The 64,318-nt window shown below is 41.9% G+C and overlaps 2 protein-coding genes across 3 annotated transcripts; both read right to left on the reverse strand.

Annotated features, from left to right (window-relative positions):
- Nucleotides 1-7,448: 7,448 nt before the first annotated feature.
- Nucleotides 7,449-36,243, reverse strand: LOC124271619 (proto-oncogene tyrosine-protein kinase Src-like). 2 transcript variants are annotated; one of them, XM_046706773.1, is made up of 7 exons: nucleotides 36,153-36,243; nucleotides 35,910-35,996; nucleotides 17,675-18,673; nucleotides 12,723-12,821; nucleotides 11,666-11,771; nucleotides 8,065-8,156; nucleotides 7,449-7,501 (listed from the first exon to the last, which is right to left on the reverse strand). In XM_046706773.1, exons 3-7 carry the CDS (start codon nucleotides 18,297-18,299, stop codon nucleotides 7,464-7,466), a joined length of 960 nt encoding a protein of 319 aa, XP_046562729.1. In that variant the 5' UTR covers nucleotides 18,300-18,673; nucleotides 35,910-35,996; nucleotides 36,153-36,243; the 3' UTR covers nucleotides 7,449-7,463. The 2 variants fall into 2 exon arrangements, with proteins under 2 accessions (XP_046562729.1, XP_046562728.1); XM_046706772.1 differs by lacking the exon at nucleotides 36,153-36,243 and having other exon boundaries at nucleotides 35,910-36,128.
- A 10,989-nt stretch (nucleotides 36,244-47,232) lies between these two features.
- Nucleotides 47,233-60,729, reverse strand: LOC124271620 (tyrosine-protein kinase SRK2-like). Its single transcript, XM_046706774.1, is given in 12 exon segments — nucleotides 47,233-48,014; nucleotides 48,297-48,428; nucleotides 48,615-48,744; nucleotides 48,747-48,770; nucleotides 49,267-49,526; nucleotides 49,743-49,889; nucleotides 50,164-50,313; nucleotides 51,128-51,219; nucleotides 55,678-55,782; nucleotides 58,571-58,664; nucleotides 59,264-59,462; nucleotides 60,408-60,729. Coding segments are annotated over 11 exon segments (1,530 nt in total). The 5' UTR covers nucleotides 59,439-59,462; nucleotides 60,408-60,729; the 3' UTR covers nucleotides 47,233-47,793.
- Nucleotides 60,730-64,318: the final 3,589 nt, after the last annotated feature.

A 64,318-nucleotide genomic window follows, 5' to 3' on the forward strand; every position in this document is an offset into this window, starting at 1 on the left:
CAGAATTTTCAGAATGATCAGCAACTCCGCTTCATATCTACGACGGGTGTTGAGTTGTCGATTTACGTCATTGTGAATGACGACCATATCGACGTCATGATGCTGACCACCGACTTTCTGGTTCAGACCGTTAAAGATCGTCGTTATGTTGCTTTAGCGATGCCATACCAAACAAATGATATAGCCCAAATGACAGCAGCGGCACGAACCACGTTATTCATTTCTATCTCAAAATTTACCGAAAACAACTAATAGCTTGTTGATATTAGTTATCAACAATTATTTGCCGTTCTTTTACCTCGTTGACATTGCATCCGTATCAGAAGAATGAATAGTAACGCAGCCATGTATTTTCGGCGCAAAACACATTGCAAGATACAAAATGCGCCTAAAGCCGAGATTCGACCACCATCCGCTGTGAGACATCTGCTTCGAGAAACCAGATTCGGTTCAATTTGTTCATCAACCGATATCACGCAGCTTATTCGCTACCGGTAATGCGGTTCGATTTCGAGTTAATCCAGATTTACTGTTTTGCGAAAAGCGAAGATCAAAGATGGTACCCTTTCAACGACAACATTAACCATACGTTCGATCATTGACCCCACCAACATTTGCCGAAGTTAGAAGGAATTCATGCCGTAGTTTCACGCGTTTCATAAACGGTAATATTGTCACAGCCACACGACAAAACATGCATCATCAATGGGTGTTATATATCCGTTTCTGAGCAAATAGTTTCGTCATACTCGAAATCGATATCTTCGCCGCGGTCTCCAGATAGCCAGCATTATAACCAGCCGTGCGACCATGAAATAACCGTGATCATTGCAGGGTTGGAAGTACAAACACGACCGCGACATCCGTAGCCATTCTTCAACACGGTGTCATTACGTTAACACTGATTGTTCGAAAGACTATTGCGAACGCCGTCATAATAACCGAATTTGCCGAGCGCGGTGTTAACAACACCAAAGTCCAAAACACGCTTGTCGTCAATCAATATCATGCCCAGACAGCATTTAACCTGGCGTATACAAATTAGCCAGCCACGAAGTGACCACCGTTGCCGACCGTTTATTTACGCCAGTATTTATCATTCTCGTTAGCCTCATTGTCATTTAATTGTTTTAGAATTGCCGACTCCAATCTTTGACGAATATCGCGTTTCAGATGTTCGATAAAGTTCATGAAAGAGTTCGCCACCATCAGTTGGCAAGAAAGTACGTTGTTTTATCAACACCGTCACAATAAAGCGGTTTCAATAATGTATCATAAATGTTTCGTAGCTATCACCGTTTATTTTCGCACCAGCCCGACCAATGGGGAAGAAAGAATACACGTGAAAGTGGATCCTCCTCAGGCCCAGAGTGTTCATCTCCTCGGTGACTTCGAACCGATGAGTTCGTCTGCAGATTTCCGCTGGATAAGGTTCGAAGGTCGTTGTCGCCATCAACTCTACGGATGAGCTCATATTCCAGCATGTTGTTCTATTCAAAGCGACAGACGACTGACGATCGAGTTTTGCTTTACGCTTAGCAATGATTCGTTAGTAGGGCTTCACTGTACCATTGAACCGAATTAGCCGCTAACCGAACACCGAAGCGATTGTGATGACCGCACCCGCAGCGACCTCGATCATAGAACATTTTATCTCCATGCAATACTGCGAACGCATTATTGAAAGCAATGAATAACGCATTCGCCGTCTCCTTCGGTAACCCAGCTGGCTCGGCTAGCAGCTACGTGATGTTCCCGACACTGCTGTACGACTTCTGCTCAAGATGTTTTCGGTTAAAATGGCAATTTTCACTTCAAGATAAAACTGTTACAGATTAACACGTGAATTTATGCCTTTATGTCTGGTTAGACAATGGTCGATGTTGTGAACCATTTGTCACGCCAAAACAGGAAAGAAACCTGACGAAAGTGATATATCGGTCGAACGGTTAAAATTCAGATCAATACTGATGCCAAACAAGTCATATCGCCAGACTGTTTCCGATTATTCAACCAATGCCAATTTCGCCGTGCGTAGTGAAGCGACGTGTTCACTCGTTGCTCACCGGTCAAAACCTCTGATTGTCGACAGAAGTCAATCTCAATATTCAGTTGCATCAGTTGCGACCATCAGCCGACGTCAATACAATATCACGACAAATGGTAATGCCATAATCCGTTTCAGTCAGCCGCTCAGCGCTTTAAAGCCGGATGTCGAATAACGCATACGTGAGTCACCACCGGGGAGTTAATGTTAACCCCGGCATTCACGTTGAAGTCAGGTATACCCTCATCCCGTTTAGTAAAGAGATGCCCTGTCGGAAGTCAGGTAACGCCGCCTTCAAAGCAATATCCGCTGGCATGGCTGCGGTTCAACATACCGTAACCAGTGATCAAGACATTTCCATTCAATAGCCTGGGGATTACGTGTCAACGACACGAAAGCTCGACCAATTCACCAAATAGTTCACTAATAGCGTTACCGAAGACCGATCTTTACGACATGTTCTCGCGCATGGTATTGAGCCGTGTTGCCGACCGAAGATTATCGCGCAGTTTTCACGATGTGATTCAACAGGTTGTCGTCTGTCTTTTGCGCATCATACCGGTTCTCATGTAGATTGCTTTACATACATAAAGGACCATGAATCGCAGCGCAAAATCAGCAGCCGATTATATCACTAATAGAATGTCGGTCCTATTATCGACCGCTGCAATGACGAGCTGACATGATATGGATGCAAACTCTCGTTACTTCGTTGAATACCACGCTTTCTGCCGCCACTTCGCCCTCAGGCAGAACGACAGAGAATAGTTACAGAGGCTATCAACTTTCTGGTCGCTCATCAATTCAAAGATTATAAGCCAAATTGTTGCCATTCGTTACTATTTATTGCTCCCAATTTCGTCATGATGATAACGCAGATATATGTATGATGACCAATAAAGCCGTTTTGATATGCTGTTTGTCGTTCATTAAAACGCCCAGGGTCGATACCGTTTGGTCATTCATCAAATACCGACCGTTCAATAATGTTAGTGATGCCTGTCGTTGTTTTCCGCCGCCGTTGTCACATAGAGTCGTTCATTCCAGCGTTTGATTGTATTCCAAAGTTATAACATTATCACGATTGATCGAAAGTTATCGCGAAGCAATATTCCAGCAATTATCAGCGGGGATCAACAGAAATAAGGAATGGTGACGAGCCGTCTTTCATCAATTGTGCCGCCTCAACGCTTTCGATGAACATTGCAGCGAATAAAATAGCAGCCGGTAAACGTATTAACTCAGTTATTTAGATCATGAGCAGTGAGGATTATGGATTATTCGAACACCAATCATGACTATCAGCGTGATCATTGGTTACAATTGTTTGTAGAGTGAACACGAAGAGAAATCGTATAAAATGTCACCCTGGCATCGTCAACATTTACCGTATTCGTTGTTCAGCATTTAAACATTAACATGGATGTCAACCAAACGCTGAAAGAAATCAAGCATTGCAATATTCATCAACAAAGAGAATTCACAGCTCATGCGTAAAATATCAGAAGTATTATTAACATATTGCCTTTCAAACAGCGTTATCGGATTGAATGTCAAGCGTCTTTAAAACAAAACATTAACACCGATATCATATCATTGTTCGTCATATCAATGTAAACATGGTTCATTTACCCGGTTAGTCTTCATTGTTCGACCGTTCATATGTCCGCATTAAGTGGGTCATATAGACATTTTCAACAATATCGAATCCAGAAGTAAATCGTTACGCATTGCGGGACCGTACTGTACCGCATGATTTTCAGTTTCGTTCGCGGATCAAAATGCGCCAGAGGTTTGTTTATGAGGGTTTATCAGCAGCTTCAGCCGGCAGTGTTATGACCACCGTCAAAGTGAAAGGAGTGAAGTATATGCTTTCAGCACACCATGAGACGAAGTATCACAACTTCGTGCAGCGAATATGACACCAACAATAATAGCCAAGAACCGCCCGCGTTTTAACACATTATAGAATATTGTAGTCGTTCATTCTTCTAGCGTCGCCATACCGTACAGAAAGCGGAAACCTTAGGCGTCAGAATATTCAAAAATATCATCGATCTTCGACTCAATAATAGTTTACTGCTTTTACGAACGATAGTCAATTAAAATGAAGACCGAGGTTAGCGAGTTCAGATGTCATCAGCAAGCGATTTTGACTACGCACTTTGGAGATGAGTTTATGGCAGCGAAATATATAATACCTGTGGTACAAGACAAAATTTCCCTACGCATACTCAGCAAGTGTTCAGCAGACGGTAAGAACACCGTATCAGAAGATACGAACGATCGACGGGCGCAATATTGAAAGCACCTTTCTCGACTGCTTCGTGGAACATTATCAGAAGTGAAAATATTGCATTGTTCCTTGATCTGATCGATGTCGAGACACCCAGTGGAAAACGTTTGAGTTGAATCCCGACTCGATTATATAGTATGGGAAAATTAGCATCATGGAGAAGTTATCTTTGGACTTAAATCAGTAATCATCTGAATTGCGCTTTGAATAGCAACAATATTCGGTTACAGCCTAGTGGGTGGCAAGAAATCATCGAACGCCCTCCGGCGCATAGTACGACCATGTACAAAATCACGTCTCCCAAAAAAAAAAACAGTCATCACCCCCAAATATAATATGAACGTTCATCACAGAATCAATATGTAGCGTCTTTGATCCGAGCAATCATCGTTAGCGAATTCGGTCGGGATTTGAAGCCGAACTCACTGTTCTCATCGAGAGTTCATTTTATCCCGAGTCGTATATAGCAACCTTCAACCGGTGACAGTCCGTGATTCATCAGCTGATTTCGCGGAAGCCGCCTGATTATTCAATCATTTATCGTTAGCGCTGAAAATGACCAAAATAGCCATACGCTTATCGACAGTGATTATCAGCGCAGTTTGCCGTACGCTTGAAATGTGAAAATCGGGATACGTGAAAGTGTTGAATTTCAAACAGTTATTTGGTGATCACCATACGTTTCAGATGATTTCCGCTATTGGTATTGAATGTTGCACGATGAAATGGTTCGTTATGTTGCACGTACTATGACGGTATGCCGCCATATTGATATGTTTAACATGCTGCTTAGTTTGGAGTTGAGACGCCCATCGGGATTAGTTGAAGCCGGTGATCACGAATTTCATTAGCTTTAGAATCGTTTGAACTGGTTCGTGTCATCAATAATAACTGTTCAGATAAAAATGAGACTAAACGATGAAGGTGTTCCACGCTGTGTTGAGCACAAGCGTGAATAAACAAAGACAAATTCATCTTCTTTTCGAAATTTTTTCGTCGATATCGTTCAACAGTCAATACCTTAGAATATACATGAAAGAGATCGTAGCGAAGAAATAGAAATTATAAGTCAGATAATATTCATGATTTGAGCATCATAAGAAATTGTCGTTTGGCGATTAGACGATCGCCAACACGCATCTGGTTGGCCCGTATTCGTATTAACCTTTTCACGCAGTGAAAACTAGGTGGTCGGTCATGAATATAGTCAGATCATTCTGAGTTTACGACGAGCAATAACGGTGGAATCAAGAAAATCTTCGTAATTTCAGTCGCTATTTAAGAATGGTCAGCCGTAAAGACGATGATCACCATCACGACCCATTTCACAAGACGGCCGCTTTGCCGGCGCGGCACACAGGATTTTGCGACCCACCGATTCAGGGATCGCTATACATAAATTCTGAGATGCAAGTAAATCGTGAATGATTCTGACCATTCGCGTATTGTTATATGCTTCATTTGCCACTACACGCATATATACATCAGAAATGGTATCACTACCGCTGTCGCTCTGATTTGGCGCCAGTCATGGCGTCATCGCCATAACGGAAACTTTGACAATTTCTCTATGAATTATCAAATCATTGGATTGTATCTATTTATAATTTCCTATTTCTTGCCACTTATACTCTTTTCCATGCATATTCTAAAGGTATTATGAGCCATTGGAGGCAAATGGAATAGACGGATGAATGCTGAAAAATTTCAGAAAATGCTACGCAGTGTAAGTCGAATTTGTCTTTGTTTATTTCTCACACAAACGCTAGCCTTTCAAGCTTAATAGCTGCTCGTTTCAACACCCAACATGTTCTCGGCCTCATTTTATCTAGACAGTTATTATTGGTTACACAGACCAGTTTCAAATTGATTCTAAAATGTATGGGGAATTCAGCGATGCATTTTTCTAAACCGAATATGAAATCTACATTGATGTAATAATATGCCTCCATACACCGCCTTCAGCGAAGCGTGATTTTGTAAACACTATCCAATATGGCGAAGCGGCTCTCACGGTGTTAGATGTAAGTGCATTTTCGAAAACATCCCAACCGATTCTAGATTCGCCGGCAACGCTTTCAGAATTATAATAAGCGAAACCATGTAAACCGATATCAGTGATCAAGTAAATATGTTATTTTGAAATTCAATACTCACAGTAATTATCCGATTTTCACATTTCAAAACATACAGCAAATACGCACATTGTGAATAAGCGATTTCATACTGTATCCAAAATGTAAGCCATTTCGATGAAGCCTATTTTGTGAAGGTCATTTTTCAGCACTTGAGCTTTGTCTAAAATAATAGTGGATGGTATCAAGAAACAGGAAATTTCCATAGAATTGAGAAACTGTGAAGTGTATTTATGCGTGGGATACTTTGAGCTTTTATTCCCACTTCAAATTCGAGGGTTGAAGGGGGAAGGACATATATGTCCCTGTGGCATCCAGGGGTTAAAAATTCAAACAAAACCAAATGTTTGAGAGAACAATTGGGTTCAGCTCAAGAGTCCCATTGTTCTTCGGAACTGTTCACTTGCATTCACTCTTGGTGAAATGTGTTCTCAGGATCAAGGAGGCCTTACATATTGGTCTATTATGGCGGTAGTTAGGGACGGTTCATAATTTATGTGGCTAGGGGTGATGATGATTTTTTTTTTGGGGGCATTGTTGATTTTGTACATGACATGCAGGGAGGGTCATTACTATGCACATAAATTGGGGGGGCATTTCCATTGAACATGCATGCTTCTCCATAAAAATCTCCCATCCACCACCCCCACTAGGGCATGTACATTATGAATGGTGACCTTACAATTAAAGCAAATTCAAGATGATTGCCTGATTTAGAAATCCAAGATGGCTGCCCGATGATGCTTACAAGTTTTCTATACTACATACTAATCAGGTCAAGGTTCAACTCCAAACACTGTTTTTTCCACTGGAACATGCTCCGAGCATCAGTCAAAGATCAAAGACAATGCAAATGACACTCACTCTGATAATGTTCCACAAGCTTGATGACGTCAGGGAAGAGTTTTCTAACTCCAATGTATACTTGCCCATCAGTCGCATTTACGATCTTGTATGTCGGATAGACGGTGTTCTGCCGTCTGCTTCATAGACACCGCACAGACAATGCATAGGAATTTTTGTCTGAAAATGACAAGCACTTTAGATTATATATTTCTATTACCATAAGCTCATCTCCAAAGTTAGCATGAAGTCCTGAAAATGTACTTACTAAAATGGCAGAAATATCCCCAATGACATGTCAAGTTTTAACTCACTTGCTCAGTCTCTCAGTCACAGCCTAGTGGCTATCCGAGTGTTCACCTACCACAACAAAAGCTCTATGATGATCTAGTAAATACACAATGTGGGTCAGATCGATGAATCTCAATACAGATGTCCCCATGGTATGATCGCTGGCCCACCTAAAGGACTCCACTCTGTACAGTACATAGCGGCACCTTAGAAGAATGGAACACAACTACAGAAATATTCCTATAATGTGTTCAAACACTTCCCAGGCAGTTGCGAAACATTGTGGTTGAAGTGTTAGCTTGTCACGCCAGTGTGTGGCTTCACTTGCACACACAACGGGAAGCCAAGTTTAGCTGTCCTCATCTCTCATATTACGGGAATATTGCTGAAAGAAGCATAAAATCTCACTCACTCACTCACTCACTCACTTTGTGTGTAGGGTAGTGTCTCACCTGCCGAAGCCCTAACGAGGAAGCTGCCTGTCATCACGCCCTCCCTTTTCAGCCACGCCTCCCCATCATGCCGGCTACAGTCAAACCACCAGCTGAAAACCATCACCAATACTTGAACCATGGCAGACAAGAAATCATGCAGGTACAGTACAGTCCCACAATGCACAGTAACACCTCATTTGTACAAACACCCTGCCTTCTGGATGATCTTGTTGGAAATGTATCTATATGACCCACCCAAAGGAACATTACGTTATACTTTGACAGTCAAGACAATAGAGACTAATAATTTCACCAGGAACAAATGATTAACCATGGCCCATTGTCGCCAGTAACATTTGAACAATGGCCATGATCCGGGGTGTTGTGACACAACAAAAAAGGGACACTTGACATTCAATCCATTGTACTGACAGAAAGATAATATGTGTAATAACTCTCTGATATTTGCACATGAATTTTAGTGATTCTCAATGCTGATTGGTCAAATGGAGACCAAATATGTACAATGCTTTGTTCTTTTTAACATTTGGGTTGACATCCATGATGTTCCAATGTCCCTAATTGTTACCATCTGAACAACAGGCCACATTAAGTCTGTGTGTAGGGTTGACATTTTATACAATTCTCTTCATGTTCACTCTACAAACATCAGTGACTTGTAACCAACAAGTCCTGCTGTCAGATGCTCGCCATGGATTGAGATTAACATCATTCCATCACTCTGGACAGATAATCCATAATCCTCACTGCTCATAGTCCCTAAATAGCTAGGATATTGCTGACTGCTGCATAAAACATATTTTATCTATTAATTCCTTTCACAATGTATTCATAAAGGGCGGTGGGTAGCCTAGTGGTTAAAGCGTTGTCAGTCATTCACATCGAAGACCCGGTTCAACTCCCATGACATGGATACAATGTGTGAAGCCTATTTCTGGTGTCCCCCACCGCGGATGTTGCTGGAATATTGCTAAAGCGGCGCCAAAACCAAACTCAGTCAGTCAGTATTCATAAAGATTTATAACTTTGAATACAAATAAACACACAGCAAGATATGGGGACAGCTCTATGTAACCTTGGCAACAGAAAATAGCAGCTAGCCAGAGCATCCTTCTTCTTTGTGTAGTGAGGCAGCCCAGTGGTTAAAGTCACAATCCCCACAAGGTCAGATATTTGATGAAATGACCAAATTGCTAAAAGTTAACCATATCCGCAGTTTCACAAGGTGACGGCGGTGGACAAATGGATGGGATTCAAACTTAAGCACATATCGTATCCACGGACAATGTTTGATGAATAAAAACAGGTTAATCATACATATATCACAGTCGACAAATTAGACCATATCATCATAACACAGGTGAATTAGGGCAATAAATGTAAATGAGAACAGATGGCACACAAAGATTTAGGGCTTATATGTCACGCTGGGTACAATATGCAAACAATCGGATGTTTGATAGGCATTTAGAAGTTGGTAGGGTAATACCTCTCTGTAACTATTCTCTGTCATTCACCTACTGAAGGGGAACTGAAGTAGTAGCCCAGAAGCGTCGGTGTGTAAATAACAAAGAAGTTGCACATCCATATCAGAGTGGTGTTGTATTATGTCCAATGTTTTAGTTGGATGTTATTCTTCGCTATAACCCTGCAGTTGTAACGAGTCAATGTCGGACCATTTGATTCTATTAAGTTGAATACTGTGTCCTGGCATCAACTACTGATTTTGCATCCTTTGCATTCATAGTGCGTGCTTTGCCTATGCTGTATAAAAATCTGTAATGCCCTTAAAGAGAGTGCAAGTCTATACATAAGAACCAATTCATGATGCACCATAGCCAGACGATAACCCTGTTGGAATTATATCATTAAAGAAGCTAATGTCGTCACTGAGTCAGCAACACAGTATCACCATGAGGCACTTGGGGAACATGTCCCGTAAAGATCCAGGTTAGAATATTGATCTTCAGTAACCCATGCTTGTCGTAAGGAGTGACTAACAGGATTGGGTGGTCAGACTCGGTGTCTCGGTTGACACATGTCATCGTATCCCAGATGTGTAGATCGATGTCTGTTGATCACTGGATTGAATATTTACAGACCACCGCCATATAGCTGGAATATTGCTGAGAGCGGCGTTACACAACAAACCAACCAACCACTTGGGGAACATGTCCCAACACCTCGTAAGGATGGGAATGCCACAATAACTCGGTGCGCCTAGTGGATGCAAGAGTTGTATGCTCCCCAGGGAGTTGAGATTGACAATACAATATGCCGTTGAGATTGACATCCAGTGAACGAGGGAAAAACAAAGCGCCTTTGAGCAGCTGAGCTGAGCTGGATATCGGCGCTATACAAATGTTAGTATGTATGATGTATGTAATTAGTGGCATCCAGTCATTTGTGGATATTCACAACTAGTATTCTAATAGATGTGAAAGTGCAACTTCTGTCAAACAATCTAAACAGGAAACATTTTCACCAGGGGTGTCATATTCACAGTGCAGGGGGTTTTATTCGAGTCAGTTTCAGACTAACAGGTAGATTCACATCCTTCCTTCCTTCACACAGCAGGAAGAACCCTAGCATTGGGATTGGGTCATCTATTTCTGGGGAGTTTGTGGTATGAATGAGGTAGAGCGATGCAGATAAGGTGCGGAAAAGTGATCTAAGCATTATGGTGATATTTAGGGATTGACAGCATCAATTATTGATCCCAAGATTTAACCATTCAACCAAATGACTCAACCAATGCCTCTTCCTTCCTTTTCATCTTAAAGGTTTCATATATTTTGGCATGATAGAATGGAGATTCAAATTTCAAATTCACAACATCATTATTGGTATCTAATTGAATAAAATAGAAATTCACATTGTTGAATCTATGAAAACAGTTTTATCTTGAAGTAGAAAATTGCCATTTTAGCCAAAAACATCTGAGACGAGTCAGCATCATTTTTAGTAGTGTCAAGTTTTATCACATGTACTGTAATTAGCTGCGGTTACTTATGCTGAAGGGGTTGTCGTTGGCATGGGTACGACAGATGTGTACTCCATGTACGTTTCTGTATACAGAAACGTACCCTAGCCAATATAGGAATACAAAAATGTTCCCTATGATGGGTCCTTTTTCGCAGGTGCAGTCAACAGCACTCACAATCAGCTGAAGGGGCGGTGGGGTAGTCTAGTGGTTAAAGCGTTGGCTCGTCACACCGAAGACCCGGGTTCGAATCCCCACATGGGTACAATGAGTGAAGCCATTTCTGGTTGGATATGTTGCTGGAATATTGCTAAAGCGGCGTAAAAAAACCAAACTCAGTCAGTCCAGTCAGTCTACAATCAGCATAGGAACAACTACATACGGTTTGGTACTGGGTTTTAGTGGAATATGCTCTCATCCGACTTTTTAGCATTTAGATGCACGCTTCATACTTTGGACTTTTGTTTACATACATTTCTGTACATATCTAAATACATATCTGTAGTTTGTGCTGACAACGACCCTTCAGCAAGCATTTCTTATCCAAACAGAATCTACTAGACTCAGGCTTGAGACTCATGGTTCAAGTCACAGACTCAAAGGGAGATGAACTACTCCTGGGCCTGAGGGGAGTTATCATCCACCTTCACATAGTTGACAGGGATGTATCCTCTCTTCCCATTGGTCAGGCTGGTGCAGATCAACCCAATCAGCAGTGTCACTGCAAAACAGAAATAATCCACTTGTACATATTTATGATACAGTGTAAAATTACTTCTATTGTAGACAGTGGTCAATAAAAAATATATACTTTCACCCTGTTTCTTAACTGAAATAGTTAACAGACTCTCTTCATGAAGAAGACTGTTTATCTTAGACTTTTATCTAAATTTTGATGTTATTCATTAAAGGGTTAGGTCAGCAAATTCCTAAAACAAATAATTAAACAAAACAATAGGCAATATTCATTTAACAGAGAATAATCATCACAAAACAATAAATAAAACATTTAGCATACACATTCTGTACAGGTGTCCCTGCAAGTGGCGGAACCAGAATTTATATAATATACATAGGTTAAATCATCTAAGACATAATGTGACTGGAGCAGTAAGCATGTTTTCTTTATTTAATTTTAGTTTGGTTGTTGTTTAACGCCACACTCAGCAATATTCCAGCTTATATGGCAGCGGTCTGTAAATAATAAAGTCTCCAGACAATCCAGTGATTAACATCATGAGCACCGATTCACACAATTGGGATACAATGACATGTTGCAGAAGAACAATTCCCTAACCCGATCTTCAATGGTCAGTTAACATGTACTTTCAGTCCATCACCCCAGCCCTGCATCCACCAATGGTCCACAGGATTATTTCATATAGTGCACAACTGAGTTATAATGCCTACAGCTATATAAGGGATACCGTATCCAAGGAAAATAATATTCAAGTATTATGACAGAAACCATTTATAGAAACAGGCTCTTCTTACTGATGATACATGTTTTGTCGAAAGTAACAATGACAATAATACCTTCATTTATAGAGCTTGATAAATTCAGAACATAAATGTAAGGAGGAGACTATGCCCAAAACGATAACAAATGGTGATCTCGAGTGTAATCAGACATATGGTTGAAATGTTGAAAGAAGTACCTGTCAGTACTGACCTGGTGTTAACCTTCCTGAGTCTGTCTCCTTCACAAAAGACAAGCCATCCTCGCTAATTGCCCCAAAGTCGCATACATTGCTGTGGAAGATAACAGGCTCTGAAAGAACAAATATGAAGCGCATATGTCAGTTGATGGTACATACAGGCTCATTAGACCAGATCTGAGGACACGCCTATAGAAACCCTAGATAATACCCAATCTCACACAAAGGATGGATGGGTCCTGAGGGTCAGATGTCAGCTTTTGAAACAATTCAGCATCATTTTGTATCACCTTGTATTTGGAAATGTTTTGGCATACTAAAAGAAACCTACATAGAACACGCTACTATTCATTCTCTAGTGATCTCTTTGGGTGAAGTTGTCAAAGCACTCCAGTGAAAACAACAATGTGCATAAAAATAACAACAAAATAATTGTTGTGCTTTCTTTGTCAACAAACTGAACTAGTTGTTTTCATTAAATTTTGAGATACAGAAATGAGATATATAGTGATCTGATTGCCTTGCTCACTCATATCAAGACTTTATCATTTGCTTCCATTCATGTCTGACCGAGTCTGTAACAACCGAATCTGACCAGACAATCCAAAGTGGTCAACATCATGAGCATCGATCTGAGATCATCATGACTGGGATACAAATGACATGCATCGACTCAAGTCAACGAGCCTCACACCCCAGATCATGCTAGTCGCCTCAAGCATGGGTTGTTGAAGACCAATTCTTCTTCGATCAATTCTGAAAGAATTCCGATCACTAGTTTATAAACATCAACATGATCACCTACACACTGAGGTACCATACTGGAGCAACTCCGATGACTGATATTTTATCAACTATTTGTTGGTGACCACAATCATCAATATTCAAGCTACAATCACTCACAGCACTCTGGAAATAGACTAATGCTTAGTCTCTGGAATATATATAATTTTGATAGTAACAAACAAGCCCATTTAAATTTGAAAAAGGAGCCCCCAGGGAGATCACAGAGATTCACAGAATCTGAACCTGAGGAAATCCCAAGACTTGCTTTATTTAGGGCTTGAGCACTGCAGAGAGGGCTTGGCAGTAGGAAATAATAATGGTTCAGGGACTGTGAGACAGACTACCTGAAAACAATTGTGTGCCATGCAAATCAGTGGTAGTTAGCATGACCATCATGCCATGGACAATCTCTCAGGAACTAAAACAAAATATTATTTTAATTATATACATTTGAAAGTTTCTGCCCTGATTCCCATGTATAAAATTGATCAGAGTGTGAGATGTTTTAAGATACTTCATAGTGGGGATGAACATGTCAGTTAAGATGTCATGCAGAGTATGCCCATGTTGATTTGCAGGTACAGTCCTTGACCTATTACTATTTTAACATCTCCCACTCCATACTCTAAAGATTAATCCTATACCTAAACAAAAGTTATAGATTCATCACAATCTTCTTTAATGTGTCTCCCTTCCACATTCAAAATGGAGATCTTTAATTTCTATTATAATAATATATTTACACAGAAGTGAGTAGTTTTATTTTATGCTGCACTTAGCAATATTCCAGCTATATGGTGGCAGACTGTAAATAATCCCGCCTGACCAGACAATCCAGTGATGAACATCATGAGCAACTATCTATGCAATTGATTAATGCAGGAAACCTTTACTGAGTAAACATACCATTTCATCTTAAACTATTGTGAGGTTTGTGAGCTATAAGATGTTAATGACTGACTGACTGACTGAGTTTGGTTTTACGCCACGTTTAGCAATATTCCAGCAACATCACGGCGGGGAACACCAGAAATGGGCTTCACACATTGTACCCATGTGGGGATTCGAACCCGGTCTTCGGCTTGACGAGCCAATGCTTTTAACCAATAGGGCTACCCCAATCACCCCAGATGTTAATGAATGAATATGGGTATATAAAATACCAACATGCATAGTAGAAGTCTAATTTGTATTGCAGCAGTGTTTAAAATGCTGCTTAACTGAAGTATTGTTGATCATGAACTAATTTAAGAATATTGCATAATTTATTGAATAATCTATAACCAAATAATGAGCTTCTCACTACCTGTAAAAAATATAAAAATAAATCAGAATTAATAAAACACTTGTAATTAACAGAGAATGCTGAAAGACATTTGTCAGTGATAATGGCTCCATGAATAAATAGATGCAATATGGCATATAAACAAGGCACTGAGTTTCAAAACGTTATGCTAAGTATAAAAATACATTAGCTTGCGCTGTAAATTAGTTTGGGGTTAAGAGACTACGAGTAAAACAAGTTAACCAGCTTACTAATTAACCTGTTAACAATGTCCAAACTATATCACACATCAGTACAACCAACTTATAGCATTCCTTGCTGATATGACAATCATTTGTGAAGTTTCTGTGTATGTGCTTAAATGTGCTTATGATACAAGCATTGTGCCCCATATATTTTTCCGGTTCATTGGCATTGAGGTATATGTAGCACTTATATCACAATCACACCAATACTGACATGAGTAATCACATAAACCATGGAGATTTCAAAGGAAATATTTGTATGCAGTAAATCCAACTACACTAGTAATGGAAGGTCAAAGACCAGAGTCGAGTCAAAATTCAAAATCTGAAAACAATATGTAGTGTATGTTACTTTGCAGATCAAATACTTGTTGCATAGCATGATGATGAGTAATGGGCAACAATGACAGTTGCAATATTTGTAGGCATGTGAAAATCCGATCCGATCATGATAGTAATGTGAGATATGGTACAGAATACATAAAAATTTGACACGGGCCTAGTCAACCGCTGTAAAAAACATTTTTCGATCAGAACAGGAACTGAAGAGAGGCCAAACCAATACCTGGTCAGAAGATTTGTGCAAATTAAACAAAATATTACTGTATTTTCTTGTGTATGATTCATATGTCTTCCCAATGAAGTATCATGGTGTACAGTCGGATGCATGTGTTACATGCCTCAGTGACAGTGGGTTTGTTTTGTTCTCTCTCCTATGCAAAGATATAGCAGTGAGTACGATTCTCTGAAAGACAAATCTGCACTGTAGTACACAAGACAATCCTGTCATTACACTAACATGTTATAAAATGTGTGCATTATATCATTTAGTATGCATACAATTTAACTAAGTATTATTTACATATATTTCAGTGAATTTAAGACTCTAATCAACAGAACACACCATTATTCACAGTTGTTCTACAATTAGGTTTCACAACATTGATCATGTCAGCCTTAATATACTTAACCTGTTTAACACTGTTCCAATTAATCATTATTCCCCATATTTTAACTAAAAGTTCCTAAAATTTAAAAATTACGACAAAGTGAAACAGCTGTCAGATGAAAGCATTGAATAGTTCTGTGTTTCTTTTCAGCAAATAGATTACAGATGTGACCAAAATGTAGGCCTTCAATATTTAACCTCCAGCAGTATTCTTTGGTCCTCATAATGTCACAAAATCATATGTACCTTGACAATTCAACCATGATACTCCTTGAGGCTGAGGTCACTGTTTCCTGTATACAGGCAATCACCAGCCTTGTGCCCCCTGATCACTTTTAATCATGCATTTTACAGAAGGTGAGACATGTAACTTTTTTATTTTAAGGATCAACCTGTCAGAGCCCAGTGCTATAAAGAAATTAATTTTAAAACAGTTTAAATTCTGATCTATTTGGGATAAGGGCTACAAAGAAAACCTGTTTACTTTTCAAGGAATAGTTATCAATCAGGTTCAGAGGACATGATTAGTTTTTGGCAACTGCCTCCTATACAGACCACAAGAGTGACTGACTGACTGAGTTTAGTTTTACGCTTTAGCAATATTCCAGCAACATCACGCATGGGGACACCAGAAATGGGCTTCACACATTGTGCCCATGTGGGATTCGAACCCGGTCTTCGTGTGACGAGCCAACGCTTTTAACCATTAGGCTACCCCACCGCCCCAGACCACAAGAGCTCTCTGTACCTGAAGTGCATACATGTACATGTTCCCCGAAAGTAAGCGGCTACATGTCAACCACCCTGTACAGAATGCGTACACTCTGACTCATTGACTGAGTGAAACAACTTTGTTCTTGTTTCAACCTAACAGAGCTAATAGTAAACAACAAACCTTAAACTTATATTTGGAATTACACGAAGTAAAGCATAAGTTCTACTACTCTTGAGGGTTCAGTCCCATCCAGGGTTTGAACCCAGACTCTTAGACTGAGGCTCCTAACTTCAGCATGCAAAGTCAGTGATGTAACCCACTCATCCACTGATGATTCTACTGTGGAAGCCTCGAAGGCTGCGTAGGTTGGATCATTTCCACTACAATGATCAACATAGGATTCTAGGACCTATATTCCATAAAGCCCACAATACAACCAAAAGAGTTTGTGGGGCCTATTTTTAACCAGAATCCCATCATACAACAAACAGGAGTTTGATAGGGGCCTATATATGCTACATCAAAATCCCCAGGAGTTTGCTGGGATCCTATGCTATAGCAGAATCCCAGGAGTTTGCTGGGAACCTATGCTATAGCAGAATCCCCAGGAGTTTGCTGGGAACCTATGCTATAGCAGAATCCCAGGAGTTTGCTGGGAACCTATGCTATAGCAGAATCCCCAGGAGTGTGCTGGGAACCTATGCTATAGCAGAATCCCCAGGAGTTTGCTGGGAACCTATGCTATAGCAGGATCCCAGGAGTTTGCTGGGAACCTATGCTATAGCAGAATCCCCAGGAGTTTGCTGGGAACCTATGCTATAGCAGAATCCCCAGGAGTTTGCTGGGAACCTATGCTATAGCAGAATCACTATGATCTGACTAACAGAGGTTGCTGAAGGCCTATTCTTGCCTGGAATCCCCAATGAGGAAACACGTCTGTAGTTCTGTTTTTGTTCGTGTCCACTAATAATCAACTGTATACTTACTGGTTTCATTTGGGAGAGTTGGGTTGTCCATTTCAGGTATTATCAACTGCAGATCTTCAAAGGACTTTGTCAGTTTCAACTGTTGTCCTGGAAGTCGTTTAGTGAAACGCCGCGAAAGTTTTGGAGATGAGAAATTTCTGGGCATTCCACCAGCCCCAATATGTCCAGTTACATTGATCCGAGTTATTTTCGGTGAAGATTTCGGAGAATGGTGCTTTGGAGGTAGTTTAGGAGATTCTCTGTTTTTCAAGTGAGCTACAGATTTTAACATAGGATTATGTCCAAGCTCATCTTGTGAAAGTCTTCTACTGAAACCAGGAATGCTTATAGGAGAAGTCTTATTCATGGCCTTGTTAAATGCATCTATAGCTTGTTGAGACATCATCGGCGGATCTAAAGTATGATCCACAGACTTGCTACGCCTTGCTACCAAATGATTTGCATGTGGATTATTATGTTCCGTGGGCGGAGCTTGGCTTGTCGGAGAAGCTTTGGTGGGTGAAGATGTTGGAACAACTCCTTGAGATGATGCACCAGAGCTACTCTGGGACACATACCCTGAACTGAGTTGTGAGGAGGCTTCTCCACTTTCTGCCATCTTAGAACCAGACAGCTGCTCCACCATCCTTGGAGGAAAGGCTGTTGTCCTAGAACTAGGGTCGTTATGCCAGGCAAATGTTCTGGACTTTTAGAAAGATGTTCTGGTCCCCTAAGAAACTGCTCTGTTGTTCCTCCAGGAATTTCTTCTGTTCGCCGGATAGCTTGATCTGCTCTTTGAAACTGTTCCATTCTTCCAGGGATTTGTTCTGTTCCTCTTGGAAACTGTTCCGTCCCTCTGGGTTCATACTGTTTTAGAATATCTATATCTTGTTTCCCCACTGGTTTAATAAAGTGACCTTTTCGTGAGCTCGATGACACTGTGCTTGCAGTGTCATCATCAATAGTATACTCTCGCTTCCCAGATTTGTTGCCCATGGTTGTGGAAGAAGTCCTAACAGTCTGAAACATGGAAAACAGAACACTGTAATACATTTATACATGAGCTCCCAATGTGATATTTATATTAAGACACAAAGCCCTGACATGACCTTCCAATCTAATTCTCATATTAAGACACAAAGCACTATAATACAGTGACACATGGCCTTCCAATCTAGTACTTATATTAAGACACAAATCACTATAATACAGTGACACATGGCCTTCCAATCTAATTCTCATATTAAGACACAAAGCACTATAATACAGTGGACACATGGCCTTCCAATCTAATTCTCATATTAAGACACAAAGCACTATAATACAGTGACACATGGCCTTCCAATCTAATTCTTATATTAAGACAAAAAGCACTATAATACAGTGACACATGGCCTTCCAATCTAATTCTCATATTAAGACACAAAGCACTATAATACAGTGACACATGGCCTTCCAATCTAGTACTTATATTAAGACACAAATCACTATAATACAGTAACACATGGCCTTCCAATCTAGTACCTCATATTAAGACCTACAAAAGCACTATAATACAGTGACACATGGCCTTCCAATCTAGTAACTTATATTAAGACACAAAGCACTATAATACAGTAACACATGGCCTTCCAATCTAGTAAGTACTTATATTAAGACACAAATCACTATAATACAGTAACACATGGCCTTCCAATCTAATTCTCATATTAAGACACAAAGCACTATAATACAGTAACACATGGCCTTCCAATCTAGTACTTATATTAAGACACAAATCACTGTTATACATTCAAGATACTTGGTACAGCCTGAACCTTGAACTCACATAAAACATGTTCAACAAACAGCAAATACTCTGACCAGTCACTCGAAACAAATGTACAGTTACTTGCAGCGTTGACAGGTAGCCCAGTCCATAATAACAGCACCAGCACTAACACATCGCATTTATATGTGGAAATAATTCACAGCTTACAGCTGTCACAGTTTATATAGTTTAAAGCCATAAATAATAATACTTTCTGAGAACTGCCTTTATTTCCGGAAAACACCTATGACATCACTCACTGTCATGAACAATAGAACATCAACTTAAATCTTAAGGGAGGTTTTCCACAAATAAATTAATAATACACTTTATGGAATTTTTCACATTCTGCCTCAAAAAGCATTTCTATTTTCTCTATTTAACCAATAACTAGTAATGATAAAAAGAAGTTAAGTATCAGTTTCCTGTATCATAAGAAACATAGTTGAGGAAACAATACTGGGATATCTGACTTCTATTTCAATTTCTGATTTTGTATAATCTGTTGACAACGACAAGGAACCACATCTCTCTCTTATTCTGATGACGCAATTCCTGTTTTTATTTTAAACTTTGTGGAAAGTGTTAGGGGTTTTGGGTACTTAAAATCAAACGGAAAATTGAGATTGATCTTAACAAATTAAAATAATTAACCAAAAACTATGCATAAAACAAAGTGGTGTAGTTTCATATAAACGACCAAAACCGCTGTGTTTAGAAAATATCAAATAGGTAGTTTCATGTATAAATCCATCAACTTCAACCATTCACACAGATTTTGACATGTACATCAACCATCCCTATCAACCATCCCCACCATACAGCTGTGTACACCCACCACCCCCATCAACCATCCCCACCCTACACCTGTGTACACCCACCACCCCCATCAACCATCCCCACTCTATAGCTGTGTACATCCACCACCCCTATCAACCATCCCCTACCTACCGCTGTGTACATCCACCACCACCCCCCATCAACCATCCCCACCCTACAGCTGTGTACACCCACCACCCCCATCAACCATCCCACTCTATAGCTGTGTAAGTCCACCACCCCCATCAACCACCATACAGCTGTGTACATCCATGACCCACATCAACCATCCCCAACCTACAGCTGTGTTCATCCACCACCACCCTAATCAATCATCCCCTACCCTCTACAGCTGTGTACATCCACCACCTCATCAACCATCCCACCCTACAGCTGTGTACATCCACCACCCCCATCAACCATCCCCACTCTACAGCTGTGTACATCCACCACCCCATCAACCATCCCCACCCTACAGCTGTGTACATCCACCACCCCCATCAACAATCCCCACCCTACAGCTGTGTACATCCACCAAACCATCAACCATCCCCACCCTACAGCTGTGTACATCCACCACCCCATCAACCATCCCTAATTCTACAGCTGTGTGTACATCCACCACCCCATCAACCATCTCCCACCCTACCGCTGTGTACATCCACCACCCCATCAACTATCCCCACCCTACAGCTGTGTACATCCACCACCCCATCAACCATCCCCACCCTACAGCTGTGTACATCCACCCACCCCATCAACCATCCCCACCCTACAGCTGTGTACATCCACCACCCCATCAACCATCCCCACCCTACAGCTGTGTACATCCACCACCCCATCAACCATCCCCACCCTACAGCTGTGTATACCACACCCCTATCAACCATCCTGGACTGCCTCCCAAGTGGTGTCGCGGTGGATTAGAGCTGCCCACGCTAGAGAGAGCGGAAGGTCGCTGGTCTGATCCCACCACCCATACCATACCAAAAGACGTTAAAATATGGTATTTTTGGTCCCTGCCTGTCGCCGGGCATTAATGGGTACAACAAGGACTAGTCGGCTCGGAGTCAGTATAATGTGTCTGAGAGGGGTATTCATGCTTCACTGTGGCATGGTATCTCAGTGGGCTAGCACTACCTAAAATCAGTTTCACTCTGGGCCAGTACAAACAGCCCGCCACATACACATACACATGCATGCACGCTCTGGCCATATGAGCTTAAATATTCTCATGCACGACGTTAAACCCACTTCATCCTCACTCACCATCAACCATCCCCACCACACACAGCTGTGTACACCCCCATTAACCATCTCCCACCACACAGCTGTGTGTACACCCCCTCATCAACCATCCCCACCATACAGCTGTGTACACACCCCATCAACCATCCCCACCATACAGCTGTGTACACCCCCATCAACCATCCCCACCATACAGCTGTGTACACCCCCCATCAACCATCCCCACCATACAGCTGTGTACACTCCCCAACAACCATACCCACCATACAGCTGTGTACACCCCCATCAACTATACCCACCATACAGCTGTGTACACCCTCATCAACCATCCCCACCATACAGCTGTGTACACACCCCCCATCAACCATCCCCACCATACAGCTGTGTACACTCCCCATCAACAATCCCCACCATACAACTGTGTACACCCCCATCAACCATACCCACCACCAGCAGCTGTGTACACCCCCCATCAACTATCCCCACCACACAGCTGTGTACACCCCCCATCAACCATCCCCACCACACAGCTGTGTACACTCCACATCAACCATCCCCACCACACAGCTGTGTACACCCCCCAACAACCATCCCCACCATACAGCTGTGTACACCCCCAACAACCATCCCCACCATACAGCTGTGTACATCCCCATCAACCATCCCCACCACACACAGCTGTGTACACCTCAGCTGTGTACACCCCCATCAACCATCCCCACCATACAGCTGTGTACACCCCCAACAATCATCCCCACCATACAGCTGTGTACACCCCCCTAATCAACCATCCCCACCATACAGCTGTGTACACCCCCATCAACCATCCCTACACCATACAGCTGTGTACACACCCATCAACCATCCCCACCATACAGCTGTGTACACCCCCATCAACCATCCCCACCACACAGCTGTGTACACACCCCATCAACCATCCCCACCATACAGCTGTGTACACCCACATCAACCATCCCCACCACACAGCTGTGTCCACCCCCCATCAACCATCCCCACCATACAGCTATGTACACCTCCAACAACCATCCCCACCATACAGCTGTGTACACCCCCATCAACTATCCCCATAAACACAGCTGTGTACACCTCAGCTTAGTACACCCCCCATCAACCAGCTCCCACCACACAGCTGTGTACACCCCAACAACCATACCCACCTATACAGCTGTGTACACCCCCATCAACCATCCCCACCATACAGCTGTGTACACACCCCCCATCAACCATCCCCACCATACAGCTGTATACACCCACATCAACCATCCCCACCACACAGCTGTGTACACCCCCATCAATCATCCCCACCATACAGCTGTGTACACCCTTAAACAACCATACCCACCATACAGCTGTGTACACCCCCATCAACCATCCCTCACTTCACACAGCTGTGTACACACACCTGTCAACCATCCCCCACCACACAGCTGTGTACACCCCCCAACAACCATACCCACCATACAGCTGTGTACACCCCCATCAACCATACCCACTATACAGCTGTGTACACCCCCAACAACCATCCCCATCATACAGCTGTGTACACCCCTTGAACCATCCCCACCATACAGCTGTGTACACCCCCATTAACCATCCCCACCACACAGCTGTGTACACCCCCATCAACCATCCCCACCACACAGCTGTATACATCCCCATCAACCATCCCCACCATACAGCTGTGTACACACCCCCATCAACCATCCCCACCATACAGCTGTGTACACACCCCCATCAACCATCCCCACCATACAGCTGTGTACACCTCAACAACCATCCCTCACCCACACAGCTGTGTACACCCAGCTGTGTAAACCCCCATCAACCATCCCCACCACACAGCTGTGTACACCCCCCATCAACCATCCCCACCATACAGCTGTGTACACCCCAACAACAACCATACCCACCATACAGCTGTGTACACACCCCCATCAACCATACCCACCCATACAGCTGTGTACACCCCATCAACCATCCCCACCATACAGCTGTGTACACCCCCATCAACCATCCCCACCATACAGCTGTGCACACCCCATCAACAATCCCCACCATACAACTGTGTACACCCCTATCAACCATACACCCACCATACAGCTGTGTACACCTCCCCATCAACTATCCTCCCCACACATACAGCTGTGTACACCCCCCATCAACCATCCCCACCACACAGCTGTGTACACCCACATCAACCATCCCCACTCACACAGCTGTGTACATCAACAACCATCCCCCCATACAGCTGTGTACACCCCCAACAACCATCCCCACCATACAGCTGTGTACATCCCCATCAACCATCTCCCACTGAACAGCTGTGTACACCCTAGCTGTGTACACCCCCATCAACCATCCCCCATACAGCTGTGTACACCCCCAACAATCATCCCCACCATACAGCTGTGTACACCCCTAATCAACCATCCCCACCATACAGCTGTGTACACCCCTATCAACTATCCCCACCATACAGCTGTGTACACACCCATCAACCATCCCCACCTATACAGCTGTGTACACCCCCCCATCAACCATCCCCACCACACAGCTGTGTACACCCCCATCAACCATCCCCACCATACAGCTGTGTACACCCACATCAACCATCCCCACCACACAGCTGTGTCCACCCCCATCAACCATCCCCACCATACAGCTATGTACATACACCTCCAACAACCATCCCCACTATACAGCTGTGTACACCCCTCATCAATCTATCCCCACAACACACAGCTGTGTACACCTCAGCTTAGTACACCCCCATCAACTATCCCCACCACACAGCTGCTGTGTACACCCCCAACAACCATACTACCACCATACAGCTGTGCACACCCCCATCAACCATCCCCACCATACAGCTGTGTACACCCCCCATCAACCATCCCCACCATACAGCTGTGTACACCCACATCAACCATCCCCACCACACAGCTGTGTACACCCCTCATCAATCATCCCCACCATACAGCTGTGTACACTCCTAAACAACCATACACACCATACAGCTGTGTACACACCCCCATCAACCATCCCCACCATACAGCTGTGTACACACCTGTCAACCATCCCCACCACACAGCTGCTGTGTACACCCCCAACAACCATACTCCACCATACAGCTGTGTACACCCCCCATCAACCATACCCACTATACAGCTGTGTACACCCCCAACAACCATCCCCATCATACAGCTGTGTACACCCCTTGAACCATCCCCACCACATACAGCTGTGTACACCCCCATTAACCATCCCCACCACACAGCTGTGTACACCCCTATCAACCATCCCCACCACACAGCTGTATACATCCCCATCAACCATCCCCACCATACAGCTGTGTACACCCCATCAACCATCCCCACCATACAGCTGTGTACACCCCCACCAACCATCCCCACCATACAGCTGTGTACACCCTCAACAACCATCCCCACCACACAGCTGTGTACACCTCAGCTGTGTAAACCCCCATCAACCATCCCCACCACACAGCTGTGTACACCCCCTTAACAACCATACACACCATACAGCTGTGTACACCCCCATCAACCATCCCCCACCATACAGCTGTGTACACCCCCAACAACCATCCCCATCATACAGCTGTGTACACCCCCATCAACCATCCCCACCATACAGCTGTGTACACCCCCCATCAACCATCCCCACCATACAGTTGTGTACACCATCAACCATTCCTCACCACACAGCTGTGTACACCCCTATCAACCATCCCCACCATACAGCTGTGTACACCCCCATCAACCATCCCCACCATACAGCTGTGTACACCCCCATCAACCATCCCCACCATACAGCTGTGTACACCCCCAACAACCATCCCCACCACACAGCTGTGTACACCTCTAGCTGTGTACACACCCCCAACAACCATCCCCACCATACACCTCTGTACATCCCCAACAACCATCCCCATCATACAGCTGTGTACACACCTCAGCTGTGTACACCCCCCCATCAACCATCCCCACCATACAGCTGTGTACACCCCCATCAACCATCCCCACCACACAGCTGTGTGTACACCCCAGCTGTGTACACCCCCAACAACCATCCCCACCATACAGCTGTGTACACCCCAAACAACCATCCCCACCATACAGCTGTGTACACCTCAACTGTGTACACCCCCATCAACCATCCCCACCATACAGCTGTGTGTACACCCCCATCAACCATCCCCACCATACAGCTGTGTACACCCCTAGCTGTGTACACCCCCATCAACCATCCCCACCATACAGCTGTGTACACCCCCATCAACCATCCCCACCATACAGCTGTGTACACCCCATCAACCATCCCCACCATACAGCTGTGTACACCCCCATCAACCATCCCCACCACACAGCTGTATACACCCCCATCAACCATCCCCACCATACAGCTGTGTACACCCCCATCAACCATCCCTACCATACAGCTGTGTACACCCCCATCAACCATCCCCACCATACAGCTGTGTACACCCTCAACAACCATCCCCACCACACAGCTGTGTACACCCTCAGCTGTGTAAACCCCTATCAACCATCCCCACCACAGAGCTGTGTACACCCCCAACAACCATACCCACCATACAGCTGTGTACACCCCCATCAACCATCCCCACCATACAGCTGTGTACACCCCCAACAACCATCCCCATCATACAGCTGTGTACACCCCCATCAACCATCCCCACCATACAGCTGTGTACACCCCCATCAACCATCCCCACCATACAGCTGTGTACACCATCAACCATTCCCACCACACAGCTGTGTGCACCCCCTATGAACCATCCCCACCATACAGCTGTGTACACCCCCATCAACCATCCCCACCATACAGCTGTGTACACCCCCATCAACCATCCCCACCACACAGCTGTGTACACCCCATCAACCATCCCCACCACACACAGCTGTGTACACCTCAGCTGTGTACACCCCCAACAACCATCCCCACCATACAGCTGTGTACACCCCAACAACCATCCCCACCATACAGCTGTGTACACCTCAGCTGTGTACACCCCCATCAACCATCCCCACCATACAGCTGTGTACACCCCCAACAACCATACCCACCATACAGCTGTGTACACCCTCAGCTGTGTACACCCCCATCAACCATCCCCACCATACAGCTGTGTACACCCCCATCAACCATCCCCACCATACAGCTGTGTACACCCCATCAACCATCCCCACCATACAGCTGTGTACACCCCCATCAACCATCCCCACCATACAGCTGTGTACACCCCCATCAACCATCCCCACCATACAGCTGTGTACACCCCCATCAACCATCCCCACCATACAGCTGTGTACACCCCCATCAACCATCCCCACCATACAGCTGTGTACACCCCCATCAACCATCCCCACCATACAGCTGTGTACACCCCCATCAACCATCCCCACCATACCACCGAATCCTGTGTAAGTCCACCATATCAACAACAGCCACCTTCACCTAAACCTTGACTGCCTTAACACCTAGAACCAACAACACAGGCTATTGTAAGGTTCCCACTTCCTGGTCCCAAGGCCTGGGTAAACATCATGTCAGTCACCTTGTCCACATACCATAACACCACAACACTCAAACTGGAACTATGAAAGCTTTTTGTATGGTAATATAATTGCTTTAAAGGGTTGTTTCTCAATTCATGACCAGCATAATATAATAAAGGCAAGTTGCTTTATGAATGACAACTTCTCTATTCTATTATGATGTGATGTTTCAGTATGGGTCTTTATACTGATTGAGGCATCTTGGCTTTAGTGCTATTCACCAACTTCAAACATTCCAGTCAAACAGATCCACAAAATATGTATGTAGATATCATATTTCCTTCTCGTGTTTTCATATAGTGTTCGGATAATGTTACCCTGGAGGTTTATAAATTATATTTATTTCACATTTTAGTTGTGTCAAGTTTGTATTTGATGAACTAAGAAAACAGAGAACTACAGATTTGTTTTTCTAACTTTACACAAGGTAGGGTAAGATGTAGCATTTAATTCAAAATACATATTTCATGGTTCATGATCATATGGAAGTGTTCTACACACCAACAATAGGGACATTTAGCCTTTAGCTGCAGGTGTACAACCAGTCAATTACATAGAGTTAAGACAGTTACAAAGTAACAAATCACCTGAAGGTGTACAACCAGTCAATTACATAAAGTTAAGACAGTTACAAAGTAACATATCACCTGAAGGTGTACAACCAGTCAATTACATAGAGTTAAGACAGTTACAAAGTAACATATCACCTGAAGGTGTACAACCAGTCAATTACATAAAGTTAAGACAGTTACAAAGTAACATATCACCTGAAGGTGTACAACCAGTCAATTACATAAAGTTAAGACAGTTACAAAGTAACATATCACCTGAAGGTGTACAACCAGTCAATTACATAAAGTTAAGACAGTTACAAAGTAACATATCACCTGAAGGTGTACAACCAGTCAATTACATAAAGTTAAGACAGTTACAAAGTAACATATCACCTGAAGGTGTACAACCAGTCAATTACATAAAGTTAAGACAGTTACAAAGTAACATATCACCTGAAGGTGTACAACCAGTCAATTACATAAAGTTAAGACAGTTACAAAGTAACATATCACCTGAGGGTGTCTGTGAACACTAATAAATGCCAACCAACTTCCCTTGCAGCACTCACTGACCCCAGTTAGTCACACAAAACATACCCTGGACCTAATGTTACCCTGATTCAACAGTTTGTATGGTACGACCCTATATTGTTACACAGTGGAGTCTACTTGCTTGCTATGGCTCAGTGACTACACACATCAACCTCGACTGACAGCGATCACTTTCACTTAGCTTTCTGTCACAGGCTGACCCAGTCAGTATCACAGGTCTGGAGTCTGTTAATCTATATATATAAATACTTCATTGTCCAATGTGTGGTCACTTTGTGTCTCCATTCATTCGTTCGTTCGTTCGTTCGTTGTTCGTTCGTTCGTTCGTTCGTTCGTTCGTTCGTTCGTTCGTTCGTTCGTTCGTTCGTTCGCTCGCTCGCTTCGTTCGATTCGTTTCGATTCATTCATTCATTTATTACTGCACAAACAAACGTTCGAAATTTGCATTCATTCATTCATTCATTACTGCACAAACAAACAACTGAAACTGAAAGGAAATTGTGCATTCATTCATTCATTCATTCATTACTGCACAAACAAACTGAAAGGAAATTGTGCATTCATTCATTCATTCATTCATTCATTCATTCATTACTGCACAAACAAACAACAAGGAAATTGTGCAGTCTACTACGAACATGGATAACAAGTTTTGCTGGGAATTCAATAGCTGGATTTCTGCTTCATGCTGCAGGGCGGTGGGGTAGTCCAGAGGTTAAACTGTTCGCTTGTCACGCCAAAGACCAGGGTTCGATTCCCAACATGGGTACAATGTGTGAAGTCCATTTCTGGTGTCCCCGCAGTGATAGTGCTGGAATATTGCTAAAAGCGGTGTAAAGGAAACATACACAAAAAGAAGATTCATAATTGGATTTTTGAATTTCAGAAATAGATATTTTCCCCCAGGGGCCAAAAATCTATAAGGAATAATTTTGTTGGTTGGTGGATTATGATGAAGAATATATTAACACTGCATGGACTGATCTCAGGCAATGTCCATTGTAAACCAGTGTAAAATTATGGGAGTTACAATCATGTGAGTGTTAAGATTACTTTGTACTTGGGCATTATTTATTTTTGTGGCCATGGAACTACGTGTACAGAGCCTGTACACAGGGTGGATGGAGTTTGTGATAGCGTAGGTGTTGCCCAAACAAAGACATATCTTCGCTGATGTGAGGCATGCAGGCTTTGTTCACCACAAGCTGCACAGCACGTTACCGACCATGATCCGTCTCTTAAAATACACTTGATATCAAGATGACTCATTCTGAAGATGATGTTTCACCTAACAATTGCAGCATGTACACTTCTTAACAACATGAAATGAAATTGAGGTACACCTTTCAAAGAATTTAAAACATTAATGTCACGCATCTATTACAGGTTTAAAATTGTTCCTTTATATGGGAGTTATAAAAATATTTTAAGTAAATTAATCCATAGTGAGCGTCAAGCAGACATTATGTATATTTATATGGACCAATGATCACTGAGGAGCTGGGTATGTTGCCAGCACGCCATGCTTGTCATGACAGAGGCTTCTGGTCTGGTGGATGGAGGTGGTTTGATCCCTGGAGGCATCATACCGAAAGATGGTACTTGTTGTTGCCCTGTCTGGCTCTTGGCATTAAGGGGGCAGTGGGGTAGCCTTGTGGTTAAAGCGTTCGCTCTTCTCGCCGAAGGCCCAGGTTCGATTCCCCACATAGGTACAATGTGTTAAGCCCATTTCTGGTGTCCCCCGCCGTGATATTGCTGGAATATTGCTAAAAGGCGCGTAAAACTAAACTCACTCACTCACTCAATCTTGGCACTAAGAGGAAACAACTTGGACTAGTTATCAATCAGAGTCAGAGTCTATACACTGTGGACACAGACAAAAACACACACACATGCACACACATACGCACACATGCATGCACGAATAGCTAACTATGGGATATAATCTCAAATGCAACATTAAACCCTATCTCACCTCACCTTACACAAAAAGATCTTAAGTAGGCTGCCCACAATGTTTGACTTGCTCTACACTGTGTCTTCCTACCATCACTAGTGTTCATGTCATCAAACACTATTCCTTGACGTATTGAAGTATATAATGTCCGTATAGCTTAAATACACCAGATTGTGGCTACACTTTCCTAATATATGTCCCATTATTTGCAATCCATTTGGGTCTGTAAACAGCAAATGGTCGTGATTGGGGCAGAGTGTGAAGTCACTGTAGCAGGCTTGTGAAAATTAGATGACGTAACTGAGAAACCAATTAAACACCTTTGGGATGGCTGTAACACAGGTGTGTCAGGTCACTGTCTCCATGGAACACAGCAGTAGAATCAACACATGCAAACAGGACTATGGTTTTAACCTTTGTAATGACAGTTTTCATAGACAAAAAGAGTTGAGTTTATATAGATTCAATGTAAGGAAAAGGTCGCTGTGACAAACTGAAGTGACTGAGGCTGTGAACGTTTGTCAGCCCCACCTCTTTGAATCCATCACTTAGAAACTAGTCTCAGGATGAAATTACCATCTTGTCAAACAAGGCATGTGTAAAGATGGGTTTTTGTAGCCTTATTCATGGAAGCTCTTTGTAGCATTATACACACTGCATGACTCGCAACATGCAGCACAATGCATGTTCTGTGGATACAGGATGTCATTGCTATATTCACAATGTCATCACTGTGAGAGCTAGGCTGTCATTTTCCACATGGAAATCTGTGAATAGGCCATTCCCTGCAATGTATATTCTGTATTAATCAAACATTAAGTATTTTCCCTACACTAATTATAATGATGACTAATCATGTCCCGAATCCTCACCTGTCATAACACCACCTCTCTCAACACCACCACTCTCAACACCACCTCTCTCAACTCCACCTCTCTCAACACCACCTCTCTCAACACCACCTCTCTCAACACCACCACTCTCAACACCACCTCTCAACACCACCTCTCTCAACACCACCTCTCTCAACACCACCACTCTCAACACCACCACTCTCAACTCCACCTCTCTCAACACCACCACTCTCAACACCACCTCTCTCAACACCACCTCTCTCAACACCACCTCTCTCAACACCACCTCTCTTAACTCCACCTCTCTCAACTCCACCACTCAACACCACCTCTCTCTCAACTCCACCACTCTCACCACCACCTCTCTCAACACCACCTCTCCACCACTCTCAACACCACCTCTCACTCCACCACCTCTCAACACCACCTCTCTCAACTCCAGCTCTCTCAACACCACCTCTCTCAACACCACACCATCTCTCTCAACACCACCTCGCTCAACACAACCTCTCTCAACACCACCTCTCTCAACACCACCTCTCAACACCACCTCTCTCTCCACACACCACTCTCAACACCACCTCTCTCAACACCACCTCTCTCAACATCACCTCTCTCTCCAACACCACCACTCTCAACACCACCTCTCTCAACTCCACCTCTCTCAACTCCACTCAACACCACCTCTCAACACCACCACTCTCTCACCACTCTCCACTCACCTCTCCTCACCACTCAACACCACCTCTCTCAACACCACCCTCTCAACACCACCTCTCCTCTTACCACCACTCTCTCACCTCTCTCAGCACCACCTCTCTCAACACCACCTCTCTCAACACCACCTCTCAACACCACCACTCTCAACACCACCTCTCTCAACACCACCTCTCTCAACACCACCTCTCTCAACACCACCTCTCTCAACACCACCTCTCTCACCACCACTCTCAACACCACCTCTCTCAACACCACCTCTCTCAACACCACCACTCTCACCACCTCTCTCAGCTCCACCTCTCTCAGCACCACCTCTCTCAACACCACCTCTCTCAGCACCACCTCTCTCAAGCCACCTCTCTCAACACCACCTACTCTCAGCACCACCACCAAGCTCTCTCCAGCTCCACCTCTCAACACCAACACCACCTCCCACCACCTCTCTCACCACCTCACCTCCTCTCACCACCACTCTCAGCACCACCTCTCTCTCAACACCACCTCTCTCAACACCACCTCTCTCAACACCACCCTCTCTCAACACCACCTCTCTCAACACCACCACTCTCAACACCACCTCTCTCTCAACACCACCACTCTCACCACCTCTCAACACCACCTCTCTCCACCACCTCTCTCAACACCACCTCTCTCTCATGCCACCACTCTCACCACCTCTCAACACCCACCTCTCTCAACACCACCTCTCTCAACACCACCTCTCTCAACACCACCTCTCTCAGCTCCACCTCTCTCAACACCACCTCTCTCCACCTCTCTCAACACCACCTCTCTCAGCACCACCTCTCTCAACTCACCACCACTCTCAACACCACCTCTCTCTCAACTCCACCTCTCAACACCACCTCTCTCAACACCACCACCACCTCTCCTCCACCACCACTCTCAACACCACCCTCTCTCAACCACCACCTCTCTCAACACCACCTCTCTCAACACCACCTCTCTCTCAACACCACCTCTCTCAACACCACCTCTCTCAACACCACTTCTCTCAACACCACCACTCTCAACACCACCACTCTCAACACCACCTCTCTCAACACCACCTCTCTCAACTCCACCTCTCTCAACACCACCTCTCTCAACACCACCACTCTCAACACCGCCTCTCTTAACACCACCTCTCTTAACACCACCTTTCTTTCACTCATTTACTTTGTTGGAGGTACAGCTACTTTGATGGTACATGTACTTTGTTGGAGGTAATTTTACTTTGTTGGGGGTACATTTATTTTATTGGAGGTTCAGCTACTTTGTTGCAGGTACATCTCCTTTGTTGGAGGTTCAGATACTTTGTTGGAGGTACATTTACTTCGATGGAGGTACAGTTGTTGGAACTTCTATTTTTTGTTGGTGGTGTGTTTATTCTGTTGTTGGTATATTTATTTTACAACATGATACTACACTTAGTTATACATGTAAAAGGAAATAGGAACTGCACAAACTGAAAACTGAAACAAAATTTCATTCAATACATATTACATTTCATGCAATGCATCATGCAGCCTGTATGCAGGAACTGGTTAAAATTTCAAATCTGATCATTTCTTTTGCACAAAATATGTAATAATTAGTAAGTCATTCTTGAGTTGAGTTTATACATTCAGAGCATTGTCCCTGATATTAGCAGTAACCACATCGATCAGCTGATTTAGTTGAATCACCAAACAATCAGAATTGATGCTAACAATAGCAATCACTGGATTGTCTAGTCCAGGTTCATTTAAATACAGGTAGTTGTCATACATTTGGAATATTGCTGAGAGCAGTGTTAAACAGATACATACACATGTTACTTATTCCACAAAACAAATACAAACTTTTGTTCTATATTTTTCACATCATGCTCAATTATCCATACAAATTCATTAAAAAATACTAAGGCAATTGTGAAACAATAAAATCACATTTTTTTATAATCAGTTTCTTAGTTGAGAAATCATTCATAATGAATGAGACTGATTAGCTTGAACAACATCAAACTTTAAGGTGCTGTAGTTGGGTTGTATGTCTGTGTTTATTGGTTGTTTTACAACCTGCCTTCTATCCCCACAATCATCAGCTTCGGCAAAAGATTCTATGTTGGCAACGATGTGAGCTCCAAAATAAATAACCTCATCAATAACACAGACTCAATCAATGTTCCATTGAAGGAATCAATCAATAGGTTCTCTTCAACATACCAGCTTGACAGGGAGGTTGTGAGTACCAGTACATTATCATACCTGATTGCTCAAATAGTCGTGAATGCTAGACATGTGAATATTTAAGCCCCAGTGGCAGTGTATGCTAGGGGTGGGTATTGCAGAGAATTTTCATATTGCGATATATTGCGATGCCAAAGCATATACTAGTATTGCGATATGTATTGCAATGTATTGCATGAAATATTTTTAAACAAAAAAATACTTATAATCAGGTTAATACTTGATTCATAGAGCAAATACACAACAAAATCACTAGGCTTGATTAAGTTTTAATAACAATTTTTAATCATGACAAAATAAAAATGTAAATAATATTCGGCACGAATGAAACAAGGAAATATCCGAAGATTTCCGAGTGTTACGAAGTTTCCGAATGCAAGTCCAAATACCGGTTTTCGATCAGCGTATCGCAATACGTATCGCTTTCAGGTCTGAGCCGGTAAATACCGATAAACCGGTTATATTGCGCAGCCCTAGTGTATGCACAGTCTGCTACAATATTCATGTGGCAAGAATAGTTACGCAGAAAAAACAGGACCATTTTTCTTTGGGATGTTTTCAGAACCAAGACATGGCAGCTGTGTTACCTAGGTGACCTCATAACTTCTCTGGTTAGACGTATAACAATGATACTTCATACACACTGACAACTTTCAAACATGGAATTACTGACAGAATTGTACTCTATAAACTGAATATTGATAACTATCAAACACAGGTATAAGGCTTTTTAGTTGGTATCACCTTATTCTAGATTGTGTCTTTAGTATTGCATTACCAATAAAAGAGTCTGGATACAGAATACCTTTCCATGATACCTATGTATATGATAGCTGTACACAATACCCCGCAGATCCGGGATTTTGATAAAGGGTCATGAATCCCTTACAGATCCGGGATTCTGATAATTTACCAAGGTTACATAAGGAACATAACCCTTGATAGTGAGTAACATAGTCCTGTCTGTAACAGCTCTACTGTTGCGTCAGTAAACGTTTGTGATCAACAGTGGTGTTTGCGTGGACTTATCAACTCTGTCCAGAATGTAACATTATTTAGAGACATGCTTCCTCGGGAGCCTGGACTGACTTATCACAACGGACAACATGGGTGATAAACGACTGATGTTACCTCCCTGTACAAGTTACAGAAACAACATGGGTGATAAACGACTGATGTTACCTCCCTGTACAAGTTACAGAAACAACAAGGGTGATAAACGACTGATGTTACCTCCCTGTACAAGTTACAGAAACAACATGGGTGATAAACGACTGATGTTACCTCCCTGTACAAGTTACAGAAACAACATGGGTGATAAACGACTGATGTTACCTCCCTGTACAAGTTACAGAAACAACAAGGGTGATAAACGACTGATGTTACCTCCCTGTACAAGTTACAGAAACAACATGGGTGATAAACGACTGATGTTACCTCCCTGTACAAGTTACAGAAACAACATTCAGGATTGACTGAAGAAATCCATGCGTACGTATGTAGGATGAAACAATGCAATCTGGAGCTATTATAGGAAGTGGTCACTACCCCCCTCATCCCGACCACCCTCCTATTATTCACCATGAGTGAATCCCAAACACTGCTTAACACAAAACTCAAAGGCATTGAGAAATGGGAGCAATTTTAAGGTAACATATATTCAGCCTGTTCTTAGTATCACTCAAATCCTGTCTCTGAGTAATTACATTCTACCCACTGTGACAGCAGATCGTTTACCTCGCCATATAAAACACCATTGTCACAAGATGTTTTAGTACATACCCACCCTCATAAGTTCATTGATCTCAACATGTTCTCAGTATCAACAAAATCCGTCCTCCACTGAACATATTCTAAGGTGAATCCCAATGGCAGTAGATGTGAACTCACCTTACATAAGTTGATGGTAAATTAGTAGGCTGTTATCCCTCCTTGTGATGATGTATCCTGTACATGGCTCTTTGTGTGACCATTACCCTGTAAGGAGAAGGACTGCGTTACTTAATGCATGACAACTTACACGTATACTTCACACTCAGCTAACATACCCCACCACTGTAAGGAGTTCCCCCTATTCAACATGTCTGTTGCATACCAGCAATGCTCCAATAGATCTACAAAGATTGAACTGACAATACAGCAATGTGGATTCAAGCATGGCTCTCAAGCTGCTGATAAATGGCACAGCTCCTACACATGCATTCTTCTGTTGAAAGGGATTCCCCTGTATGTATTAGATGCTACCTGCTTGACAAGTACAGTCGAACCCTGGTAGGCAGGCTGTGGGTGTTTGTTAGAACAGGGCTTCAATGCAGAAAGTGTTGTGACAAAGCAGTTCGAGAGTACAGGTTGGTCTGTACAGCTGTTTTTGTAATTACTCAAAGCGGAAATCCAGTTTTCTGACTAATGTATGTCCTCAAATTGACACATTATATACATATCATTATCAGAATATCAATGTGTTATGGTAATAATGTTACATACACTAGGTATGAGTAATTTTTGCTAAAATTATTTCAGTTTGTGAAAGGAGATGGGTGAGTGGTTAAGTCAGAGTGGGTGAGTGAGTGGGTGAATGAGTGGGTGAGTGAGTGGCTAAGTGAGTGGGTGAGTGAGTGAGTGAGTAAGGGTGATGAGTGGCTAAGTGAGTGGGTGAGTGAGTCTGTTGGGTGAGTGGTTGATTGAGTGGTTGAGTGAGTGGGTGAGTGAGTGGCTAAGTGAGTGGTTGAGTGAGTGGGTGAGTGAGTGGGTGAGTGAGTGGGTGAGTGAGTGGTTGAGTGAGTGGTTGAGTGAGTAGAGGAATGAATGGTTTAGTCAGTGTTTAAGTCAGTGGGTGAGTGAGTGGCTAAGTGAGTGGTTGAGTGAGTGGGTGAGTGAGTTGTTGAGTGAGTGGGTGAGTGAGTGGTTGAGTGAGTAGAGGAATGAATGGTTTAGTCAGTGTTTAAGTCAGTGGGTGAGTGAGTGGGTCAGTGAGCATGGATGAGTGGCTGACTTGTTTCATAAGTGAAAGCTTGAGTGTTTGACAGAGGAATTAAAGAAGGAAGAAAGGAGAGAATCAAGGGATGATGTCTGCAAAGTATACAAACCATTACCAATGTAATCAATCAATATTCAAATAGATAGTTGTATACCTATGAAAGTAAATGTACACAGGTATTATCAATCCAAACCATATTTATCAGTAGAGGAGGCAGGGACGCTGAGTTGTTTAAAAGAGACAAAATTCGTTTTCAGTCAGATTGTTTCAAAACACTCAAAATATTTCTGAAAAAAACCCAACTATTTTTCCAAATTGGGGCTCATTATTTTCCATAACATGGAGCATATCTGAGATCAGGGGGGATCAAAATGCAGCATTTTATGGAACAATTATTTAGTCTAAGAAAAGTAATCCCTATCCTAATCCCTTAGCCACCCCAACACCCTCCACTCTTATTATCAATCATCTGCTCATAAAACAGCTTCTCGGAGCTGATAGGAGGCTGTCCAATATCCATCATGTTACCAGTTTCGCGTTTTAAATATCATTTAAACACTCTCCTGATCACAACAGACACACCGTAATATTTGGCCGTCACAAGTAGAGTGTGACTTGGTGTGTGGAGTCAGGATTGTGTGGAGACGTTACACTGACAAGGCTGAGTGGCCAGGCATACATCTCCAGGATATTACCCGGGTCTCACACGGTAATCTTCTAGTCACGTTATGGCCCATAAACAGGCTTGAAGGATACTGCTGAATGGTGTAACATACAATTATCCTATGATACGACAAAGGTGGGTGTGGCCACCAAACATAGCATGCTCATTCCTACAAAGAACAACAGTTGACTCAAATGCTGATGGCATGCATGTGGCAGTGAGCTACTAAGCTACTCGTTAATTGTGCAAAAAGCTACCAAAAGCTATTAGCAGCTACTGCTGCCAGGCCCTGGTAGCGTACATCATAAACTATAAGTAAAGCTACTGTTGCCTGGCAACAACTACCACTTCAGTGACTCATCTCAATCATCATAATCTTAATCAACTTCAGCTATGAACAAATAAGGAGAGAACCTCAGAATTCCAATTAAAGTTTTGAGGTAGACCTCCATAGATAAACACTGCAAATTTTTTGTAAAAGCAACTGCAATTTTGAAAACATTGTGTTTTGGTGCATTGATGCAGTCAGAAGTAATTATCGCTCTTTAACCACTTCAAATTGAATCAAATTGACCAATTAATTTAGATCATCCTTGGTAATTTATATGTTTAATCTGTGTGAAAGCAGCATCATGCAGTGAACAAGAATCCTGTGTTAGAGAGTTCCCAGCCACCTGGTGTCTTCCCTCGTTTCACTGACCCATCCAGCAATACATCATATGTGGAATTGGTTTCATCGGATTGTGCAGCACTGATGTTTATTCACTAACTGTATTTCAGTTACATTATTGTGATGCCAGCTCATTTTTGTAAATCAGTCCACAAGCTTGTACACTATTATTTCTTTGGATGATCATTGGGGCCAAGCAGAAAATGTCATTCGAGATTAAAAAATTATAGATTTGAAAACTTTTTAATGCGTGTTCAGACAGAATTCAGGGTGAGGAGGGACAGAATAGTTTACAGTTTTCAGACTAATCTCATTCATTTTATGCATAAATCTTCACACATGGACTTCATAATGCTGCAGCTGGGGTGGCCTAGTGGTTAAAGCGTTCGCTCGTCACGCCGAAGACCTGGGTTTGATTCCCCACATGGGTATCATAAATGTGTGAAGACTATTTCTGGTGTCCCCCGCCATGATATTGCTGGAATATTACTAAAAGTGATGTAAAACGATACTCAGTCAGTCACAATGCTGCTAGCTTGTGGCCATCAACCCAGACAAAGCCAGCCACAATAGGAAGCTGACCAGGAAGTTGGGGTAGAAACTGACCTCTATTGACACAACTGTGACATAACCAATCCATAATCTCTGTCTATCTATCACCAAGTGTACTCAGTGTTGGTCATGAATTATATCGGGCTAGGAATGAAGATGGGAAACCGATACATTTCAGTTCAAATTTCTTGAAACGGACTTTCCACGGGATTGAGGAAGAAACTGAAACACATTTGTCACAAGTCTGTCACGAATGCAACGACTCTGTGAGCGACAAGTGAGTTTGGTATCAAAGTGTTTTGAGCAGTATCTCACATCTTTTAAGGCATTTCATTAAAATATGGGATCCAATTTAAGTTAAGCTAAACACTGACTTTGTCCTGAGCTGCTCACAGACATTAAAAGTTACTAGTAATAGAAAGCACTTCTCCATTTCTGGAAGAAACAATGCATCAACTGTTGGTATTAGGATATCACCATTCATCAATACATCGATGCATTGAATACATTCTCAAAAAATATAAGCAATACATGCTTCCCTGTATTGATTCATATTTTTATCCTGTATTTATTCATAATTTGGTCGACCCGTGAAAGTCCGGGTTAGAATGAACCTTCAGTAACCCATGCTTGTCATAAGAGGCGACTAACAGGATCGGGTGGTCAGGCTTGCTAGACTTGGTTGACACATGTCATCGGTTCCCAATTGCGCAGATTGATGCTCATGCTGTTGATCACTGGATTGTCTGGTCCAGACTCGATTATTTACAGACCGCGGCCATATACAAATGTAGCTGGAATATTGCTGAGTGCGGTGTAAAACTAAACTCACTCACTCATAATTAATCCCCTTTCACATATGGACCCTTTCATTACTATTCAATGGATAATCTAATGTGTTTTGCCAACAATAAATTTGCTTGCATGTTTGATAATAGAAAATGCTTACATTGAAACTCGGACAAGTTGATTGATTAAAACAAGTCATATTTGATTTAAATATGTGACCCAATATTCAGGAAGTTTCAAGTCTTAAACATTCCTTTTCTAATGTTCATGATAAATGAAAAAATAAAATTCACATAATATAATAATTTAATTTCTCCCTAAATACTATCAAAAAGTCACCAAACCCTGTTTTGAATTTTTTTATTCGCTTAAGATAATATATTAAATCTGCTCAATTAAATATATTATCAAATATTATGTTGATATTTGTTATATTTTGATATACTAGCTATATTCTTCATGACGTTTCAAAATCATTAGTTTTTAATGACATGAAGCTTTAGTTATTTTTTTTATAAGTAATATAAATCCACCCAAAATAACTGTATCAAGAAGGCCTCAAATCATTTTCTTGACATTTATTATTTTAAGATGTTTATGCTGATCAATTCAGAATATATTATCAACTGAAATTATCTTAATAGAGGATATAATTTGATTTGTTAGTTATATTCTTTATGGTGTTTCAAAACCATTTTATACTTGTTTTCAAAGATATGTGCAAATGAAAACTTTAGTTAACTACCTCTTTTGCACTATACAGGAAACATAGCTGCAACTTGGACAAAGTACTGTGACTATCTGTCCCAGTCCACCCAGCTGTGAATGGGTACCTCGTAAGGATGGGAATGCCACAATAACTCGGTGCGCCTAGTGGCTGCAAGAGTTGTATGCTCCCCAGGGAGATGAGACTGACAATATGATGTGCCGTTGAGATTTACATCCAGTGAACGAGGGAAAAACAAAGCGCCTTTGAGCAGCTGAGCTGAGCTGGATATCGACGCTATACAAATGTTAGTATGTATGTATGTTCCTAATCAAGGAACCAAGCTGTATGAAAGGAGCCTCCAGGAAACTAGTATGTGTTCCTCAGTGTGTGCATGATACGGATGTGTGTCGGGTCACTTCAAATATTGACATGACCTCAATTGTTAAGTAAGTACTATGTATTAAACCTGTCTCTCCACCCAGACTTGGATGTATTAATAGAAAGAAGGCAGTTAGACAGGATTACATACTATGTCTGTTATACTAGGCTTGTAAAGAGCCTTTGTTCCAAACAGTTTGTCAGCAGAACTTGCTAGATCCGCTTTAAGAAAAGAAGTTACTTTAGGCACAACATGAACACATTCTAAACAGAACATTGGCTGTTGTAATACAAGTGGATTACGAATTAATTAGATTAACATTTAAAATATTCTCTAACATTGTAATAGTGTACATGTTTTAACAAATGTGGCACTGATGTAATCTAACTAGGCACTGAAAGATATAAGTGTCTGTCCTTACAGATCAGTGTGGGAAAAGTGTTGACACTTGACCCCTTCTCTGGAATCCCAGGCCTAGATTTTCGAAGCTCTCTTAGCACTAAGACAGTCGTGAAGTGCCATACATTAACATTAACTTACCACTATATCAGCTTAAAGAGAGCTTTGAAAATCTAGGCCCAGGGAATAAACACTTAACTTTATGCTTACATTAACCATAGGAATATTACTTTGTATGAAAACAGGATATTACATGAAACTGCTTTGACCTCTCAGATGCAAGGGTCAATAACTACATTTAATTCTTTTTTCTCATTTTGATGCCTAACATTTGGTTTATACAAAACAAAATGTCTTCTGTAGTAGCATTATAAAAATATTTATAAGTTAGTTATTCAGCGGCTTGTAGACTACATGTTTGAACAGTCTGGCCTTAAACCTGCATTAAAACACAAAGATAGAAATCTAAAAACACAACCCTCAGTTCCATAACAAATGTCACCATGACGAAAAATACAGGATTGATGAAAAATCAGTTTATATTACTGAACATATAAAAAACATAACATCTTTCACCAACATATCATAGAGTTGCCAGATTTCTCAAAGTATAATTCAATAGCCCCATCAAAATCTGCAGGCCAACTGATTCAGGTGTTGTAGAACCCTAGCATTGCTGACTAAGGGGAGTTAACTCACTGCTTACGTCAACAAAGCTGATCAAGGGGAGATTACCCATGCCTACATTAACAAGGCCCATCAAGGGGGGTAACCCCAGCTTACATGAAGAGTTAACCCCAAGCTCACGTCAACCATTTAGATCTAGTGGATGGAGTGTAGGAACTGGTTACACGCGGCATCAGGAGGGCACGTATCTTAAACCTGCCAAAACGCACTTCAGGGTACTTACATGAGCATATGATCCACCATAAGGGAAATTACCATGTTGTTTCAGTCAAATGAAATTCTGATATTCTACCTCCTTCAAATTTAACAGCTATGGGACATCCCATCATAGAGGTCATATTGTGAAGGGAGATAACTCCGCTTACATTAAAATATAATAGCTGGACAAAACTGAAACAAGGCCGTATTTAGAAATTTCCACACACCAACAATCAAGACTTTTACATTGCACAACAACAATTAAACATAGTCATACTTTGACGTAACTAAATCTGCTATTTCAACGTAAATATTTGTACACAGACATGGATGGTTAAATATTTGACCAAAATTCAAGGGCATCTGTTGGGTGATAGTAGTAACTGACGTAGCTTTCCTACGAAGCATCACCCCGCAGTCTCCGGGATTCATTTCACCAGTACCCAGGACCCGCTAAACTGTCCTCAGTGTTTAGGTCATTCGTCACCACTCGCCTCTTTCCGTAACCTCCAAGAAGACGCTATTCGGCTTGTCCCGGAATAACACGAGTTGGTCACGAATGTGTTTAGGTATCACTATGACGTTAGTGTAAAACATACTGATGTTTTACGTGAGACAACGATGCTGAATACACAATATACCTGCTTAATGGAAGTGCAGGACTGAACCAGTTGTGTCTTTCTCTTCAAAAACCATTCGCCATTGCTGAATACTTCCATGCACAGGACCGCCTCCGTGGTGTAGTGGTTAGAGCGTCCGCCCGGAGAGCGGAAGGTCGCGGGTTCGTTCCCCGACCGCGTCATACCTAAAGACGTTAAAATATGGTACTTGTCGGTCCCCGACCGCGTCATACCTAAAGACGTTAAAATATGGTACTTGTTGGTCCCTGTCTGGCGCTCGGTATTAATGAGTACAACAGGGACTGGTCGGCTAATGTGTCTGAGTGGGGTAGTCATGCTTCACTGCGGCATGGTATCTCAGTGGGCTAGCACTATAAAACCAGCTTCAGTCTGGGCTAGTACAAGCAGCTGCACATACACACGCATGCACGTCGTCATATGAGCGAAATAAGCACGACGTTAAACCCAATTTCACCTCGCATCACCTCCATGCACAGATGAACACGCTGTTGACAGTAATGTTAGATTGTTTAGAAATAGGGAATCCTACACAGCAACCGACTATATATTTTCCCGATGTTGTTCAGGGAGCGAATAGTTAATTAACTGTTACTTTGTCTGGGGACATACTTAACGACCGACTTAACAGAAAACTAACACCTCTGCTATATGGTTTTGTCCTCTTCAATAAATAACATCTACCTTTGATGTTTGGGACACAATGGGCCTTTGTGTTTCCCTCAGGCCATACCTAACCAGGTAGCCAGTTTAAGGTTATGTGGCTTTGAAGTTGATATCTTAATTACCGTACTTGCAAATGAAGGTTATTTCGAGCCCTTGTATATCAGATGGACTGAAGTACCTGGAATCTATGACAGATCGTAACTCTTTACTGTGCTATGTTGTTGTAACGGGTTTGTGTCCGCCAAATGGAGTGGATCGTGAGTGAAAGTGACACGGATTACAGGCCTGATCTCATCGCGAGTTCAATCTGATTGTGGTCCATTAGGGACCGTTCATAATTTATGGCTAGGGGGGTGATGATGATTTTAAGGGGTAGTCACCCATTTTGTTCTGGGGAGCTAGGGGGTCATCAATTTTGTACACACGCACTAGGGGGTGGGGGGTGTCATCAATTTTGTACATAAAAATATGTTTCAAATTATGCTTAGAAATAATGGTAAGGGGAGGGGGGTCACTGATTTTGTACATGACATGCAGGGGGGTCACTTATTTTGTACATCAATTTTAGGGGGGGTCATTCACATTGTACATGCTTCTCCATAAAAATCATCATCAACCCCCTAGCCATATATTATGAACGGCCCCTTATCTTTCAGCTGTATACCCATGCTCATGGTTTAAACAATACGGTAGACGATTCAGATCTTCACACATCCTGCATACACGTGGCGGAATTTCCACCCTCTCATCACTACATACTTCATTTTTAGTTTTGTTGTTTGTTTTATGTTTTCGTTGGTTTTGTGTGTAACTGAAATAGAAATTGTTATTCAGTGTAGTTGATGTTCGTAAAAAAGTGTTGAAGCTCTGTGTTCCATAACCTACGTCAGAGGTTGCCTCTGTCTAGTTAGGTCACCAGTAATCATTAACTTCTGGATTGAAGTGTGTAACTACACTGGGGTAGGAGACAAATATGCCTCTAATGACTAAAATAAGTTACGTTAGTAGTACAATTTCCCTATAATTCTGATGACTCCATAGAAAAAGCCCTTTCAATGAAGGGAGCGGTGGGGTAGCCTAGTGGTGAAAGCGTTCACTCTTCACGCTCAAGAATCGGTTTCGATCCCGGCAGGGATACAATGTGTGAAGCCCATTTCTGGTGTCCCCCGTCGTGATATTGCTAAAAGCGATGTAAAAAAATACTCACTCACTGACTTTAGTGAAGGCGAAGCAGTATTGATACCAACATTATTTGTTATTTGATTTACATCACAAAATATTTAAGTATTGCCCACGCGACTTAAAAATATTAACTCACTAATTCACAAGATAAAGGTATTGCAGGTGTGATTTAAAATATTAACTCAATCATTACTCAGAAAAACGTTTTGCCAACTTGACAATACTCATTCACTCACTCAACCACTCACGAGAGATATAAATTGAATGGAATTTCCAGCTCAGGATTAAAAAAGGGATGAGCGTGTTTACAGCTCAACTCTCGGCGTTGCCACCGACAGACATATCCTGCTGCTGGCCACCCCAACACAGGCAGGAACATCAGGCATCTGTATCTACAGGTATTTTGTACAACATCAATACATTTTCCGTTTAAGGGGTGCGGGCTTATGATTAATATAAAAGATATGTCGGGAGCAGTGGACTTATTGACGAGGAAGAACATAAAAAGGTTACTTTTGACACGAAGCTGTGAAACAATATGTAATAATGCAATAAATAGACATTTTGGAATGTATCACTAGCCGGACATGGATATCTACACAGTAGATCACATCCATATATAATTACATGTATGTTTAATGTCACCCGGTATAGAGTATTCAGTTTCTATTTAATTATTTTTATTTTTTATATATTTTTTTTATTTATTTAATTTTATTTTACTTTTATTTATTTTTTATTTATTTTTTTTTATTTTTTTTTGGGGGGGGTGTAATTATTTGTTTGTTGTTGGTTGTCTTGTTTTTTGGTCTCTTTTGTTGTTTTGTTTTCCATGGGGAGGATTTTTTTATTTGTGTAGGAATTTTGTTTCCAAAAATCAGTCAACTAGATTTAAAATTAAATCGAAACACTATTCTTGCAAATGAAAACCTACATGCATGTCTTAGTACAGGTGTATGTTTTACTATTTATGTACCAAGACTTGAGTACCATTTACTGGTGTTTGATATATACAAGATCAACAGAATACACGAACTGTATTCTATAGGTTGTAGGGCGTTGTTCACAATAACAGCCTTATCAATCACTTGATTGTCTCGTCCAGACTCGATTATGTACAGACCGCTGTCCTATTGCTGAGATTTTACTGAATGAGGCAGTGTTCAAAAATACCCCGATACACCTCCTATTGTGCACTCAAGGATGGGTCGGTTAAAAATGAGGCGTCAGTAAAATCAGAGGAAAGATTTCCTCTGAATTTTTACATCAGTATGACCCCCATGCGTAAATGATAGTGATTGTTTTACCAAACATTGGTAATCTTTTTGAGCTCTCCTTTAGAAAACTTTCTTGATCGCCGATCTAGGAAACTGAAAACATCAGTCTGAAATGACGGGTTTGTCGTCAGAATGTTACAACTGATTTACGTCCATGTCTGTCCGCACTGACGGATTTGTCTTCCAAATGTTACAGTTGATTTACGTACGTTTCTGGCAGAACTGACGGATTTGTCTTCCAAATGTTACAGATGATTTACGTACGTTTCTGGCAGAACTGACGGATTTGTCTTCCAAATGTTACAGTTGATTTACGTACGTTTCTGGCAGAACTTGACGGACCCGGGTCTTTGAGCCAGCGCTTTAACCAAATGTTACACCGCCCCTCCAAATGTTACAGCTGATTTACGTACGTCTCTGACAGAACTGACGGATTTGTCTTCCAAATGTTACAGTTGATTTACGTACGTTTCTGGCAGAACTGACGGATTTGTCTTCCAAATGTCACATCTGATTTACGTGCTTATCTGGCTGAACTGATTTTAAACATAATTCATAAACAATTTCAGACACAACTATGAATAAAATTCAATGTTTTTAATTGGCTTTGTAACAGATGAATCATCAAAAGTGATCGTATGTGTCCTACCCTGGATTAATGTGCTATTATGCTCACAATATTACAATATGCTAATGCCCGGAAAGCGTTATATATTAGCGTTTATAACTACATACAATATGGAACCTGTTATGGTCTGGGTTAGAATTGGTCTTCAGCAACCCATACGTGAGGTGACTAGCGGGATCGGGGGATCAGGGTCGCTGTATTGGTTGACACATGTCATCTTATCCCAATTGTGTAGATCAATGATCGTGCTGTTGATCACTGGGTTGTCTGATCCAGATTCGATTATGTACGGAACGCCGCCATATAGCTTGAGTATTGCTGAGTAAGCCGTTATATAACAGACACAAAACCAAAACACATACACTATAATGGCCTTCAGCTGATTACTTGCTTCAGCTCTGTGCTATACGAACTCGGAGCAAAGAGTCCAGTCTGTCAGCTGATTACTTGCTTCAACTCTGTGCTATACGAACTCGGAGCAAAGAGTCCAGTCTGTCAGCTGATTACTTGCTTCAACTCTGTGCTATACGAACTCGGAGCAAAGAGTCCAGTCTGTCAGCTGATTACTTGCTTCAACTCTGTGCTATACGAACTCGGAGCAAAGAGTCCAGTCTGTCAGCTGATTAGCTTCAACTCTGTGCTATACGAACTCGGAGCAAAGAGTCTAGTCTGTCAGCTGATTACTTGCTTCAACTCTGTGCTATACGAACTCGGAGCAAAGAGTCCAGTCTGTCAGCTGATTACTTGCTTCAACTCTGTTCTATACGAACTCGGAGCAAAGAGTCTAGTCTGTCAGCTGATTACTTGCTTCAACTCTGTGCTATACGAACTCGGAGCAAAGAGTCCAGTCTGTCAAGACGTAAACAGATAATGAAATTGTTGCCATGTCATACTAAACTATGCTGCGATGTCCTCGACACGACATCCACGGCCAATTACGTTGTCCACTGTGACTTGATCATTATGGCACATGGATTTCCAAACTGGTGACCCCTTCATAGAAGGGGAATATATCTACTCGTAATCCACAGCATTGTCAGAAATCAGAATGGAACCTGTCTAATCACGTCAGTCCACGTCTCACTCGCAACGCCATAATGGTTACTTTGTTCGTTCTTCCTTCATAAGACTCACAGGAATTTCGTCAGTATCACATTCTAGAAGCTGACTGGCCCTTTAATGAACTCCCAGTATCCTGTACCAGCTGATGCATCGATACCTACAGTGCATACCGGTTTCCTCAGAAAAACAAAGGTTAACCTAGCAATTCAGATCATTGCACACCGAGGTATAAAAATATGTATGCATGGTTCGAATGTCAAGTTTTAGATCACACCCACATGTGACTTAAGGCGATCATCACATCGCATCTGTATCTTTGTATCCTGACTCTGTTGAAACAAAATAATCGGCGAATAACTCATGCAGATACGCGAACGTTGGCCGATCATCCGGGCATTTGTTCCAGCACTGGAGCATGACGTCGTAATAGGAATCAGGGTAGTTATATCGTCCAGTTGGCCGGGGCATCCGGTAGTTGCTGCTCTCAATCATATCCAGGACTTCATATCCTTTCCAACCTAGGAAAATATAAATGACGTCAAGTACATATCAACAAAAACCAAAAAGCGTCCAGGCAGGGTAACAAGAAGTATCATGTTTCAACTTCATATGGTATTTAAAGGAGGTTCCGCTTGGTCAAAACTACGAGCAAAGGAATGATGCTAACAAGTCAACTTTATGATTAAAAAAGTGACCTAAGGGTCTTCGCCAGCCGAATTTTGAGACAATGACGGTGGCTCGACGATATAACATTCCCAGCTCTTCCCGCCTGCCCTCTTCATTAGAATGTGAATACTGACCTGGGTATGGTACCTTCCCAAAGGTGATCAGTTCGTAAAGGACTATACCAAAGGACCACACATCAGACTTGACTGAGAACATCCTCATATTGACGGCTTCAGGGGCCGTCCACTTGACAGGGAACTTGGAATCTAAACGTTGAAAATAACAGTCATTTCAACTAACAAACGTATGCAAGGTTTCAAATTTAATATTCTTCTTAACCGATTTACTTAAACGTATCCTCCAGTAAAAAAAAATATTATTGGAAACGGCCACTCACTCACTCACTCACTCACTCACACACACACCCAGCCACCCATTCATTGCATACTTACAATCATGGGCTCTGTAGAGCTCATCTTCAAGGATTCTTGCCAGGCCGAAGTCGGCAACCTTAACGTCATAGAATTCTCCTACGAGTACGTTGGCCGCTCTTAGATCTCGATGGATGAAATTCTTACTCTCTCTAAATACGCCATACCGTCAGCAATCTAAATGATTATGGAAACTAATATCAGTGTACGTCTTGTTAAACAGTTTTGTATTTGGTCAGCCATTGATAATATCATAAAAGAAATAATCTAAAATATTCAGCGGCTTTATGTCTCAATATAGTGTTGGCTTTTGTGGATATCTTAACATGACCCTAGATTTGCAAGAAATGAAAGGGTCTTAGCATCTCGACGTTAGTCGGGCAGTGATACAGGTGACGTTAGTCGGGCAGTGATACAGGGGACGTTAGTCGGGCAGTGATACAGTTGACGTTAGTCGGGCAGTGATACAAGTGACGTTAGTTGTACTACTGAGGTCGTTGTAAAGAACAGGGCTATGTTCCACAAAGGGATCGTAACGCTAAGGTGATCGTAACTCCCGTCTTTAGCATACACTTACGACTGCCGTAGCGCTGCGATCGCTTTGTGGAACGGGGCCGACAGCAATGGTCAACACTGTAAATGTAACAAAGATATGTTAGACTGTTCTACGCACCTGCGATGCCATGCTGATGATGTTGAGGAATCGAATCTTCTTCCCCTGATCCTTCCTGATGTAGTCCACAAGGGAGCCATTAACCATCAGCTCTGTGATGATGAGGATGGGCTCCTCGCTGCTGCACACGGCCCTCAGCTGGACCAGCTTCTTGTGACGCAGCTGGTGCATGATCTTAGCTTCCATGAGGAAGGCCTCCGGAGTCATGCTTTCGGGCTTGAGCGACTTCACTGCAACGTCGATCCCATTCCACAATTTACCTGAACAAAACAATTATCCAGATAATTGCAATGATTATTGTCCATTGTCCATGTCGACATCCAGTGGGTGTAATCATGAAGCATCTTGCTGAGACATACATGGCCTTAAGATGTTTTCAAGAGGCCTTAAAGGGCAAAGAAGAAGCTACGGATTGTGAGACTTTGTTCTAATGAATATTACCTTTGCTAGATAGAGCAGGAACACGTGGCACATACCTTTCCACACCTGCCCGAATGTTCCACTACCAAGCAGCTCAGATGTGGTGACAGCACTTCGCGCTACTTCCAAATCCCTGAAGGCGACTGCGGGTGCGGACTTGGGACACGCTCTCTTCAGCACCACACACACACCGTCTGCGTGTTCTGGAAGAGTGGGGAAGGAGATTACAAATTATCAAAGCGGTAACAAGGCAATAATAACTGCCCCTTTCCAAAGTCCATATCTTAGTCGTTATTACATACAGGCATTATAGCTCTCCATTTCAAAAATATTTATTAGGACATTTGAGATACCAATTTCAGAGCAAAGGGATCTGATTTACTACTGGTATAGTTCATAAGCATCTTTTATCTTTCCATGTCACACTTAGGCATGGGGAAATGATACAACGCCCCAGAGCAAATGGATCTGACTTACTTTTGTGATGGTTTATTAGTTCGACCATGTTAGAGAATAATCTCTTTGGGTTAATAAAGCAGCTGCCATTGGCCAGTCTCCGGATGCGGTAGTGCCTAACACTTGGCTCCGCACCTTGGTCTCGCACAGACAACACAAAGGACGTTTTGTCTGAAACAAAGATGAATAAAACTGTGAATACTCATGGAGCAGAATGGGACATTGTCAAATCATGCCAGGAGTGAGTATCTCTATATCAAACAATTATCCGTACCCCTTCATAGTGCCTTCGATACATCAATTGCTTCATAACGAGGAACCGGTACACGTTCTGTCCTCAATATTTCGAATAACCCTGTGTATAACAACTATGTCACTTCCCTCATCCTGGGTCATATGTTCACGCTTTACCTGACGCCTTACGAGTAAAGGGTCATATGTTCATGCTTTACCTGACGCCTTACGAGTAAAGGGTCATATGTTCATGCTTTACCTGATGTTTCACGAGTAAAGGGTCATATGTTCACGCTTTACCTGACGCCTTACGAGTAAAGGGTCATATGTTCACGCTTTACCTGATGTCTCACGAGTAAAGGGTCATATGTTCATGCTTTACCTGACGCCTTACGAGTAAAGGGTCATCTGTTCATGCTTTACCTGACGCCTTACGAGTAAAGGGTCATATGTTCACGCTTTACCTGATGTCTCACGAGTAAAGGGTCATATGTTCATGCTTTACCTGACGCCTTACGAGTAAAGGGTCATCTGTTCATGCTTTACCTGACGCCTTACGAGTAAAGGGTCATATGTTCACGCTTTACCTGATGTCTCACGAGTAAAGGGTCATATGTTCACGCTTTACCTGATGTCTCACGAGTAAAGGGTCATATATTCATGCTTTACCTGATGCCTCACGAGTAAAGGGTCATATGTTCATGCTTTACCTGACGCCTACGAGTAAAGGGTCATATGTTCATTTTTTTACCTGATGCATCACGGACCAGGAACGTGCCAGGTTCGATGCCAGCGGAAAACAGCAAATTATTTGCTTCGTTGCGATCAAAGTCAACCCACCAACTGAAAACGACAATCAAAACATGCTCTTGTAAGAAACGCCCAAAGGTCTTCAAAAACAGTTACCAAAGCTTGCACAGACGTATAGGTGTATGTCATGCCATCACGAAGAAAGAAGAAGAAAAATAGTTTATTTCAGCGTCACATGCTCTACAATAGAATCGTTATTAAATGTACATAAAATATATTGCACATACAGTAAAAGTGCGCATCCGGCCATCAAGGCCTACGAGACACTAATTATTGTCATTAAAATACACATTATATGATTAAAATAAAATATAATAAGAGGGAGTAAAACAGGGTGATCTTTGGAGGCGAGAGAACGCGACTTGGGCTTAACATGTTGTCTACGTCGAAACATCAGAGTTATAAGTGAGGCAAGCGGCTTGTATAATTCACTTGAGGTCATAAGATAGATGAGCTGGTTAACTGGTCTGAGCTGGATGAAAGAGGGATCTGTTCTGATTATTTTCAGCCAAAGTTCACACCTTAAGTCTGAATATAACGGACAAACGACGAGAAAATGAACCTCGTCTTCTACACTGTTAGTATTACAACAGTGACAAATTCTCTCTTCTAAAGCAACCCTGGGACGAGCAAACCTTCCTAGCTCTACCTGTAAGGGGAGGGTCCCACACCACAATTTACTCTGGTGACTACGTAATGGCGACATCGCTTGGTGCTCTGCATCCTGCATTATCATTGGACATTCGAACATCCATTAGTAAAACATACCCAAGTTAAAATTAACAAAAATAATCGTTAATATGTATGCTGATAGCAATGGAGAATATATGGGAAAACCGACACAGACACATCAGATCTATATTACAGCAATGACTTGACTTTCACAAACTCGTGCTGAAGTTTCAGGTTACATTTTGAATACGAATCTCTTGTCTACTGATGATACGACCATTGACAAAACAAAGATCTGGTAGCCAGAAGAACGTCTCTTCTCTACTGACACTACGGCATTGACAAAACAAGAATCTGGAACTTAAAGGAGCGTCTCTTGTCCACTGATGAAATGACCATTGACAATACAAGGATCTTGTACCTAAAGGAGCGTCTCTTGTCTACTGACGATACGACCATTGACAATACAAGGATCCGGTATCTAAAGGAGCGTCTCTTGTCTACTAATGATACGGCATTGACAAAACAATGATCTGGTACCTAAAGGAGCGTCTCTTGTCTACTAATGATATGACCGTTGACAAAACAAGGATCCGGTATCTAAAGGAGCGTCTCTTGTCTACTAATGATACGACCATTGATAATACAAGGATCTGGTATCTAAAGGAGCGTCTCTTGTCTACTAATGATACGACCATTGACAAAACAAGGATCTGGTATCTAAAGGAGCGTCTCTTGTCTACTGATGATACGGCATTGACAAAACAAGGATCTGGTATCTAAAGGAGCGTCTCTTGTCTACTAATGATACGACCATTGACAAAACAAGGATCCGGTATCTAAAGGAGCGTCTCTTGTCTACTAATGATATGACCATTGACAAAACAAGGATCCGGTATCTAAAGGAGCGTCTCTTGTCCACTGATGATACGGCATTGACAAAACAAGGATCTGGTATCTGAAGAAGCGTCTCTTGTCAACTGATGATACGGCCATTGACAAAACAAGGATCTGGTATCTAAAGGAGCGTCTCTTGTCTACTGATGATACGACCATTGACAATACAAGGATCCGGTATCTAAAGGAGCGTCTCTTGTCTACTGATGATACGACCATTGACAAAACAAGGATCTGGTATCTAAAGGAGCGTCTCTTGTCTACTAATGATACGACCATTGACAAAACAAGGATCCGGTATCTAAAGGAGCGTCTCTTGTCTACTAATGATACGACCATTGACAAAACAAGGATCCGGTATCTAAAGGAGCGTCTCTTGTCTACTGATGATATGGCACTGACAAAACAAGGATCTGGTATCTAAAGGAGCGTCTCTTGTCTACTGATGATACGACCATTGACAATACAAGGATCCGGTATCTAAAGGAGCGTCTCTTGTCCACTGATGATACGGCATTCACATAACAAGGATCTGGTATCTGAAGAAGCGTCTGTTGTCCACTGATGATACGGCATTGACAAAACAAGGATCTGGTATCTAAAGGAGCGTCTCTTGTCTCCTGATGATATGGCACTGACCAAACAAGGATCTGGTATCTAAAGGAGCGTCTCTTATCTACTAATGATATGACCATTGACAATACAAGGATCTGGTATCTAAAGGAGCGTCTCTTGTCTACTGATGATATGGCACTGACAAAACAAGGATCTGGTATCTAAAGGAGCGTCTCTTATCTACTAATGATACGACCATTGACAATACAAGGATCTGGTATCTAAAGGAGCGTCTCTTATCTACTAATGATATGACCATTGACAATACAAGGATCTGGTATCTAAAGGAGCGTCTCTTGTCTACTGATGATATGGCACTGACAAAACAAGGATCTGGTATCTAAAGGAGCGTCTCTTGTCTACTGATGATACGACCATTGACAATACAAGGATCCGGTATCTAAAGGAGCGTCTCTTGTCTACTGATGATATGGCACTGACAAAACAAGGATCTGGTATCTAAAGGAGCGTCTCTTGTCTACTAATGATACGACCATTGACAAAACAAGGATCTGGTATCTAAAGGAGCGTCTCTTGTCTACTGATGATATGGCACTGACAAAACAAGGATCTGGTATCTAAAGGAGCGTCTCTTGTCTACTGATGATACGACCATTGACAATACAAGGATCCGGTATCTAAAGGAGCGTCTCTTGTCCACTGATGATACGGCATTCACATAACAAGGATCTGGTATCTGAAGAAGCGTCTGTTGTCCACTGATGATACGGCATTGACAAAACAAGGATCTGGTATCTAAAGGAGCGTCTCTTATCTACTAATGGTATGACCATTGACAATACAAGGATCTGGTATCTAAAGGAGCGTCTCTTGTCTACTGATGATATGGCACTGACAAAACAAGGATCTGGTATCTAAAGGAGCGTCTCTTATCTACTAATGATACGACCATTGACAATACAAGGATCTGGTATCTAAAGGAGCGTCTCTTATCTACTAATGATATGACCATTGACAATACAAGGATCTGGTATCTAAAGGAGCGTCTCTTGTCTACTGATGATATGGCACTGACAAAACAAGGATCTGGTATCTAAAGGAGCGTCTCTTGTCTACTGATGATACGACCATTGACAATACAAGGATCCGGTATCTGAAGGAGCGTCTCTTGTCTACTGATGATATGGCACTGACAAAACAAGGATCTGGTATCTAAAGGAGCGTCTCTTGTCTACTGATGATACGACCATTGACAATACAAGGATCTGGTATCTAAAGGAGCGTCTCTTGTCTACTGATGATATGGCACTGACAAAACAAGAACTGGTATCTAAAGGAGCGTCTCTTGTCTACTAATGATACGACCATTGACAAAACAAGGATCTGGTATCTAAAGGAGCGTCTCTTGTCTACTGATGATATGGCACTGACAAAACAAGGATCTGGTATCTAAAGGAGCGTCTCTTGTCTACTAATGATACGACCATTGACAAAACAAGGATCTGGTATCTAAAGGAGCGTCTCTTGTCTACTGATGATACGACCATTGACAATACAAGGATCTGGTATCTAAAGGAGCGTCTCTTGTCTACTGATGATATGGCACTGACAAAACAAGGATCTGGTATCTAAAGGAGCGTCTCTTGTCTACTGATGATACGACCATTGACAATACAAGGATCTGGTATCTAAAGGAGCGTCTCTTGTCTACTGATGATATGGCACTGACAAAACAAGGATCTGGTATCTAAAGGAGCGTCTCTTGTCTACTAATGATACGACCATTGACAATACAAGGATCTGGTATCTAAAGGAGCGTCTCTTGTCTACTGATGATATGGCACTGACAAAACAAGGATCTGGTATCTAAAGGAGCGTCTCTTGTCTACTAATGATACGACCATTGACAAAACAAGGATCTGGTATCTAAAGGAGCGTCTCTTGTCTACTGATGATACGACCATTGACAATACAAGGATCTGGTATCTAAAGGAGCGTCTCTTGTCTACAGATGATATGGCACTGACAAAACAAGGATCTGGTATCTAAAGGAGCGTCTCTTGTCTACTAATGATACGACCATTGACAAAACAAGGATCTGGTATCTAAAGGAGCGTCTCTTGTCTACTGATGATATGGCACTGACAAAACAAGGATCTGGTATCTAAAGGAGCGTCTCTTATCTACTAATGATACGACCATTGACAAAACAAGGATCTGGTATCTAAAGGAGCGTCTCTTGTCTACTAATGATACGACCATTGACAATACAAGGATCAAGGGGAACGTCTCTTGTCAGATATTTCGCCAACAACTGACCCTAGTGTCCATACTACTTATACTTACTCCTTAGATTCTGTCGACTGGTCGTCCTTGCACACATAGTTGCTAGGGATGTAGCCTTTCTGCCCCGTCTCCGAGTTAGTCGCCAGCCACCAGTCGTCGTCCTGGCTGTAATACATTAAACACAACATGTTGAGTATCGAATGCGATTCGTCATATGTTATAGACCTCAGTCATACCTAATGCATTTCTCTCACATATCTGCAGACGTGTTAACGCATTTCAGATGTGGGTACGCTTATTACTAGATAGTATATTAAGAGTGTAATTTGATGTGGGTACGCTTATTACTAGATAACATATTAAGAGTGTAATTTACTATCAAAAACGAAGGAATTGTATTTACATGGTCCTGTGTTTTAACAATAATTGTTTGTTAGGAATGTCTCTTGTTCAAGAGTCAAGAGCAATTTGGAATCTTCTAGAACATCTTTAGATTAATTTGGCGCTGTACAGAACTGTATAGCAGGTATATACAAGTGGGCAAGTGCATGCCTCTATCATCTCACATTAGGGACGGTGGGGTATCCCAGAGGTTAAAGCGTTCACTCGTCACGCCAAAGACCCGTGTTCGATTCCCTACATAGGTACAATGTGTGAAGCCTATTTCTGGTGTCGCCGTGATATTGCTTGAATATTGCTAAAATTGGCTTAACACTTTTATTATGTTAATTGAATAAAGCAACCCCCATGAATTGGTTGAAATGTATTTCAGAATTCAGAAATCAAGACAAGCAGTGGGTAGAATCCGGCAGAGATTTTTCTTCCTGGATATCCTGTTTCAGCAAGTTTGACCACCCTTGTTGTCAGATGATAATTATTATCACAGACTTTATTGCTGTTACATATGCTATGTTGTTTTTACTGCCGGTACAATTGAAATGCCATTTCGCAGTGCAACTAAGCTGTAATGTCGTTGTCATGACTTTGCAGTACTGTATAGTGACACATAAACCTATTGACTTTAAGTATGCAGTTGTTAAAAGAATAACTTTTCTTTGTTGTTTGTTGCTTTCGTGTAGAGATTTAGGATTAATCTATTGTTTTAGTTTGGGAGTCCACACGTTACATGACATTGACGACAAGGCAAACAAGGCAAACATTGACGACAAGGCAAACATTGACGGCAAGGCAAACATTGACGACAAGGCAAACATTGACGACAAGGCAAACATTGACGGCAAGGCAAACACTGACGACAAGGCAAACATTAACGACAAGGCAAACATTGACGGCAAGGCAATTTAAACATTGACGACAAGGCAAACATTGACGACAAGGCAAACATTGACGGCAAGGCAAACACTGACGACAAGGCAAACATTAACGACAAGGCAAACATTGACGACAAGGCAAACATTGACGGCAAGGCAAACATTGACGACAAGGCAAACATTGACGGCAAGGCAAACATTGATGACATGGCAAACATTGACGACAAGGCAAACATTGACGACAAGGCAAACACTGACGACAAGGCAAACATTAACGACAAGGCAAACATTGACGACAAGGCAAACATTGACGGCAAGGCAAACATTGACGACAAGGCAAACATTGACGGCAAGGCAAACATTGATGACAAGGCAAACACTGACGACAAGGCAAACATTAACGACAAGGCAAACATTGACGGCAAGGCAAACATTGACGGGAAGGCAAACATTGACGACAAGGCAAACATTGACGGCAAGGCAAACATTGATGACATGGCAAACATTGACGACAAGGCAAACATTGACGACAAGGCAAACATTGACGACAAGGCAAACATTGACGGCAAGGCAAACATTGATGACATGGCAAACACTGACGACAAGGCAAACATTGACGACAAGGCAAACATTGACGGCAAGGCAAACATTGACGACAAGGCAAACATTGACGGCAAGGCAAACATTGATGACATGGCAAACTTTGACGACAAGGCAAACAAGGCAAACTTTGACGACAAGGCAAAAATTGACGACAAGGCAAACTTTGACGACAAGGCAAACATTGACGACAAGGCAAACATTGACGACAAGGCAAACATTGAAGACAAGGCAAACACGGTCGAAAATCAATGACGATTGTTGTCCTGGGGATTTTCGATGTTTTCACGAGGGGAAACACCCACGGTTTCCAGACCAGTTGATACTATTTTAGACAACGCCCTCTATTCAGTTATGCGTGAATGTATAACTGAACAAAGGCCCAAGGACGAAGGGAGCGGGGGCTTTCATATGTGTATTATAAATGAGAGAGTACACTGCTTTGAGTAGTATGTCAGTTATATCACGGTGCCACTGCTTAACTTGAGCGTAAAGCTCAAAGAGATGCAAGTCGTCGTTTAACAAGTGTGTAAATATCGCTATCGTGGTAAATCTGTTTTTCGACCCGAAATCGAATAATCCGGACACACTTCACGAGATTCAAATGTCACACAGTCGTACAAAGAAGTTCCCGTTGACATCTTACAGTACCCACAGACAGCTGCGAAGATACCCAATTTCGTAATGCTATAGGTTATACTTGGTTAGTTGTTGTTGGTGTGTTGTGTAACGCCGCACTCAGCAATATTCCAGCCATATGGCGGCGGTCTGTAAATAATCTAGTCTGGACCAGACAATCCAGTGATCAACAACAGGAGCATCGATGTACACAATTTGGATACGATGACATGTGTTCAGCGAGGCTGACCACCTGATCCCGATAGTTGCCTTTTAGGACAAGCATGGGTAGCTGAAGACCAATTCTAACCAGGATCTTCACTGACATTATACATTATATGAAATATTTGTATGAACAGTCGCGTTTATTATGAGTGTTTGATGTAACACAAGATTTACTACATCCGCAATTTATTGCTCTGTCTTTATCGAAGTAGACAGAATCATAAACGTCAGTGACATACCTTGATTTATCAACGTAAAAATAATCTCCTTTCTTGAAGGACAGATCGTCCTCGCTTGTGCCAGTAAAACTAAACTGCGCCAAATATTTGAACCCTGTAAACAAATAACACATATTATTCATTTAAGCAAGTAAATATAGAAATATATAAAATATATTTCTCTCAGTTATATTTAAAGTTGTTTACTATTAATTTCGGTTATTACATGTGCATTTCATCATAGGAAAAAAAAACGAAAACAATGTATTCCCTTATATTATTACATTCAGCCAGATATGATCGATATATTAATAACATCAATCAATTATGTCATTATCACACCCGTTAATACGAATATTCGAATATACTGAACAACACAAGGTAGGAATCGAATACACAATGCCATTTAGAAAGTGGTCAAATGTAACATGTTATATTTGGGATTACACTTCTCAGAAAGGTACAGATTCTAGCACTTTTGTTGGGTTGAGTCCCATCCGGGATTCGAACCCACACTCTCAGAATCAGGCACCTAATCGCCAGCGCACAAAGCCAGCTGTCTAACCCACTCACTCAGTCACCGCGTTTGGGGATCATGATTATATTTGGGATTTTTCTTTGAAACTGTGCTCAGTTTTCAATAAAAAAATATCCCCCAAAATATTCTTGATCCTTTAAGTTGTTTGTTCTGTATATGTCAAGCTACAGACTTACTTTGTGGCACAGCTGGAAGAGGTCGATCAGGAGGAAGCCTTGGTTCCTTGGCACCGGAAACCACAGCCTCAGTTGTCTCGTAAGTAGCAGGACCCTTAGAACCACTAGTAACGGCCTTCTTTGTATTTGAGGGGGTGGTTCCACGGTTGGGTTTCTTTGACCATTTATTTCCCATTGTTTCTATGGTAACTGATTGTTTCTGAAACGAGTGATTCTGTTTTATCCAGGCAAGCCATTATGTGGTTTGATCAATAACCTCTGTGAACAACACTAACGGTGTACCTTGTTAGTCATTTGCAGTATTAAATATAATAGGATGATTTAGCGGAAATAATATAATTTAATAAAACTGTTCCCATTCAGTAAGCAGAAACTTACAATTGTTTAACACAGTGAAGGTAAAACGACTAAAAGCGCTCCCGTAGTTGTATCCATTGACAGCGTTAAGTCTTACCCGGGACTTTAATTTAAATCAAATTAACTATCTGAAACGTCAACAAGTACCTGCAGTGTGACTAACCGATTAATAGACTCATGCCAATAATGGTTGTCAACCCCCTCCCCACCCCAACCCCCACACACCCCACCCCACACCCCCTCTCCAATAAAAAAATTTGAAGGGGGTGGCAACCATTATTAGCATTAGTATATTTTACATCGGCAATATTGAATCTACTTTGCGATGAAAAGAAGTTAATAATTAGTTAATACCGTCCTACCAAAGATAGTGAAAAGGTAAACCTCAGTTTAGGATAAAACAATAATCAGGTTGAAGGATGTCAACATATAAAAATATTATTTTTATGCATTTTTCAGGGTGAAAACAATTATTGGCTTTCTTCCTGTCGGATAACGCTGCTAAGGTTCCAGTTTGGATGTTGTGTCACATTTCATGTTAGATGTCTCGTACATAAGCGGCGGTGGGGTAGCCTAGTGGATAAAGCGTTCTCTCGTCGGGTTCGATTCCCCACGTGGGCACAATGTCTGAAGCCTATTCCCGGTGGCCCCAGCTGTAATATTGCTGGAATATTCCTAAAAGCGGCGTAAAACGAAACTCACTCACTCACTCTCGTATACTAGTATGTAGGATTTGTTTCAGGTAAATAGTATGGATAATTATCTGTCACGATCATTAAGTGCTTACCGGTCGTATCGTAAATCTCCCTTTCAGTTCCTGTCAACCTGTATCCATCTACGACAAGTCGGTGTAACTGTTGGTAAACGCAGTGATTGTATGGTCAGCGTCAAGGGTGTTTGTGTGCTGACTGTGGCAGGAAGGGGATTAAATGCACGCACCGTGACGCATGTTGGAAAACCAGGTCTATATATAGCCCAAACGTATTTCATTGTCCCTTCAGTCACGCTACCGCTGTCAGACAATGTGCGATCGATATAAAACGTCTTTGATGAAATCTGAACATATTAAAGCTGATCCAACAGGCATACGCCCATGGGAACGTGGGTTACCTTAGCGCCAGGGTCAGCGAAAAGCGATTTCACAATATCAGAAGGTTTGTATTCAAGCATACAATATGCTTTGCAATGCAACGACATTGTAGACGGGCGTTGCATACAAACAAACTGTATGTTAATACCGTCGTGTAGCTAGTCCGGATACACACTATGCATTAATATAGCTCTAAATACGAATTCCCTAAATATAGCTACACGCGAAAAACATACGCAAGCAAACATACATAGTTCTGCACATGCATTCCGTATTAGATGTAGCCAGCTATATATAGGTATATAGATAAAATGAGATAGAGAGACACAGAGGAAGACACACACACAGAAAGAGAGACAGAGAGGGGAAATTCGACAGCGAACAGTAGTACATAATTAAGCAACCCCTACACGCATGTGTGTTTCTCGATTCTTTTCTTGAGAGGATATAACATACTTACCTGCAGTCATGGTTATGTTCGTTCACATTACCCAACAATGTTATATAACAGAATATTGAAAGTTAATACATAGTTACTGAAGAGCATTTGTTTGATTTAAATATAGAAAGAATATCGTAATTCATTGGCAAGAGTTTGATGTTCAGCCCAAGATCTCTGCACCGAGAGTTTGCAACGTAAAAAAACTGATTATGTAAAATGTGTTATAATCAAGCTATTGAAGATGTCCATCTTACTCCACTATTAAATATATCTATTCTTGTATACTAATTTATTGATCAAAATATTGTGAAATTCCGACATCCTTTTAACAGTCCAGATTAACAACACAACATGTCCATGTATATATAAATGAATAAATCATAATAAATAGTTTCAATTGTGTGCGAGGAAAAAAAAATGATTTAATTATTGATAATATTTTATGTAAAGAAATCCACAGTATAATGATACACATGGTCTTTACGTTGGATGTTAGTTTGTACATACTTATTTTATTAGACAGAAATAAGAAAGACGTCAATTGTTCTATATTTAGGTTAAATGTTAATAACACGCATATGTTAGTAAACAAGTTTTCGTGCGGGGAAGTTTTATGAAATCCATGATTGTGTAGCAATTGAATTGAAAATGTTTGTAACTCTTTGTTGGGCACTGCTCTCACTGAGAGTATTTATCCTACCAGACATAAACATGCTATTGAACAGGGCCACGAGCACACACACCCTGTTGGGACCAGGAACTAGGAGCTCTTATAGGTGCTGTACAATGGGGTTGTACAATGACCCCAACAGAAGCACTTCTCTAATGGACTCACCATGTTAAGTATTTACTTCTAACAGCCGTCTACAGAAATGGCGTGAGAATTATTATATTTTAATGAACAACATGTCGGTTATGGGCTCATTACTCCACTACTGAGACGTATTAGAATACATTGCATTTGTCATTACATACTACATATATAATCCTCGGCCAAATGGTAGAAATGTCCCTATCTTTTAGGACCTCTCAGGAACAGTAAAAGTGTTACCGAGTAATTAGTATGACACCTCCCACCCTCCACAAATTCTTGTTGATATGGAACTAGTCACAGAATGTGTCAGGTTACTAAAAACAAACAAGGTTAACCATCATGTTGAAACAGTGTCCACATGTTCATAGACCAACTGCATGAGTATTAACCACATGGTCTAATGGACGGTGACAAGCACTGATGTTCAACATGGTCAAGATATGCAGTGTGGGTGATAAGGCCGGGTGTATCACATTACCTGTTATTGATGCTGTCTCTTCATTTGGCTTAGGCATATATAAGTCTACAAACACAATGGGAAGACAAGAGGTGGATTTTATTGCCACTTCATTGACTTTTCCAAGGCATTTGGCGCTTCAAGACATGGTGTTCTCTTGCATTCACTGTGTGAAGTTGGTATTAATGGTAATATATTTATATAATCACATCAGTGTATAAGAAATCATCTGCTTGTTTTAGAACCTCTGAGGTTATATCTCAGTGTTTTACCTGTAATAGTGGCACCCGTCAAGGGTGTGTTCTAAGTCCACAAATATATATTATAAACAGGTTATAAATGTTCCCTTATGGAAAGACAGGGTATTACTGTTACCTCTTCTAGCAATTTTGTGTTCCCTTATATTTACTGATGATGTCTCAGATGTCGACACCAACTACAGAAGAAGATAACTGTTCACACTGGCTTGAACGTACATTTCCATCCAAAAGTATTGTGTTCACAAATGGTGGCCCCTTGAGATCAAATTAAATGTGTTTTTGTGTGATCCCCAATTAATCTGGAGAAAAAATCAGACCTGTCTTGTATCCCAAGCAAATATGAAGGACTATTTTCATCTAATGATTACCACAGTTTTTGTCCAGATATATGTTAAATAGTTGATTGTATGATAAGCCTTATTCTTTGCTGTGTTCTGAAATATGGGGCACCACATACTGCAATATTATTGAATCTGTACATACTAAATTTTGTAAATCCTGTTGAGGGTCTGGTAAATCCTGTTGAAGGTCTGGTAAATCCTATTGAGGGTCTGGTAAATCCTGTTGAGGGTCTGGTAAATCCTATTGAGGGTCTGGTAAATCCTGTTGAGGGTCTGGTAAATCCTGTTGAGGGTCTGGTAAATCCTGTTGAGGGTCTGGTAAATCCTGTTGAAGGTCTGGTAAATCCTGTTGAGGGTCTGGTAAATCCTGTTGAGGGTCTGGTAAATCCTGTTGAGGGTCTGGTAAATCCTGTTGAGGGTCTGGTAAATCCTGTTGAAGGTCTGGTAAATCCTGTTGAAGGTCTGGTTAATCCTGTTGAGGGTCTGGTAAATCCTGTTGAAGGTCTGGTAAATCCTGTTGAGGGTCTGGTAAATCCTGTTGAAGGTCTGGTAAATACTGTTGAGGGTCTGGTAAATCCTGTTGAGGGTCTGGTAAATCCTGTTGAGGGTCTGGTAAATCCTGTTGAGGGTCTGGTAAATCCTGTTGAGGGTCTGGAAAATCCTGTTGAGGGTCTGGTAAATCCTGTTGAGGGTCTGGTAAATCCTGTTAAAGGTCTGGTTAATCCTGTTGAGGGTCTGGTAAATCCTGTTGAGGGTCTGGTAAATCCTGTTGAGGGTCTGGTAAATCCTGCTGAGGGTCTGGTGAGGGTCTGGTAAATCCTGTTGAGGGTCTGGTAAATCCTGTTGAGGGTCTGGTAAATCCTGCTGAGGGTCTGGTAAATCCTGTTGAGGGTCTGGTAAATCCTGCTGAGGGTCTGGTGAGGGTCTGGTAAATCCTGTTGAGTGTCTAGTAAATCCTGTTGAAGGTCTGGTGAACCCTGTTGAGGGTCTGGTAAATCAAATGTAACAACATGGTTGTGGAATACTGCAGTTTGTAAACACGACAAGGATTAATAGTAAATAGCCTACAGTTAACATCTGTATTTATATCATGCTGACTTAGAACGTTGATGTCTTGAGAAATGCCAGCCTACTCCTGCATTATGTACCTATAAAGAGAAATGTTCTAATGTCGTGTTATCAGTTAAGGTATAATGAATAAATCAAATATATAATACAATCAACCGGTTTTGTGTTTTTACCATTTGTCTACTCCTTGTCCAGATTCATCTGGAAACAGGGTTACTAGAGGAGG

Source organism: Haliotis rubra, unplaced genomic scaffold, assembly GCF_003918875.1.
Source record: "Haliotis rubra isolate DU_JTF1 unplaced genomic scaffold, ASM391887v1 Scf1619, whole genome shotgun sequence".
In the NCBI taxonomy this organism is placed as follows: domain Eukaryota; kingdom Metazoa; phylum Mollusca; class Gastropoda; order Lepetellida; family Haliotidae; genus Haliotis; species Haliotis rubra.

Excerpts from the sequence above, each read along its gene's own strand:
- LOC124271619 (XM_046706773.1), bottom strand. The coding sequence starts at position 18,299 with ATGGTGGAGCAGCTGTCTGGTTCTAAGATGGCAGAAAGTGGAGAAGCC. Across the intron at positions 11,772-12,722 it reads CTCAGGAAGGTTAACACCAG|TGACACTGCTGATTGGGTTG; the intron begins GTCAGTACTGAC and ends TCTGTTTTGCAG. Across the intron at positions 8,157-11,665 it reads AACTCCCCTCAGGCCCAGGA|CTGGTGGTTTGACTGTAGCC; the intron begins GTAGTTCATCTC and ends GATGGTTTTCAG.